General features: G+C 40.3%; 1 protein-coding gene across 2 annotated transcripts; it reads right to left on the minus strand.

Annotated features, from left to right (window-relative positions):
- Nucleotides 1–3162: 3162 nt before the first annotated feature.
- On the minus strand, nt 3163–45039 carry HABP4 (hyaluronan binding protein 4). Of its 2 annotated transcripts, XM_079707143.1 has the most exons (8): nt 44611–45039; nt 39957–40119; nt 34217–34378; nt 33946–34014; nt 30194–30277; nt 8442–8613; nt 5178–5363; nt 3163–3337 (listed from the first exon to the last, which is right to left on the minus strand). In XM_079707143.1, exons 1-8 carry the CDS (start codon nt 44969–44971, stop codon nt 3281–3283), a joined length of 1254 nt encoding a protein of 417 aa, XP_079563269.1. In that variant the 5' UTR covers nt 44972–45039; the 3' UTR covers nt 3163–3280. The 2 variants fall into 2 exon arrangements, with proteins under 2 accessions (XP_079563269.1, XP_079563270.1); XM_079707144.1 differs by lacking the exon at nt 33946–34014.
- Nucleotides 45040–72089: the final 27050 nt, after the last annotated feature.

Below are 72089 nucleotides of genomic sequence, written 5' to 3' on the forward strand. Positions count from 1 at the left end.
ATAAAGATTTATTTTCTGCTTTTTTCCTTCCTCATTCTCCTTACTGCACAAATACAGAGAGCCAGGCAGAGCCTTACACTTGGGACACGTTGTGGGCAGTGGTGCCGGCAACCCAAGTACCTGACTTCAAGCCGATATCGGGAGGATGTGGAGGTGAGGAGGGCAGGACCCTGGAAGGTGTTCACAGAGTGTGATCCCCATGGAGGCTGAGGGTGGCAGCAGCAGCCGCAGTGAAAGGAAAGTGGGCAGATTTTTTCTCAAAGTGAAACTCTGCTTGTCCTGCTGGGTCATGCTCTGCTGAGAGGGAGGGCAGTGTGGCTGTCTCCCGAATAGCTTAGAAGATGGCAGTTGTTTTTACTTTGAGGGCTGCCCTTTCCCAGCTTCTGAGACCCGGGTCCTGCTGCTCCGTAGGCCTTGCCAACGCCACACATGGTGTGGTTCCAAAGGAGAAACAGTGCCTTCACCTATGAAACACCTATGCCCTAGGCTGGCATGGAGGAGCGAGGGAACAGAGAAGGAAAGGACCTCAACTAGAAACCAGCACTAGAAAACGGGGTGCTTGCTGCGGCTTCTCTGGTTCTGAGGAGCCTGCCTTGCATGGGATGAAAATGTCAAATGCTTATCAGTAACATTAGGCTAAGGATGTACTTTTCAAAGTAGCCTGGCCAGACATTCAAACCATCCAGTGCAAGGTTCCCAGCCAGAAGCAGCTTCTGCAGTGAGTCCGCCTCTTCCCAGACCCTGTCAGCTGTGTGACTTAGGTTTTCATCCAGTCGAAGCAGGGTACCAAAACCTGTCAGGGGTCATACCTCCTCCTATTGATGAGGCTGCCCCCTCTGCAGGTCCTGGGACCAGCTCATCTTCAGGAGCCCTGGCAGTGAGCACCTGTATCAGAAGGGATCCAAGTCAGGCTTGGGGCTGGCACACCTGCCCTTGGAATTCAAACATGCTTGACCTCCCACTTTCCAAGAGAGTCTGTTAGGCTCACAAGTTTTCTTTAGTGGGGTTAATTTGCTTAGTATTAAGGTTACCAGCCAGAAACGTGTCCTGCCTCACGACAACACGTCTACACCCAAGCACCTCAAAGGAGTCTCGCAAGGCACTGTCATGTGGAAGGCTCTGCCTTGTATATAGGTCCGAATACACAATCCTGCCTCCTGAGTTTCCCTACAGCACATCATGGATTTCCCCTGCCCTTTGCTTCTGCTCTGTCTTCTCTGGGGCCGGACTGTGGACAACCACATGACAAAAGCCTGACAGTCATCTGCCCCACCAAATTGGCAAGAGGTAGTCCTGGTGAGCAAATCAAGACCTCTAGCAGGGTCAGAAACGGTCCCCTATTCCCCCAGACTTTTTCTGACCACAAGACCAGAGACTGCTCCGTGGTACAGGAATCCTCAATGTGTTTGGGAAGGATGCAGTCTTTGCAAATGCATTAAATCCAGCGCAATGGGCTTTTCAATTGTTATTCACAACACTAAAGGGAATTTTCTTGAGAAGGATCTCTGTTTCGCCAATCTTCAAAGCCAGGGCAAGGCAAAATGACTTAATGTGACAGCTCAAGCCTGATGAGTCGTGACACATCTTCACGCTGCACCAGCTGATTATCATGGCTGAACACGACATTCACTCTCACAAGACTTCTCAGGTCAGGTACTCACGTTCACTGTGTCTTTTCCGGGGAGAGGGAATAAAAGGACTACCTTAGTACTCAGATTAATAACAAGAATCCAAAAGTAGACTGTCAACCACAGGGAAGGTCCTTAACTGGCTTAACGTGGCCAAGGGTTCAGTGCTGATTATTCAACAAAGTATGAAATGACTCTTTCCACTGTGGCCTTTTCCCACATTCTTCTCTCTTGACCTGGGTGTCAGCAAAAGGATTCAGCTCTCTATACACAAAGGAGGGAATACCAACCTTTATTTACACGTGGGTTCAAGTTCAGAACTGCCATCTTAGCATAGCAAGGCAAAAAAAAAGCACAGATCCTGAGACCAAGGTTCAGATCCCCACATAAGCATATTAACTGTGTGACAACCAGCAAATGTTACCCAGTTTCTTCAGTAAAGTGGGAAGAGTGTCACCCCAGCTTCCAGTGGCTGTTACAGCTGCGTCTGCGCCAGCTGCCACCGCGCCAGCTGCCACCCTGGGCGCCACCCTGCAGGCAGCTGGGCTGAGAGAACACGGGCCTCCAGGTCTCAGCCCTGCTGGTTAGGGTGGGACTCAGGGAGTTACTGAACCTCTGAGGAAGCCCCTAACCCCAAAATTCTCCCAAGGCAAGAAATAGGTACTCGAACTGGTGCAAGGGCTGAGTGAGAAAAACTAAACATAGGTGTTCAATAAATATTAGTTATTTATAAGTCTTGTCCAGGACAGGGACGGAGGGCCTTTGTCACAGGTGTTGAATTCTGACACTAGCTCTGAGGGAGAAAAGCATGTGGTGTTAAGTTGCAATACTCTTTGCCTGGACCCCTTTTCATTTGATTGGTGGGTTAAACAACATTATTTAAAAAATCATTTACTTAATACTCATCCTAAAACCCACCCAAACACTAAATATGCACATTTATACTAAGCGTGTGTGTGTATGTGTGTGTACATACACGCAGAAACCACGAGGTAGTTTAGATCACCATGAAAAAATCAATACTTTCCCTAATTCTCTGCCACAGAGTGGTAACCAGTGACTGCACGATAGCTACTTAAAATTATTCGTTAAATGAAAACCAAAAAATTCCAGGAGAATATAACATTTACAAGTAAATAGTAAATACAACTGTATTTTAATTTCTTGGTCTCGGAAAACTAGGCTGTGACCGCTTTAAATTAATGGTCCAAGTTATATGTATTTCCTTTAATACCGAAGGACGTAGCCTTCCGGTATCTATACAACTTACTAAGTAGTCTCAATAGATTCTATTTTACAACTTGCTTTACTCTCCATGCTTCTGTGGAAGATTCAATACAATCTCTATGTACATATTTTAAACATTATTTCTGAACTACATTTGGAATTCCTTAAGTAAAAAAATAATCACCATTCTCTACCTTCTTGGGAAAGTGCCAGACTAACCCCTGACCAGAACTACTGCTCTCTAGCATCTGGAGAAATCCTTATTCCCACACCACCCCCAGGCCAAAAAAGTGCAATGAAGTCAAACTACATGGGAAAAAGCAATATCTATTGTTCTTAGAGTCTGACTCTCTTCCCCACAGCAAGAAAAGTCTCTTTATAGGTATGCCAGTGCTGTTTTAAGTTGCCAGGGAAATAGGGCTCTCTCAAGCCAGAGCAGGAAAATCTTCAGGGTCATCTGGGTTTGGAGCAACATCTTGTGTCTGAAAAAGAAAAGTTTTGAAACCAACTGTCACTTCACCCATTCCCACTTGGGTGCAGAGCTGTGTGAAACACGGTGCCCACTCTCCCTCGGGGAGGGGCTAATGGGGTAGGGGTAGCAGCCCAAACATTGAGGGAGAGAGGGTCCCAGTGGGAAGAGAACAGTGGCAGGGTCACTCTAAGTGAGGCCCTGCTCTGAGCTGCGGCCAAGTGCTGCACAGACCCCGAAGAGGGGACATGGACGGGTGCCTCTCCCTCCTCTGACCCGCTCCCGTCCCTGTTGCAGAATGGCTGGCAGTGCCTACTGGCCACCCCTGGCCCTCCCTCCCACAGATCCTTACTGAGTGACCTTTCTGTATCTGGCACTTCCTTCATCCAATAAATATGGAGGATATTTATTGGATAAATTTGCTCCACGTAGCAAAAATGTTTGCTACATGGAGATATAAGGATGATTAAAGACAGTCCTGCCCTCGGGGAGCTCACAAAGTTGGGGGAGAAACATACTGATAAGTTCAGTAACAGATGGCCTGGGAATGGGGGCCCACAGTCAGGGAATCCAATGCAATTTGCTGGCCAAGTACACATCACAGTCAAGTAATGTTTTCTAGAAGAGAAGGTTCTCCCAGAGATAAGCCTCAATGAATGAGCAAAAAGAACAGAATCCTGAAACAATGCGAGTGTGAAGGCTGTTAGAAGCTGGAAGAGCCCAGGTGGGCGGCAGGTTCGAGGACCGGATCACCACACTGCACACGAAGTGCCGCGGCGGCAGAGCTCTGCTATGGGAAAGGAGTGGATGCATATTTTCTATCCCCAGAATAGTTCCTTTTTCCAACATGGCCTCAAATGTACCCAGAAAAAACACTGTTGTGTTTTTGCTCTTGTTTAAGTATAACAGACTAGTTTCTCCTCCCAGGGGCTGCTCCCTGGAGTAAGGGATCAAGCAGCAAAAGGAACATTTCCAGGACCAGCCACAGAGAAGGGGCTGCTCCTGTTCCATCGTCACAAGGGCAGCATGGCGGCCCGTGCTGGCCACCAGGCCTTGTGCCCAACTCCCACTAAACAGGTGTTTGTTCAAAAAACATTTACGAAGCACCTACTACAGCTTACATTGCGCTAGGCACTGGGGAAACCATCATGTCCCCTGGAGACAGCAGACACTGATCAACAACTGCACCAGCGAGAATACAATTACAAATGCAGACGGTGCTTCAAAGAAAATAAGGACTCTGACCTAGTCTGGAAGACTCCTCTGAGGAAAGGAGGTTGGAGGATCTATTCTAGGTAAACAGGCAAAGGGGTGGGAGAAGGGCCAGCAGGTGCAAAGGCCCCGTGGGGTAAGGAACATGCTTGTCTGTTCTAGAAGTAGAGCAGTGTTGGCTGAAGAGTGGGAAAGAATGGTTTGAAGCGAAAAGGTGGCCTTGAAGCTGTAGGAAGGATTTTGTCTACCCTGAAAGCATCAGGGCACAGGGCAGACGATCAGACCATGGTAAGCAACTGTCAGTTGATCTAATTCAATCCCAAGCCTGGGGATCTTATCTGATGCAGATGTGTGAATTTTTCTCCAGCTCTGAACGTGCATTCATGGCAGACATCGGACTTCCCTGGAGACCCTGGAGGCCAGGGCTACATAATGGTCTGTATCCAACTGATGTCCATCATGCTGACATGACCGTTCCAGACACTCCAACATCAGACCCACACTAGACAAAGGAGGAAGAACCTCCTCTGTCTAGATGAGGCACAACCTGATGATCTTCCAAAATTAGACTATGTAGGCCCAGGGCATCTTCATCCTCTCACTTCAGAAAACCATCCAGGGTTTAGAATATAAACACTTACCACCACTTCTGCTCTGGGTCCATAGTTTTCTGCCCTTCTGATCCTTCCCCGGCCTCCCCGTGTGCCACCTCTGGCTCCGCGCCCGGGACGAGGGAGGTTACCAAAATTAATCTCCAACTGGGATGTGATGTCATTGGCTGCTTTCCGGAAAACGTGGGCATCATCCTCATAGTCATCCTTTACCAACTGAAACACAGTTACAGCATCAAACACAGAACATACACACGGCCATCTCCATGGACACTCACTGGGCTGGGCTTCTCTGGGCAGGGGAAGATGCTGCTGCTCTGCTTCCAGCCAGGTGGGTTCTGCACATTTTTGTAGGCACACGTTCTCATACTCACAGTCCTTTTTTTTGAATTGGAGTATAGTTGATTTACAATGCTGTGTTAGTTTCTGCTGTAACAGCAAAGTCAGTCAGCTATACATATACATATATCCACTATTTTTTAGACTCTATTGCCATATGGGTCATCACAGAGTATCAAACAGAGTTCCCTGTGCTACAAGGTAGGTTCTTATTAGTTGTCCATTTTATATATAGTAGTGTCTCACAGTCTTAATTCAAACATTTTTGAACTTACCGTTGCTTCAAGTGAGACCAAATTTCTATCAGTTTAGTAGGTTAAGATGTAAGATTTGAAATGACTAACAGTAATCATTTAAATGTTTTATATCTAAGTGTATTTTGCTGAGATTGAAAAGTTTTAGTTTCTGCCTTTTATTTCTTCACAAGTGCTACTTTGATAAATAAGGAAAATCACCATCCTAGAATAGAGCTTGATGGAGAAACTTCTTTCAACATGGGTGCTGACTGTACAAATACCATATGTTAAAAACTGGATGATATACAATAAACAACTCTGACTCAAAATATATGGAAAGGATAGAACCACAGTATGATTTACTGAGGGTTGCTACCAAGGCTGCATAAAGAACTCAAGCTGCTTTTGAAGAACTGCTCTAGTTCAAATTCTTTGAGAAAGTACATTTTATTGTAAGAGGTCAAATAAGTTCTATCTCTTGTTAAAAGAACACTGTATTAAATAAATCTCCTTCAAGTTTGATTTGGCTTCAATTCCTAACCATGAATGAAACAAAGAAGAACTCTCACTTTTAAGTAAAATATAAACCTACAGAAAATATGCCAGTGATCGTAGATGAGAATCTCCCAAGTGCTGTAAGGTTAAACGTCCCTACAGCTTGTCCAGCAAATGGAATCAAATTTCCCTGAGCACATCAATCCCTTTTGGCCATATGTTCATTTCAGGTTTCACATTTAACACTTGTGTCCCCTTCAAAGCTTCAGATTAAAATAAAGCAAAGGCCTTAGACAGATGGGCTCTCAAAGCTAAAAAGATGAAGGAAAGAACAATTCAGGAACAATGGCACTCTGGCAACAAGATAAACACAAAAAATATAAGAGGCAAAATGATAACTATGGCCTGGTTTAGAAAACAATTGGCTGTCAGTGTGCCTCAGCAGAGACACGGCGGCCTTCCCAGTAAGAAGGGACAACTTGCAATGGAAGCAAAGTGAGCGAATAGTCAGGCCAAGGTGCTTTAAGGCCCCAACTCTCTTCATAGGCTACTGTTTGGTCTGAACTTTGCAAAGAACAGAGCTCCATGCAAACAAGAGGTGTTAATCTACTGCTTTTGTCTCTTAGGGTACTCAGAACAAAGTAAGTGACACCAATCACTTCCGGGACTAGTGATTTGGCTTCTGTTGCTTTAAGAAAAATTCCTGGCTAAAATTGTCAATGCCATAAGATTAATAAGTACCAAAGATGTGTGCTTTACTGAGACCAAGCTCGATGACTCAGCAGCTAACACAGTTGCTTCAAAGATTCCAGGAGACCTCTCTCTGGAGCCAGGGAGGATGAATCTGGTGTGGATTAAGGAAGAGCAGCTTCTATTTTTACCTAACATGTCAGCTGCACATTTCAAATCCTGACAACACAATTGTTTTAGGCAAAGCTTTATTTACACTGCACCAGAACAAAAAAGAAGAAAATGGATAGGAAAAAAAAAACAACCCAACTAGCTGATGGACTTGTAAAAAGGCCTCACTCGTATGTGTACAAAAAGCCATTTCTAGTGGAACAGCTAAAAACTTATTAGACTCCAAGAGCTTGGACTGACTGAAACAGGAGTTAGGAGGGGATCCTGTATCATAAATGACCCCCTAGGGAAACTATTCATTCAAAGAATATAACTAACCAAAGTGTAAATGGGAACACAGACAAATCTACATAGTACAAAACTCCTGAGTTTCAAATGGAAAATCAATGAATATCCAGCAGAGAGGAAGGGTTGCTCACTACTGTCATCGACACAAGAGAATGGTATCAAGATAAATAGCTGTGACTGAATGATACAAACTCTAAATTTTAAAATTAGAATGCTTCAGTGTACCCTTCCTTAAGTTCAGCAGCTTAAATAGAATATGATTAAATAACTCTCTGACGAGCCTTATCAATATCTGCTGGAAGATATTTTCAAAGCTAAAGCCGCCAATGAAGAGCTGAACATAAACCTTGTAAAATCAGGACCACAAAAGACAGAGGAACACACAAGCAGTTCCAACAGGATAGCTGGCCACAGCAGCAGTGCCTGACGGTGCTGCCAGGTGCTTCAGGGCTCCTCTGGTGAGTTTCTGCAGAGGGAGCAAAGCTGCTATAATAACACAAAAAAGGCTTCACCCAACCCTGACCAGTTAAAAATGATCAACTAGTTCCAACTAAATGCTCTTCTTATTAAGAATTAGAACTGTGAAAAAAAAAAACCACTGAATCACTTTGCTATACACCTGAAACTAACAAAATATTGTAAATCAACTATACTTAAACTTAAAAAAAAAGGAATTAGAACTGAAGGTAATCTAATCACGAAAATGCAGAGTAGTTATCCTCTGAAATGGATTCAGGAAACATTCTGTACCTCTCTTCTGACACAAAATTGACATGCAACTAAAACATACAGCATGTGCACAGTTTTTGCACAGTTCTGGAGGGAGCAGAAAGTGCACTGCCACTATAACTGCTTTGGATTAAGTATTAGTGGGTCAATTCTTTTTCAATTTTTTTTCTTAATAAACAATAAAAATACAGTAAAATTAGGCACGCATAATCTCTGATTACTCTTAGGTTGAAACTAGAATGTCAACTACTAATGTTCCATTTTTAAAAGAGAAGTGGAAAAGCCCATTTCGTTTCCAACAAGGTAACAGTGAAGATTACCTCTAGATACAAAACATCATGCTTACATCATCTCTATATTTAGACTTGTGTATCACCACTGCTTTGGAAGGGACAGTGGACTCAGGTTTCCGGATGTTAAATTCAGGCTTTGGTCTGGTCTGTTCTTGAAGATTTTTCCACTCATCTAGGGTCATCTCTTGAACTTGAGTTTCTTCTTCTACCTCCAACTCAGGAACTCTGTAAAGAAGTATAATCATAAAGAATAATTTCTGATAGGTCTGAAATGTCTACTGTCTCAAAGAGAAAGTCATAACCATTAGTTTAACGTACTTTCATGGTTCTGTATCTTAAACTTAAATAACGTAAGGAAAACTTTGAACCATAAGTTTCCTTATTTTATTTTCATCATTTTATGGCACCATTGCCAACTGAAGGTACTTCCTGTCTGTGTTCAAAGCAGTCTTTGAAAAATGGGAGCATAGGAGAGGGGGAAGATGGCGGAAGACTAAGACGCGGAGATCACCTTCCTCCCCACAGATACATCAGAAGTACACCTACACGTGGAACAACTCCTACAGAACACCTACTGAACGCTGGCAGAAGACCTCAGACCTCCCAAAAGGCAAGAAACTCCCCACGTACCTGGGTAGCGCAAAAGAAAAAAGAATACACAGAGACAAAAGAATAGGGACGGGACTTGTACCAGTGGGAGGGAGCCGTGAAGGAGGAAAGTTTTCCACACACTAGGAAGCCCCTTCGCGGGCGGAGACTGCGGGTGGCGGAGAGGAGGAGTTTCGGAGCCACAGAGGAGAGCGCAGCCACAGGGGTGCGGAGGGCAAAGCGGAGAGATTCCTGCACAGAGGGTCGGTGCCAACGGGCACTCACCAGCCCGAGAGGCTTGTCGGCTCACCCGCCGGGGCGGGCGGGGGCTGAGAGCTGAGGCTCGGGCTTCGGTCGGATCGCAGGGAGAGGACTGGGGTTGGCGGCGTGAACACAGCCTGAAGGGGTTAGTGCACCACGGGTAGCCGGGAGGGAGTCCGGGAAAATTCTGCAGCTGCCGAAGACACAAGAGACTTTTTCTTCCCTCTTTGTTGCCTGGTGGTCGAGGAGAGGGGATTAAGAGCGCTACTTAAAGGAGCTCCAGAGACGGGCGCGAGCCGCGGCTAACAGCGCAGACTGCAGAGACGGGAATGAGACGCTAAGGCTGCTGCTGCAGCCACCAAGAAGCCTGTGTGCAAGCACAGGTCACTATACACACCTCCCCTCCCGGGAGCCTGTGCAGCCCGCCACTGCCAGGGTTCCGGGATCCAGGGACAACATCCCTGGGAGAAGCACGGTGCGCCTCAGGCTGATGCACCGTCACAGCGGCCTCTACCGGTGCAGGATCTCCCCGCACTCCGTACCCCTCCCTCCCCCAGGCCTGAGTGAGCCAGAGTCTCCGAGTCAGTGGCAGCTTTAACCCTGTCCTGTCTGAGCGAACAACAGACGCCCTCTGCCGACCTACACGCAGAGGCGGGGCCAAATCCAAAGCTGAACCCCAGGAGCTGTGCGAACAAAGAAGAGAAAGGGAAATCTCTCCCAGCAGCCTCAGGAGCAGTGGATTAAATCTCCAAAATCAACTTGATGTACCCTGCATCTGTGGAATACCTGAATAGACAACGAATCATCCCAAATTGAGGAGGTGGACTTTGAGAGCAAGATTTATTATTTTTTCCCATTTTCCTCTTTTCGTGAGTGTGTATGTGTATGCTTCTGTGTGAGATTTTGTCTGCATAGCTTTGCTTTCACCATTTGTCCTAGGGTTCTATCCGTCCCTTTTGTTTGTTTTACTTAAAAAATTTTTTTCTTAATAATTTTTTTATTTTAATAACTTGATTTTATTTTACCTTACTTTATTTTATTTTCTTTTATCTTCTTTCCCTTTCTTTCTTACTTTTCTTTCTTTCTTTATCTTCTTTCTTTCTTTCTCCTTTATCTCCCTTTTATTCTGAGCCGTGTGGATGAAAGGCTCTTGGTGCTGCAGCCAGGAGTCAGTGCTGTGCCTCTGAGGTGGGAGAGCCAACTTCAGGACACTGGTCCACAAGGGAACTTCCAGCTTCACATAATATCAAACGTCAAAAATCTCCCAGAGATCTCCATCTCAACACCAGCACCCAGCTTCACTCAACGACCAGCAAGCTACATTGCTGGACACCCTATGCCAAACAACTAGCAAGACTCATTAGCAGAGAGGCTGCCTAAAATCATAATAAGTCCACAGACACCCCAAAACACACCACCAGATGTGGACCTGCCCACCAGAATGACAAGATCCAGCCTCATCCACCAGAACACAAGCACTAGTCCCCTCCACCAGGAAGCCTACACAGCCCACTGAACCAACCTTAGCCACTGGGGACAGACACCAAAAACAACAGGAACTACGAACCTGTAGCCTGCAAAAAGGAGACTCCAAACACAGTAAGATAAGCAAAATGAGAAGACAGAAAAACACACAGCAGACGAAGGAGTAAGGTAAAAACCCACCAGACCTAACAAATGAAGACAAAACAGGCAGTCTACCTGAAAAAGAATTCAGAATAATGATAGTAAAGTTGATCCAAAATCTTGGAAATAGAATACAGAAAATGCAAGAAATATTTAACAAGGACCTAGAAGAACTAAAGATGAAACAAGCAACGATGAACAACACAATAAATGAAATTAAAAATATTCTAGAAGGGATCAATAGCAGAATAACTGGGGCAGAAGAACGGATAAGTGACCTGGAAGATAAAATAGTGGAAAAAACTACTGCAGAGCAAAATAAAGAAAAAAGAATGAAAAGAACTGAGGACAGACTCAGAGACCTCTGGGAAAACATTAAATGCACCAACATTCGAATTATAGGGGTTCCGGAAGAAGAAGAGAAAAAGAAAGGGACTGAGAAAATATTTTAAGAGATTATAGTTGAAAACTTCCCTAATATGGGAAAGGAAATAGTTAATCAAGTCCAGGAAGCACAGAGAGTCCCATACAGGATAAATCCAAGGAGAAACATGCCAAGACAAGTATTAATCAAACTATCAAAAAATAAATATAAAGAAAACATATTAAAAGCAGCAAGGGAAAAACAACAAATAACACACAAGGGAATCCCCAGAAGGTTAACTGCTGATCTTTCAGCAGAAACTCTGCAAGCGAGAAGGGAGTGGCAGGACATATTTAAAGTGATGAAGGAGAAAAACCTACAACCAAGATTACTCTACCCAGCAAGGATATTATTCAGATTTGATGGAGAAATTAAAACGTTTACAGACAAGCAAAAGCTGAGAGAGTTCAGCACCACCAAACCAGCTTTACAACAAATGCTAAAGGAACTTCTCTAGGCAAGAAACACAAGAGAAGGAAAAGACCTATAATAACAAACCCAAAACAATTAAGAAAATGGGAATAGGAACATACATATCGATAATTACCTTAAATGTAAATGGATTAAATGCTCCCACCAAAAGACACAGATTGGCTGAATGGATACAAAAACAAGACCCATATATATGCTGTCTACAAGAGACCCACTTCAGACCTAGAGACACATACAGACTGAAAGTGAGGGGATGGAAAAAGATATTCTATGCAAATGCAAATCAAAAGAAAGCTGGCGTAGCAATTTTCAAATCAGACAAAATAGACTTTAAAATAAAGACTATTAGAAGAGACAAAGAAGGACACTACATAATGATCAAGGGATCGATCCAAGAAGAAGATATAACAATTGTAAATATTTATGCACCCAACATCGGAGCACCTCAATACACAAGGCAAATACTAACAGCCATAAAAGGGGAAATCGACAGTAACACGTTCATAGTAGGGGACTTTAACACCCCACTTTCACCAATGGACAGATCATCCAAAGTGAAAATAAATAAGGAAACACAAGCTTTAAATGATACATTAAACAAGATGGACTTAATTGATATTTATAGGACATTCCATCCAAAAACAACAGAATACACATTCTTCTCAAATGCTCATGGAACATTCTCCAGGATAGATCATACCTTGGGTCACAAATCAAGCCTTGGTAAATTTAAGAAAATTGAAATTGTATCAATTATCTTTTCTGACCACAACGCTATGAGACAAGATATCGATTACAGGAAAAGATCTGTAAAAAATACAAACACACGGAAGCTAAAAAATATACTACTTAATAACGAAGTAATCACTGAAGAAATCAAAGAGGAAATCAAAATATACCTAGAAACAAATGACAATGGAGACACGACGACCCAAAACCTATGGGATGCAGCAAAAGCAGTTCTAAGAGGGAAGTTTATAGCAATAAAATCCTACCTTAAGAAACAGGAAACATATCGAATAAACAACCTAAACTTGCACCTAAAGCAATTACAGAAAGAAGAACAAAAAAACCCCAAAGTTAGCAGAAGGAAAGAAATCATAAAGATCAGAGCAGAAATAAATAAAAAATAAATGAAGGAAACGATAGCAAAGATCAATAAAACTAAAAGTTGGTTCTTTGAGAAGATAAACAAAATCGATAAACCATTAGCCAGACTCATCAAGAAAAAAAGGGAGAAGACTCAAATCAATAGAATTAGAAATGAAAAAGGAGAAGTAAAAACTGACACTGCAGAAATACAAAAGATCATGAGAAATTACTACAAGCAACTCTATGCCAATAAAATGGACAACCTGGAAGAAATAGACAAATTTTTAGAAATGCACAACCTGCCAAGTCTGAATCAGGAAGAAATAGAAAATATGAATAGACCAATCACAAGCACTGAAATTGAAACTGTGATTAAAAATCTTCCAACAAACAAAAGCCCAGGACCAGATGGCTTCACAGGCGAATTCTATCAAACATTTAGACAAGAGCTAACACCTATCTTTCTCAAACTCTTCCAAAATATACCAGAGGAAGGAACACTCCCAAACTCATTCTACGAGGCCACCATCACACTGATACCAAAACCAGACAAGGATGTCACAAAGAAAGAAAACTACAGGCCAATATCACTGATGAACATAGATGCAAAAATCCTCAACAAAATACTAGCAAACAGAATCCAACAGCACATTAAAAGGATCATACACCATGATCAAGTGGGGTTTATTCCAGGAATGCAAGGATTCTTCAATATACACATATCAATCAATGTGATACACCATATTAACAAATTGAAGGAGAAAAACCATAGGATCATCTCAATAGATGCAGAGAAAGCTTTCAACAAAATTCAACACCCATTTATGATAAAAACCCTGCAGAAAGTAGGCATAGAGGGAACTTTCCTCAACATAATAAAGGCCATATATGACAAACCCACAGCCAGCATCATCCTCAATGGTGAAAAACTGAAACCATTTCCACTAAGATCAGGAACAAGACAAGGTTGCCCACTCTCACCACTCTTATTCAACATAGTTTTGGAAGTTCTAGCCACAGCAATCAGAGAAGAAAAGGAAATAAAAGGAATCCAAATCGGAAAAGAAGAAGTAAAGCTGTCACTGTTTGCAGATGACATGATACTATACATAGAGAATCCTAAAGATGCTACCAGAAAACTACTAGAGCTAATCAATGAATTTTGTAAAGTAGCAGGATACAAAATTAATGCACAGAAATCTCTGGCATTCCTATACACTAATGATGAAAAATCTGAAAGTGAAATCAAGAAAACACTCCCATTTACCATTGCAACAAAAAGAATAAAGTATCTAGGAATAAACCTACTTAAGGAGACAAAAGACCTGTATGCAGAAAATTATAAGACACTGATGAAAGAAATTAAAATGATACAAATAGATGGAGAGATATACCATGTTCTTGGATTGGAAGAATCAACGTTGTGAAAATGACTCTACTAACCAAAGCAATCTACAGGTTCAATGCAATCCCTATCAAACTACCACTGGCATTTTTCACAGAACTAGAACAAAAATTTTCACAATTTGTATGGAAACACAAAAGACCCCGAATAGCCAAAGCAATCCTGAGAACGAAAAATGGAGCTGGAGGAATCAGACTCCCTGACTTCAGACTATACTACAAAGCTACAGTAATCAAGACAGTATGGTACTGGCACAAAAACAGAAAGATCAATGGAACAGGATAGAAAGCCCAGAGATGAACCCATGCACATATGGTCACCTTATCTTTGATAAACGAGGCAGGAATGTACAGTGGAGAAAGGACAGCCTCTTCAGTCAGTGGTGCTGGGAAAACTGGACAGGTACATGTAAAAGTATGAGATTAGATCACTCCCTAACACCATACAGAAAAATAAGCTCAAAATGGATTACAGACCTAAATGTAAGGCCAGAAACTATCAAACTCTTAGAGGAAAACATAGGCAGAACACTCTATGACATAAATCACAGCAAGATCTTTTTTGATCCACCTCCTAGAGTAATGGAAATAAAAAAATAAATAAACAAATGGGACCTAATGAAACTTCAAAGCTTTTGCACAGCAAAGGAAACCATAAACAAGACCAAAAGACAACCCTCAGGATGGGAGAAAATATTTGCCAATGAAGCAACTGACAAAGGATTAATCTCTGAAATTTACAAGCAGCTCATGCAGCTCAATAACAAAAAAACAAACAACCCAATCCAAAAATGGGCAGAAGACCTAAATAGACATTTCTCCAAAGAAGATATACAGACTGCCAACAAACACATGAAAGAATGCTCAACATCATTAATAATTAGAGAAATGCAAATCAAAACTACAATGAGATATCATCTCACACCAGTCAGAATGGCCATCATCAAAAAATCTAGAAACAATAAATGCTGGAGAGGGTGTGGAGAAAGGGGAACACTCTTGCACTGCTGGTGGGAATGTGAATTGGTACAGCCACTATGGAGAACAGTATGGAGGTTCCTTAAAAAACTACAAATAGGGCTTCCCTGGTGGTGCAGTGGTTGAGAGTCCGCCTGCCGATGCAGGGGATACGGGTTCGTGCCCCGGTCCGGGAAGATCCCACATGCCATGGAGCGGCTGGGCCCGTGAGCCATGGCCGCTGAGTCTGCGTGTCTGGAGACTGTGCTCCGAAACGGGAGAGGTCACAACAGTGAGAGGCCCACGTACCGTGCAAAAAAAAAAAAAACAAAAACAAAAAACTACAAATAGAACTACCATATGACCCCGCAATCCCACTACTGGGCATATACCCTGAGAAAACCATAATTCAAAAGGAGTCATGCACCAAAATGTTCATTGCAGCTCTATTTACAGTAGCCAGGAGATGGAAACAACCTAAGTGTCCATCATTGGATGAATGGATATAGAAAATGTGGCACATATATACAATGAAATATTACTCAGCCATAAAAAGAAATGAAATTGAGCTATTTGTAATGAGGTGGATGGACCTAGAGTCTGTCATACAGAGTGAAGTAAGTCAGAAAGAGAAAGACAAATACCGTATGCTGACACATATATATGGAATTTAAGAAAAAAAAATGTCATGAAGAACCTAGGGGTAAGACAGAAATAAAGACACAGACCTACTAGAGAATGGACTTTAGGATATGGGGAGGGGGAAGGGTAAGCTGGGACAAAGTGAGACAGTGGCATGGACATATATACACTACCAAACGTAAAATAGCTAGTGGGAAGCAGCCGCATAGCACAGGGAGATCAGCTCGGTGCTTTGTGACCACCTAGAGGGGTGAGATAGGGAGGGTGGGAGGGAGGGAGATGCAAGAGGGAAGAGATATGGGAACATATGTATATGTATAACTGATTCACTTTGTTATAAAGCAGAAATTAACACACCATTGTAAAGGAATTATACTCCAGTAAAGATGTAAAAGAAAAAAAATAGAAAAGAAAAAGAAAAAGAAAAATGGGAGCATCACCATCCCAATGACATTAATATTACACTTCACCACCAGGCACTCCCTTCCCCTATGACATTACACACAAAATGAGATAGGCAATTGTAGAAACAAATGGGAGAAGTAACTGAGACAAAACACATATAAGGAAACCATGAACAGAGGTTATAAAGAATGGGTCACAAATACATACTTTTGTAAATATCCTCCTTAAATTCATGAATTCTTAAAACAGAAGACAGACATATAGAACAATGGAATAGAATTCAAAGTCCAGAAATAAGCCATCACATTTATGAGCAATTAATTATTTTTTGATCAGGGTGCCAAAGACCATTCTTATGCACTTGGATATTTAGTTTTCCCAGCCCCGTTTGTTGAAAAGACTGCTCTTTCTCCTTTGAATTAAGTTGGACTTCTCACACCATAAATATAAGAGCTAAAAGTATAAAACTCTTAGACGAAAACAGAGGCATAAACCTTGGATTAAGCAATGGTATCTTACATATGACATCAAAAGCACAAGCAACAAAAGAAAAAGTAAATAAACTGGACATCACCTAAATTGAAAATTTTTGTGCTGCACAAGGACATCATCAAGAAAGTGAAAAGCCAACTCATAGAATGGGAGAAAATATTTGCAAATCATATATATATATCTAATAAGAGACTTAGATCTAGAATACATAAAGGACTCATAACTCAAAAAAGTAAATGATGCAACTAAAAAATGTGCCTTTGTCAAAACAATGAATGTACACTTTTTTTTGTACATTTCACAATAAATAAATTTTATATCAGTTTAGGTGGTAGGTATAGGTGTTCATTGTAAAATTCTTTAAACTTTGCTGTGTTTGAAATTTTTCATAATAAAATGTTGGAAAAATACTAATATTAAAACATATCCCAAACATACATTGGCAAAAATATAAAAAGACAGCAAATTTTGTAATGCCAAATACTGGAAACAACCCAAAATCATCTGGAGAAGAATTTGGTGGAAAAATTATGGATATCAAACATGAATATTAAGCAGCTAAAAAGGAATGAGAAATACATAAATTGCTATGGAGCACCTCCTGGATATACTGATGAAAAAGCAAGGTGGAATGTCTGTTACCATTCACCTAAGAAATAAGGAGACATACAAATATATATACATATAGGTTTTTAAAAAAAAAAAATCATAATATAAACCAGGGAAAGAACAGGAATAGCAGCTATTTGGAAAATATCATGTTTTAACAGATTGTACTTTGGAAACATTTAAATATTTTACATAAATAAATAAATCTATAAAACAGATTTAAATTAAAATTCAACCTCTAAAATTTAGAAGCAAAATTAATCAAATTAGCCTAATTGTTTATCAAGTTGGTGATAAAAGCATCAGAAAAAAGCTATTTAAAGTGCCTTTAAATATAAATTTATAATTATTCATCTCTGTATATAACTTTTTAATAATCATATTATTGGAGGTAGTGTTGGTAATGTTATTTGTTACTGTCGTGTGTGCAGCAAATGAGTAATAGTATGACATTATTGACAACTGGGATTTTCAGCATGGAAGAAAAAGAGAAACAAACTTAAGAAAGTTTAGCTAAAAATTTTGTACTCCTAAATTTCAAATGGAAATAATGAATGAACTCATAATATATTTTAGCTTAAAAATGTGTGTGTGTGTGTGTGTGTGTGTATTCCTCAGCTCTGTCCACTTAAATGTCCTAGAAACAGTTAAGAACTTAGTAGCAGTAAGTAACCCTAGTGCCTAGACTATGGTCTCTAAATACCATATTCTATTTTTTTTAATTTATTTTACTGAAGTGCAGTTGATTTATACTGTACAGCAAAGTGACTCAGTTATACATAGATATACATTCTTTTTCATATTCTTTTCCATTATGGTTTATTACAGGATATTGAGTAGAGTTCCCTGTGCTATACAACAGTAGGACCTTGTTGTTTATCCGTTCTATATGTAATAGTTTGCACCTGGTAATCCCAAACTCCCAATCCATCCTTCCCTGACATCCACTCCACCTTGGCAAACACAAGTCTGTTCTCTATGTCTGTGAGTCTGTTTCTGTTTCGTAGATAAGTTTATTTATGTCATATTTTAGATTCCACATATAAGTGATATCATATGGTTCTAAATACCATATTCTATTAAAGGACTCTGGCTCCCTGGAAAAATGACTCAGTATGAGGTGTGAAGTATAGATGATGAGTCTGAAACATGTCTTACCAGAAAGCAAGGAAGCTATCAAAGACCAATGAATGTGTGTCAAAAGGATCAAGAATCAACTTGAAGAGGCTCCCTTCAGTCAAAAAATGGACCAGTTTAAGCACCAATAAGCATAAAAACTCAGTGGATTGAAACACATCAGATATGTTTAAATCTCTAAGTTCACAATGACACTTAAAAAAAGTCACTGGCACCTTTGAAGGATATGAGGGAACCAACTCATTATTCTGAAAATTAGTAAATTAAAAGTAAAACATGCCTTTTATGCATCCTTCATTTCCTAAACAAACTTACACTCAGTGTAATCAACTAGTTCTAAGTAAGCTTTTCTTTACAGATCATCCCAGCTACTTAACTGAAGAAAGAATGATAGAATTAGACTATCACTAATTTGCAGCCCTAATGAATTAATGGATAAAGGCAATGATAATCAGCAGCCTTCCATAACCTATGAAACAATCTTGCCAAAAAGTTGAACCTGAATTTAATCAAACCTCTGCCTCTCATTATTAATATTCAGGAATTTTTTTTTTTAAAATATGAAGAACAGAGAAACATGTTGGACTACTCTACAATGCCATGCTGGGACTGGCTTTCACCAAGTCATAACAGCCAACTGTTAAATTTTCAGGAATTTTGCGAGTTGGCTGTGAAATACAGTCGTTAAAAATTAAATTATAGAAACGCATAATTAACAATGTTAAAACAAAGGTAATAAATCCTCACAACTCATTGTTCCCTAATTATTTCACTACAGTTTGCCTTTTCCTATGCACTGGAAGATATTTGTCTCCATTTTATGTGTAGAGTGGATATACTACACAACGATGTATTACCGCACATCTTTTCCCCACTCTGTGTTCAGTGATGTTGCCTTGGTAGTTTTAAATCAGCCATGGTAGGAATATTTACACCACAGAAACTAGCAAGTGCAATAGATCAAGGGTTTTTCATCCCAGAGAACCAGATGTTAAATATTTACCAGCACACCACTGATTACAGGGATGCAATCAATACAATTCTGACTCTGAGAAACTATTTGGACAAATGACCCAGCTTTTTCAACAAATAAATTGCAAGGGAAAAAAAAAGAGAAGACACATAGATTAAAAGCGACTTAAGGGTAATCAAGATAGTTTGATACTGGCAGACTAATGGAACAGACTATAAAGAAATAGGCCCACACATACATGGGCGATTGATTTTCAAATAATGGTTTTCAGTATGCTGGAATAACTAGATATGCATATGCAAAAAAAAAGGAGGGAACGTCTATCCATACCTCACATTGTATATAAAAGTCAACTCAAAATGGACCAAATGTTAATTTTTAAAAATGGATCATAGACCTAAATATAAAACCCAAAATTATAAAACTTATAGGAGAAAACATTTGTGGTATTAAGTTAGGAAAAGATTTCATAACAAAATCATGATCAATGAAAGAATTGATAAATTGAACTTCCTCAAAATTAAAAACTTCTGCTCTTCAAAAGACACTGTCAAGAGGGGACTTCCTGGGTGGTCCAGAGGGTAAGACTCCATACTCCCATTGGAGGGGGCACAGGTTTGATCCCTGGTCGGGGAACTAGATCCAGCATGCAAGCTACAATTAAGAAGCCTGCAGGCCGCAACTAAAGATCCCACATGCTGCAACGAAGATCTCATGTGCCGCAACTAAGACCTGGCACAGCCAAAATAAATAAATAAATATTAAAAAATAAATAAAAAGAAAATGTGTGGTCATCATTTTTTAAAAAATGACACTGTCAAGAGAATAAAAAATCAGGCCACAGATTTGGAGAAAATATTTGCAAATCATGTATCTGATAGAGGACTTGAATCCAGAATATATGAAGAACTCTCAAAACTCAGTAATAAGAAAACAAACCAATTATAAAATGAGCAAATGATTTCAACAGACTATTAAAGAAGACATACAGATGGCAAATAACCCGTGAAGACAGGCTCAACATCATTAGTCATTAGGGAAATGCAAATTAAAACCACAATGAGGTATACACCTATTATAAGGCCTAAAAATTATAAAAACTGGAACAACCACTTTGAAAATGAGTTTGGCAGTTTCTAAAAAAGTTACATAAACACCTGCCATTTCACTCAGGAGAAATGAAAATGTATATCCACAGAAAGGCACACACAGATATGTTCATAGTAGCTTTATGTATAATAGCAAAAACTAGAAACAACCCAAATGATCATCATCAGGCAGATGGATAAAAAAAAACAGTGGTCTATCTAAAATGGAATATTGCTCAACAATAAATAGGAAGGAACTACTGATACATTCAACAACCTGAATGAATCTTAAAATATGCATGCTCAGTGAAAGAATATAGACAAAAAAAGAATACAAAACGAATACATGCTGTATGCTTCCATTTATATAAAATTATAGCAATTGCAAACTAATCTTTAATGACAAAAATGTAGATCACTGGTTGCCTAGGGGAAAGGGGCGGGATGGAGGGATTACAAAGGGACACAAGGAAACTTTTTGGGTCGATAGATGTGCTCATTATTTTGATTGTTTATGGATTTCCAATTTGTAAAACTGTACATTCTAAATATGTGCTGTTTATTGGATTTGTATTGTATCTCAATAAAGCTGTTTTTAAAAGAGATGTAAGAAACATAAAAATTAAAATGTATATTTCAATATTAATTCAAACAAATAAGTTGTTTTAAAAAAAGATTTTGAGATAATCAGGGAAACTGACAAACTGCCTAGATATTTAATGATATTAAGGAATTGTTAAAAAATTTTAGATGGGATAATGATATTCCAGTTATGGTTTTTTGTTTTTTTTTTCGGTACGCGGGCCTCTCACTGTTGTGGCCTCTCCCGTTGCAGAGCACAGGCTCTGGACGCGCAGGCTCAGTGGCCATGGCTCACATGCCCAGCCGCTCCGCAGCATGTGGGATCTTCCTGGACCAGGGCACGAACCCGTGTCCCCTGCATTGGCAGGTGGACTCTCAACAACTGCGCCACCAGGGAAGCCCCCAGTTATGTTTTTTATTTTTTATTTTTTTTATTTTTTATTTTTTTGTTTGCGGTATGCGGGCCTCTCACTGTTGTGGCCTCTCCCGTTGCGGAGCACAGGCTCCAGACGCGCAGGCTCAGTTGCCATGGCTCACGGGCCTAGCCTCTCCACGGCATGTGGGATCTTCCCGGACTGGGGCACGAACCCGTGTCCCCTGCATCGGCAGGCAGACTCTCAAACACTGCGCCACCAGGGAAGCCCCAGTTATGGTTTTTTTAAAGGAAGTCTTTTAGATATAACATTCTGAAACATTTTTGGATAATATATATCCTGGAGGTAGAGGAAATGGGTAGAGAAATATATGAAACAAGAATGACCATGATTTGCTAACAGTTTAGCTGAATAACTTACTTGGAGTTTCAATATACTATTCTTATTTTATATACATCTTTTCTATCTTTTAACAAAAAGAGCTAAAAATAAAGAAATATTAAGGAATCATGAGGGTTTCTGTAGCCTACTTGTGATAGAATTAAGAAATCTGTGGAACTGGATGCTATGAATTTGAGGACTCTTTCATAACTAAGATAACCTAATAGAAGTTAATAAATTCCAAAAAGTTCAATAAGAACAGATTTTGTGTTAAGAGCACAAAAGAAGTACTTTTTGTTTGCTTGTCTAAAAAATACATCTAAACATAAACAACTAGAAAAAGTAGAAGGCGTGTAAGAAATGCAGCCCTGAAGTGACACAGACACCCAAAATAAAGCAAATAGTGCAGTTCAGAATAGAGCATCTGCCACAAGTGATTCCATCCATGAAAGTGATCAGCCTGACACCCTTCACTCAGATGCGCTTCATTCGAAGGTGTTCTTACAGATGCCCCCATGCATTCTCCTTTATCACCTGCCATTTCAACAAGCCATTTTGGGAGCAGTATAAAATCACCAAGGACAGGCTCCTTAACTTTATTGCCTATTGACCAAAAATAATTATAAAAAACACACTCTAAACAAACAAAACACATTCTATGACAGTTCTGTAAGGCAGATTCCATTTCCCATTTGAATCAGCTCTGAATGTAGTTTTTACTGCCGTTTTAGCAAAGACTGGATATTCAACAGGAAGAGATATAGCTAATTCTCAGTTCCAGGAAGGACTAATGCAAGTATATTTCTAACAGTTATAAAAACAACATAACTGCTATCACTCTAAATTTAACAATTCCCTTTTGAGTAATTCAAAGACCTTTACAGTTCTTAGTTTATCAGGTGGGCCAAAGAGTGCCTTCGGTATTTTAAGTAAAAATAAGACACATTTTTCATTTTCCCCAAGAACTTTATTGAACAACGTATTCATGCTTTTGTTCCACTACTTTCTGCCATTTTCCAGGCAACTTCATAATTCCAAAACTTTTTATCTTTTTGCACAAAGAACTGTTCAGGTGCCTTTTATAGTCTTCCAGGGAATTGAATTTTTTTCCATTAAGAGAATTTTGTAAAGACCAAAATAAATGGAAATGCGAAGGTGCAATGGTGAATACAGCAGATGAATCAGAACTTCCCAGACAAGCTGTAACAGTTTTTGCCTGGTCATCAAAGAAACATGTGGTCTTGCGTTATCCTGATGGGAAGATTATGCATTTTCTGTTGACTAATTCTGGATGCTTTTCACTGAGTGCAGCTTTCAGTTGGTCTAAGTGGGAGCAGTATTTGTTGGAATTAATTGTTTGGTTTTCTGGAAGGAGTTCATAATAGAGGACTCCCGACCCCACCATATACACAACATCACCTTCTTTCGATGAAGACCGGCCATTGGTGGTTGGTGGTAGTTCATTTTGCATGCCCCACGATCTCTTCCATTCCACATTGCTGTACAGTATTCATTTTTCATCGCCTGTCACAATTTTTTTTTAATTAATTAATTTATTTTTGGCTGCGTTGGGTCTTCGTTGCTGCTGGGTGCAGGCTTTCTCTAGTTGCAGCGAGCGGGGGCTACTCTTCATTGCAGTGCACGGGCTTCTCATTACGGTGGCTTCTCTTGCTGCGGAGCACAGCCTCTAGGCGTGCGGGCTGCAGTAGTTGTGGCTCGCGGGCTCTAGAGCACAGGCTCAGTAGTTGTGGCGCACTGGCTTGGTTGCTCCACGGCATGTGGGATCTTCCCAGACCAGGGCTTGAACCCACGTCCCCTACATTGGCAGGTGGGTTCTTAACCACTGTGCCACCAGGGAAGTCCCCAACAATTTGTTTTAAAAACGGAGTGTTTTCATTACATTTCAGTAGAGAATCGCATGCAGAAATAGGGTCAAGAAGGTTTTTCTCACTTATGTGGAATCCAAACATCAAAGTGATTCACATAACCAAGCCGGTGCAAATGATTTTCAACGTTTGATCTGGATACTTTAAGTATGTCGGCTATCTCCCACGTGGCATAACATTCATTGCTCTCAATCATTGTTTTAATTTGATCGTTATCAACTTCAACTGGTCTACCGAACTGTGGAGCTTCGTCCAGTGAGAAATCTCCAGCACGAAACTTTGCAAACCACTTTTGACACATTTGATCAGTCACAGCACCTTCTCCATACACTGCACAAACCTTTTTGTGCATTTCAGTTCCGTTTTTACCTTTCTTGAAATAATAAAGCATAATATGCCGAAAATGTTGCTTTTTTTCTTCCATCTTCAATATTAAAATGGCTACACAAAAACTTACCAATTTTTATGTCTTTTTTAAATGCACGCTGATATGACAGCTGTCACATACAATGTAACCAAATTGTTTCCAATGAAGTTAAAGACAACTAAGTACTACTAGAGCCATCTTACAGAAGAACCCAAATGGAACTTTTGGCCCACCCAATATGATAAAAAACTTTTGGAGAGAATTTTCCATCAAAACTGCTTATAGGTATAAGTCATCAAATCTATGACTTGTAATGTGAACAATGCTGTATGCAGATTTGATAATTATACATTTTGTTTCTAAATGGGTAAAATTACAGAAGAAATAGAACTGTTTTAACAACAGTTATCCTTATGTAGAAATAAACGGGATAATAATGCTAATATTTACTGTATGTCTACTAGGTGCCAGATGCTATTCAAAGTGCTTTACATTAATTTGCTCATGATAATTAATGCCACAAGTTAGTTAAAATTAACAGCTCCATTTTACAGGTAAGAAAATCAAGGAGACAGGTTATACAACTAACAAATAAATGAAAGAGCCAAATTTCATATCCATTCATTCTACCTCCAAAGCCCGCATTTAACCTCTGTGCTATTTAGGGAATAAGATGGCAGAAAAAATGCTTAGATGGAAGATAGTCAAGATATGGACAGAGGAAGCATACAAATCATCAATTCAAATGTCCAAACTTCCATTCAGGCAATACTTTTTCACCTGACTGAAAATGTGCAGTGAATCAAGGAAAGTGGGTTCTAGAAATAAAACTTTACTCACTGAATACTTAACTGTGGCAAGTGGATCTAACCTAACATGTAAATAATACCTCCTACTTCCTTCCAAAGTACTGAAAGGGTGACTTCCCTGGTGGTCCAGTGGTAAAGAATCTGCCTTCCAATGCAGGGGATGTGGGTTTGATCCCTGGTCAGGGAACTAAGATCCCACATGCCACAGGGCAACTAAGCCCGTGCACCACAACTACTAAGCTCGTGCACCTCAAGGAGAGAGCCTGTGTGCCACAAACTACAGAGCCCACACACTCTGGAACCCGTGCACCATAACTACAGAGCCCATGCGCCCTGAAGCCCGTGCGCCACAACTAGAGAGAAAACCCGAGTGCCTCAACTAGAGAGAAGTCTGAGCGCTGCAACAAAGAGACCACGCGCCGCAATGAAAGATCCCGCGTGCCGCAACTAAGACCCTACGCAGCCAAAAAAGTAATAAAAGAAAAAAATAAAGTACTGAAAGGGAAGTGAATTTCATGATAAACTTTGAGCTCCTCATAAATTTGCAATAAGAATTTTAAAGAGCTGTGTTCCTGCTTTAAGAAGACTCAGTACATAACAATCTTCATTGTCTAAGCAAATACCCTTGGAAACAAAGTACAAAATAATTCATTGCAGATATTTTTTAATAATGTTTCCTCACCATTCTCTTTTCATAGAGTTTTAAATTTTTAAGGATGCAAGGGAGTTGTTGATCCATGTTACTTAATAGGGAAATCCTCAGTGATCCTGGCAGCTCTTCCCCTGCTTACAGAACCACTTTCTCCCATTTGCAGTTCTTAATAGCAAGTTAGTCTAAATGACACTTTTAACTATTCCTACCACTCAGTACAGTTAAGAACATGAATGTTTGTGCCACAATACCTGGTTCAAATTCTGGCTCTGACACTTACTACAAGTTGTTTAACCTGTATGTCTCAGCATTAGAATAGGAACAGTACCTTCTCCTTCACAGGCAGCAAAGTGTTAAATGAGTTAAGCCATAGACTCATTTAGAACAGTTCCTGGCACACAAGAAATGCTCAGTAAATGTTAGACTTACTCTTAAAGCAAAACAGGTATTCTTGGACATTAGAACACCACATGACAAGAAACATGTAATACTTCTGTAATGAAACGAAGAAGGAAGGAAGGGCATAGCACATATAACTGTCGACAAAATGTGTCCAATTTGAGGAAAATGTACGTACTTTGGGTTGCAGGTTTGAAAATAAGCAAGGGTACATTAAATTCACCTACCAAGAAATTCTAAACCAAGAGTTGCACTAAATATACATTCTGGCTGAATGCTGAAAGCTTGGGTGTTAGATCAATATCCCGACAAAGCCAAGATCAGAGAGCATCTCCATCCTAGAATGCATATACAAGCCTAATTTTGAAATTATAAAAAACTATAATTGTATTACTAGAAATGTTAGTAATAATTTTAAAATTTGACAAGGCAGTGCAGAAACAAGAATTTCTCAGTGTGGTCGGTCACTAGACTGCGGTGCACTGCAGCTCCTGCAATTTTAACTGGATGCTCACTGTCCAGCATGTTCAGCAGAGGGAGAGAGATTTGCTGACTAGCTCCACTAGGATACTGCAGACAATGAGACTGCCAACAAAATCATTAAGTATTATTTTGTCTTTCAAAATAACTGATTAATTGAAAGAATTATTTTGTCTAATATTATGAATGCTAGAGTACCTCAATCAATTCTAAAGGTTACAATTATGCTATAATTTGCCCCCTATTATTCTGCTTTATATTACCTGAATTTGTATAAATGGTTTACTGGCTCAAAAAGGGTCCAATTTTTCCTGAAGGTATCTAGTTAACTCACTTCATAACATTCATATACACTGTTGATCTATTTTCTTAGTTAACTTACTGCCTAAATATTCATATTAACTATTAATCTATTTCTTTAATTAAATACATTACTTAGTTGTTTTGAATAGTAAAGTAACAGCTTTCACAATCATCAGTCATAGCACTTTACTCTTGTAATAAGTAACAATAATAATAGTAGGTATTTATACAGCACTGACTACATGCCAGGCCCCACTCTACATGAAACACATGCACACCCAACCAATCCTTATAACAGCCTTCTGACATAGGTGTTATTATTATTCCCATTTTACAGATGAAGAGAACTGAGGCACAGAAAGATTAAATAACTTAGCCAAACTAGTAAATGGCAGAGCTGGGATTTGAACCCAGAACACTGGCTCAGAGTCTCTGCTCTTAAGCATTGCCTCTTCACAGCTGAAGGATGAGTAAGAGTTAAATAAATAGGTGAAGGGTGAAGGGAGTGTGGAGGAGAGGTACAGAAAAACAAGAAAACAGCACTTGCAAAAGCTCTTTGGCAGGTGTGGCATAGGAGCTGGAGAAAGGAGCTTGGGAACATGAAATAAGGGCCACATGGTGAACCTGGAGAAGGCACAGGAGTGGTTGAACTTGAGGGCTCTTCATGGGCCAGACCATGCAGGACTGTGCAGGTCAGGGCAAGGGACAGAAAAAGGACAGGAAGCCACCAGGGGGAGGGTCTTACTCGAGGGGTGGGGGCATGATGATCAGAATGGCAGTGTGAAAGCCACTTTGGTGTGAAACGGGTGCGTTGGTAGAATGTGAGAATGCAAGGAGCCCCATTAGGAGCTCTGGTGAGAGAGCAGATAGCAGTAGCAGAGACTATGATGGTGAGTGGAGATGGTATATATAAAAGGGTATAAATCCTCAGGGCATGGTGACAGATTGGATTTTGGGGAGACAGTGGGTCAAGAAGAAAGGAATCTCAAGAATGACTCCTAGGTTTCTGGTTTGTGCAACTGGATGAATGGCAATGCCGTTCCACAAAACAGAAACACTTAATGAGGTTGGGGGCTTGTGGACCTCAGTCCTGGCCACACTGAGCATGAGGTGCATTTGGGAGGCCCACGGGGAGGTGTCTAGGAAGCAGATGGACACATGGGCATGGAGTCCATGTTGAAGGTTGGAGCCAGAGGTATATATTCTGGAGTCAGGGGATAAATGACAATTCAAGCTGCAGGAGTGCGTGAGACCCTATAAAGAGACACTAGACACAGAGAAGAGGGCCTAAGGCAGAGCCCTGAAGAGCTCAACATTTTAAAAGAGCGGAAAGACAAGGATGAGTCTGCAAAGGAGGAACTAAGCAGCAGAAAGCAAGCCAGAAGAATGCAGAAACCAATGGGAGGTTGTGGTTAAGAGGAAATCAACACAGGCATACCTTGTTGCATTGCACTTCACAGATTCTGCCTTTTTAACATATTGAATATCTGTGGCAGCCCTGTGTTGGGCAAGTCTAGCAGCACCATTTTCCCAACAGCATTTGCTCACTTGACGTCTCTGTGTCACATTTTGGTAATTCTCGAAATATTTCAAACTTTTTCATTATTATTATATTTGTCATGGTGATCTGTGACCAATGATACAAAGATGTTACTATTGTAATTGTTTTGGGGTGCCACAAACTGCACCCACATAAGACAGTGAACATAATCAATAAGTGTTGTATGTGTTCTGACTGCTCCACTAACTGGCCTTCCCATCTCTGTCCCTCTTCTGGGGCCTCCCTATTCCCTGAGACACAACAGTATTGACATTAGGCCAATTAATAACCCTATAATGGCCTCTAAGTGTTCAAATGAAAGGAAGAGTCAGTCAATATGGCAAACTTCATTGCTGTCTTATTTTAAGAAACTGCACAGTCACCCCAACCTTTAGCAACCACCACCCTCATCAGTCAGCAGCCATCATCAAGGCAAGATCCACCACCAGCAAAAAGATTATGACTCATTGAAGGCTGAGATGATAAATATGTTAAAAAGGTTAGTATCTTTTAGCCATAAAATATTTTTAAATTAAGGTATGTATACTGTTTTTTTTAGACATAATGCTATTGCACACTTAATAGACTACAGTATAGTCTAAACATAACTTTTATATGCACTGGGAAACCAAAAAAATCGTGTGACTCACTTTATTGTGATATTCACTTTATTGAGGTGGTCTGGAATCAAACCCACAATATCTCTGAGGTATGCCTGTAAAGTCAAATGTCCTGAGAGGTCAAGAAAGATGCAGACCGAAACATCTGTTAGGTCTGGAGACATGTGGTGACTGTTTCAGAAGGGCAATGAGGTCAAAGCCAGACCTGGAGTGAAGTGAGGATGAAGTGAAGGGGGGGAAATGAAGAAAGAATGCACATAACCCCAAAAAAGGCAGCTGAATGTGAATGTAGGGGCAACTAGAGGCTTAAAACAGGAGGGACTGAGTGCAGATAAAATGTTGATAAGAAGACCAGAGTTGGGAGGAAGGAAGTGAGTATGCCTAAAAATGAAGGAGCTAACTGATAGTGAGATTTCTCTGAAGTCAGTAGGAAATGGGATCCAAACGCTGGAGAGGCTGGTGGAGGGATGGTGCCTCTATTTTACCACAAGGGGGCAGGTGCAGGCAGGTTTGCACCTTTGAGAGTGGTGTAATTTCTCTGTGACAAAGGAGGCCAAGTTGTACCCAGAAAATGAAAGAGGAGGTGTGGGTGTCAGAAGGATGGAAGAAGGGGAAAGTGGGGGGCAATGTCAGGGCTCTTGAGGGGACAAGAAGGACTGAACCAGTCATTGTAGTGGGTGGGGGAAAGAGCAAATCCAAGAAATGGGCATTGCTGGGCAGTGTTGAGGGCTCATTTCAGAATGTGGTGATCGGGAATTTACAGGGGTTCCCATCAGCCCTGTTGAGTATCTTGCAGTGCTCAGCCTGTGGATGCAGGCAGAAAGAAGGCAGATGGCTACTGGTTGTCCAGGAGGTGGGTGCATTTGCTAGCAAGGTACTCATAGACCCAAGGGGCAAGGGAGTTTAAAGCCTTGGCAAGGGTGCTACAGATGGACCAGGGAACTAAGCTCCATGAAGAAAAGAGGAAGGAGGGACCGGGAGAGAATGAAGGGACAAAATATAGGGGTCCTGAGGAGAGAGAGACTAGTCACAGTACAGGCTGCTGATAGAAAATAAGTTGTAGGCACAGGACAGAATACTTGAATTCAACCCATTAATTATCATTAATAATCATGCATTAGATGATCTGAACTATTAATTAGTTTGATTATTCATTAACACATTAAGAAGATAACCCTCTGTGATATGACGAAAGGCTGAGCTTCCTATTCTATGAAGACCTCTTATAAATCTTTAAGAAAAAGACCAACAACCCAATGGGGAAAATGAATGAAATACCCACTTGGCTGGAGATTCCTCCTCCAGGGGGCCCAGGGACTCCTCCACCACTGTGGTCTCTTCCATGGGGGCAGTCGGGTCCATGTCACTGCAAAGCAGCAAGAACCACTCTAGTCACACAAATCTGTTTACATCAATGCCCTTACATATTCAAGACAGAAAAAAACACATTTCAATGTCCTTTTTCTTAAGTAAACATCCCTCAAGGAATTAATATGTACATACAGGTAATCCACATCAAAATAAAAAAGAGGAAGAAAAATGCTCTTAATTGCTAATCCATATAAATTATTTCCAAAAGTGTGAAAAGTACTTTGAGAAATACAAGTTTCCATGAATGGCCTAAAATTAAAAACAGATTGTAAAGGACAAGAACAATTATTCAAAACTCTTATTATCCTAGGAAATTCCAAATATTAACAGGGGCCATAAACATTTTCAACCTGTAAGTGTTAAGTGACTTAAAATAGATAAGAATATGCCATTTCAAACTTTAGAAAATGGCAAGAAAGTGGAAACATTCCACAAAAAGGAATGTGTAGGATTACAAACAAGCTGGTGATAACCATATCAGAAAAACAAGGCTTTGAAACATCAATTTACATACCATCACATCTAAATACATAATCTACAGATTAGAAATTACAGCACAGTGAAAAACACTTTGAATTTTAAATACATAATCTTAATTTTTTTATGTTGATATTAATCCTATCTGAACATTACTTTTAAAAAAGTACCAGCAAAAGAAATTTCATTCTCAGGAAAATGCTAAGATTGGTCAATATAATAGAAATATTTTACATTGTACATTCAGAACCCAGCACTTTTTCATTCCCAGTTCAGGAAAAATCTTCATAAAATCAGGTTTTTTTTTAATAAACATAAATTGAACTATAATAAAAGGACAGAGTTTTTACATTAAAAGTATTTTAATTCTCAACTCAAAGCCATTGTTATCAACTTTAAAAAAAACTCAGTTTTCCAACACAAAATTTGAATAAATAATTTTTACTTTTAAAAAGGTCCTAAATCAAATGTTCTCCCTGTTTGGAAGGACATCCCTGCTGCTCTGCCTGGCAGAAGTCCTTTAACAAAAGCAGCCTCTACACATCAGTGTGACCCTCGTGGGTCATGGGAGTTTTTAGCATCCAGGAGTCTAGCAGCAGTGGCAGTGCTGTATTACTCCAACTTTCTCTTTATTTCCTTGGCCATGTCATAAACCAAGGGGATAAAAACATGGATTCACTGACAGTTCATAGCTTTCAACAATTAAAAATCATAAAAGGGCTATAACGATATAGGGGAAGAAAAAAGAAGCAGAATACAAAACAAAGAGACCAGCAATTCTTAAACCTGTCAATCAACTTAGAAGAAAAATCACAGACCTCCCTCCTGTATTGACCTAAATTATTTTATGAATAAACATAAAACTAATTTTGTGCTTATAGCTCAATAGAACCATAGCTTATAGAACCATATGATGAAAACTACAAAACAAGTAAGTCTCAAGATTAGCAACAATTTATTTTGGCAAATTTTATTATTTTGTTGAAAGTAAATCACAAATGTTGGATTTATTAGAAGAAAGATAAAGCTCCAGGGCCCATGTCTATATTTTGACTTCAGTTATACTAATGTAGAAAATGCCTGTTTGCACAAGTATGGTTACAAAAAATTTTAAACACCTCAAGGTGTTTAAACTAGTTCAAACTCAATCAGACTTCATCTTAACCAAATTTATGACAGTAAACAGATTTAACCCAGTGTTGCTTGATTACTACATAAAACTGTCTTGGCTCTTCACAATAAAAGTTGGAAGGCAGTATTATTAAAAACTGCATTTGTGGGTGTCTATTCCAGTTAGTAACAAGAAAATAATACCTGATATTACACTTTTAAAATTATTACAAATGGAGAAAATTCTATTTTCAGCACAGGTACTAACAGTCAAACTCTTGAAGAAAACCAGTAACAATGGAAATGGCTCAGTCACACCATTTTGAAAGTATCTTGTCCTTAGATCTAATTATACTGTCAATGTCTTCAAACAGGAATACTAAACTACAGCAAAACCCTCACACCTCCAATGCACGGTGCAGCACTTGCCCTTGTCAGCCACGAACACATCACTTATTGTTAGGCTCACCTCTGCTGTTTTCTCATTAATCATAACTCAGCTGCACTACACCATGGTGGCAAATCAAAATCTCAATGTATTAAATAAGAAATTAAAGTCTTATTCTACAAAAAAACTTTCAATTACACATTATTACCACCTAAGGGCTTTGACTTTATAACTCACAAACCAATCCAAAATGAGTGCCATAGGGCACGTTTCATTTTAACATTGGGACATACCATCTGCCAGGAGCACATGTGGTCACTTCTTCATGTTCCAAGGTCAATAATTACCTCTTAGAGTAAGTAATCACTTGGAGCCAAAATGATTTTAAACTCAAATGCAAACTGAAATGGGGTGGTAGTATTAAATAAGCTAGTAAATCAGATGATGCAGAAAGTGCCTATATTACTTTTTAAAAATATACTATTACAGTAAAATAAAACAAAATGAAAAGGTCTGTATTTGAGATTCTATAGAACCCTAGATTGACAAACATTCAACAAGTTTCTTTTCAAGGACAACACAGATGTGCAATGGTAGTAAATTTAATCTTACATTTGACCTTATTTTGTACATTTGTTTTAAAGGATAAAAAGAAAAATAAGTTTATGTAAAGAGCTTATATTCTTCAAAAGAAAAAAAGTGGAAGTCTGGATCCCCTCAAGCCTTCGAACTTGTGTAAAGCCTTCCCTGCAACACATCCTGGAGCAACCCATTCCTCGTACTTCCCTGCAGCCCTGAAATGACAGAAATAGCAGAACCAAGTACCTCCCCTAAGTAGCAAAACTGGCACAGATCTGAGATATCATAAAGCCTGAGAAATGTCAAATTTGAACCTCAGGTGAAACTTGTCATTGAGTTTTGATCTGCAAATGATTTTATAAAATCAAGATGCAGGGACTTCCTTGGTGGCGCAGTGGTTAAGAATCCGCCTGCCAATGCAGGGGACACGGGTTCGATCCCTGGTCCAGGAAGATCCCACATGCTGCGAAGCAACAAAGCCCGTGTGCCACAACTACTGAGCCTGTGCTCTAGAGCCCACGAGCCATAACTACTGAGCCTGTGTGCCACAACTACTGAAGCCCGTGCGCCTAGAGCCCATGCTTCGCAACAAGAGAAGCCACAATGAAAAGCCCGTGCACTGCAACAAAGAGTAGCCCCCACTCACCACAACTAGGAAAAAGCCTGCGCGCAGCAACAAAGACCCAAAGCAGCCAAAAATAAATAAATAAACTTATTTTAAAAAAAAGATGCAATGTATACAAAAACTTTGGAAGGTCACAGAAAAATAAAGTACAGAATATCTAGGAATTTAAAAAGCATTCTGAGGCATATGCAAATATACAGTGCCATGTGCTTGGGGTGTCAGCAAATATACAATTTGCTTGGCTAAAATAAGATAAAATAAAAGAATTTTGAAAGCAGTTTCAAATCTAACCGCAACATAGCAAAACTGTTTTAAAAAGTTATCTCATGAAACAAAATGAACAAAACAATCGCTACGTAAAGCACACAAGTATAAAGACATGGCAAGCATAACATAGAGGACATAATTTTCAAGACAGGCAAATAAAGATCCAGATATTTCCACTTAATTGTAGGTTCACAGAAGGTACACATTTGCACCATACCTGGAATCTTTACCTGATCCCCAGGTGCGAACTCCATATCCACCCATGTTGTCTTCAGTTCTGATTGCTCTAGAAGAAGAAAGAATATTCCCTTAAACTGGAAGCTGGTGTCCAGTCAATCTCCAAATCAGAAAAGCTGATTATAAAAACTGTCCCAGGATCAGCTCCCTTAGGAATAACTGCATACTAATATAAAGTCAACTAAATATTAACACACAACAGATTCATACCAAGATCTTAAAGGGAAAATAGCATTTACGATGAAACTTACATTTTATCATTCCCACTGTATCTCTCAAATTCTCGTTTCCCTCTCTGGTCGAAACCGTCAAAAGCTCTGTTCCCAGGACCACCTCTGCCTCTGCTTCGCATGCCCCCTCTTGGGCATCCACGTCCTCTCAGTGGTCTTTCTCGATCAAACCTGTCAACCGGTCTTGGAAGAGATGAGTATAATAAAAAGCGGTTAATTGGATTAAAGAGCTAAGGCTTTTTTTGATTAAAAAAAAATTCTAGAAGGACATTATGGCTACAGTATATTGGAAAGAATCGTGTATCTTGAATAAAAAAAATAATAGTTAAATTTACTGAGCACATACTATCTCTAACACTGTTCTGAGCCCTTCACGTACAGTCATTTAATTACAACTAGTGCCCACAGATGAGGAAGATAGCTGAAGATGACGTCTTTGTTGTTAAATCCAATAGCAACTTTTGTCTCTAGGTCATCTGACCCTTATGCATCATTTGACACTACCAACCACTAATTTTCCTCTGCCCTTTCTGGCTTCTCTTTCCCTGCTCATCCTTATAAAATGATTTTTGAAATAGGTAATACCCAAACATTCACAAGGTACTCCTCTTGCTTCTTGGCCACACAATTCCACTTCTCAGAGGCAGACACTGCAGAGTCACATGTAGGGAAAGGTTCTACACCTTGCCTTTTTCATGGAACATGTCTTGGATATCCCATCTTCTGGATACCTACCCATTTGTCCTTAAGAGCACCAACATTTCTGACTCCCTACCTCCTGTACACATCGTCCTCGTCCCTATGCTAATGTTACATGGCCCCTTCACATGACCCTGTGTCTCTCATTTGGGGGTCTCTCTGATTTCAGGCCACAAAGCCAGTTACTTCCTGGACATCCCCCTATGTCACCCCATGGCCCTGAAGATACATGACCAACACTGACCCCTTGCTCCTACTACAGTCCCTAACTCACAACATGGAAGTGTCCAAGCCAAGAATCTACCTTTTCTCACTCTTTCCCTGCCACACCCACTGGATCCAGGGCCTGACCACCCGCTTCTCCTCACATCCATTCTCTGCTAACATCTGGTCACTGTCACTTTTTATGAGGACTTGTCTCTCCTCCACCAGACTCAAAGCTTCTGCAGGAAGGGCCTCATCTTTTTCATTGTAAAATCCTAGTTTAATAAGAAATTATATTTTTTAATTTGTCAAGGCTTTTAAAAACATTTAAAGCAACAAATTACTTATTGAAATCTAGTGACATTAGTGGCTCAAACACCAGAACTAGAGGTGTGTTCCAGTCTACTGAAACAGGCTTAAAATGTTACATTAAAAAGCTACTATACAGGGCTTCCCTGGTGGCGCAGTGGTTGGGAGTCCACCTGCCGATGCAGGGGACGCAGGTTCGTGCCCCCATCCGGGAAGATCTCACATGCCGCGGAGTGGCTGGGCCCGTGAGCCATGGCCGCTGAGCCTGCGTGTCCGGAGCCTGCTCTCCACAATGGGAGAGGCCACAAGAGTGAGAGGCCCGCGAACAGCAAAAAAAAAAAAAAAAAAAAAAAAAAAAAAAGCTACTATACAATCACCGATAAAAAGATACAAAAATCACAATTCTCCTTACTCAAAAAGATAAAGAAATACAGAAGCGCCAGTCATTAACTTTATGCCAGTGTCTTTCAAGAAACATCATCCTAAATCAGTTCTCCACGGTGGCTTTTCTGTCTCCCACTTCAAGGGACCAAAACCAAAATTTTAAATAGAGACTGTTATAGAATCTGATTCCACATTACAGTAAATATCTAAAGCAGAGTTCTAAAACAATGACAAATGAAAAGTAACAGTAAGTTCTTAACCAGGAAGTTGGACAGGGCCATAAAAGAAGTCTACCTAAAAACTGAGAAGAAATGAAGCATAAAACTCTATATGGAAAATAATGCCAATAGTCAAAATCGGGTCTAAATGTACATGAAATCTAGATCAGATACTGATAAAATAACAAATTCATTAATAATATAATAGTAACTGAAAATGATCCTAAAAATAACCCTGTGTGTTCTAGTCTATTTTAATCCCTTAAATCATTTTTCTTTATCCCACAGGTTTACCCCACCCCCAATTAAATATATGCTCAATTGCTTCTTTATAATCCCCTTCTTATAAAATAATTATTTTTTAATAGATCTTTATTGGAGTATAATTGCTTCACAGTACTGTGTTCGTTTCTGTTGTACAACAAAGTGAATCAGCCATATGTATACATATGGCCCCATATCCCCTCCCGCTTGGGCCTCCCTCCCACCCTCCCTATCCCACCCCTCTAGGTCATCACAAAGCACCAAGCTGATCTCCCTGTGCTATGCTGCTGCTTCCCACTAGTTAACTATTTCACATTTGGTAGTGTACATATGTCGATGCTACTCTCACTTCGCCCAGCTTCCCCCTCCCACCCCATGTCCTCAAGTCTGTTCTCTATGTCTATATCTTTATTCCTGCCCTGCAACTAGGTTTGTCAGTACCATTTTTTTTTTTTTAGATTCCATATATATGCGTTAGAATATGGTATTTGTTTTTCTCTTTCTGACTTACTTCACTCTGTATGACAGACTCTAGGTCCATCCACCTCACTACAAATAACTCAATTTCGTTTCTTTGTATGGCTGAGTAATATTCCATTTATATGTGTGCCATATCTTTATCCATTCATCTGTCGAAGGTTGCCTCTATGTCCTGGCTATTGTAAATAGTGCTGCAATGAACATTGTGGTACATGTCTCCTTTTTTTTTGCGGTACGTGGGCCTCTCACTGTTGTGGTCTCTCCTGTTGCGGAGCACAGGCTCCGGACGCGCAGGCTCAGTGGCCATGGCTCACGGGCCCAGCCGCTCCGCGGCATGTGGGATCTTCCCAGACTGGGGCATGAACCCATGTCCCCTGCATTGGCAGGCGGACTCTCAACCACTGCGCCACCAGGGAAGCCCCATGTCTCTTTTTGAATTATGGTTTTCTCAGGGTATATGCTGAGTAGTGGGATTGCTGGGTCATACGGTAGTTCTATTTTTAGTTTTTTAAGGATCCTCCATACTGTTTTCCATAGTGGCAGTATCAATTTACATTCCCGCCAACAGTGTAGGAGGGTTCCCTTTTCACCACACCTTTTGCAGTATTTATTGTTTCTAGATTTTTTGATAATAGCCATTCTGACCACATGAGGTGATACTTCATTGTAGTTTTGATCTGCATTTCTCTAGTAATTAGTGATGTTGAGCATCTTTTCATGTGCCTCTTGGCCATCTGTATGTCTTCCTTGATGAAATGTCTATTTAGGTCTTCTGGCCATTTTTTAATTGGATTGTTTGTTTTTTTGATATTGAGCTCCATGAGTTGTTTGTATATTTTGGAGATTAATCCTTTGTTGTTTCATTTGCAAATATTTTCTCCCATTCTGAGGGTTGTCTTTTCATCTTGTTTATGGTTTCCTTGGCTGTGCAAAAGCTTTTAAGTTTAACTAAGTCCCATTTGTTTATTTTTGTTTTTATTTCCATTACTCTAGGAGGTGGGTCAAAAAAGATCTTGCTGTGGTTTATGTCAAAGAGTGTTTTTCCTCTGTTTTCCTTGCTGTGGTTTATGTCAAAGAGTGTTTTTCCTCTGTTCTCCTCTAAGAGTTTTATAGCGTCTGGTCTTACATTTAGGTCTTTAATCCATTTGGAGTTTATTTTTGTGTATGGTGTTAGGTAGTGTTCTAATTTCATTCTTTTATATGTAGCTTATCCTCTTTTTTAACAGGTTGGTGAGCATTAAGAATTTGAGCAGGCAAACTCAAATTCTGGGCTGTTCTACAAAATAACTGGTCCATACTCTCTTAAAAAAGGTCAAATCCATAAATAAATGGAAGACTAAAGAGTTGTTTTATTTTATTATTTTTTTTTATTGTATTTTACTTTTGTGGTATGCGGACTTCTCACTGCTGTGGCCTCTCCCGTTGCGGAGCACAGGCTCCGGACGCGCAGGCTCAGCGGCCATGGCTCACAGGCCCAGCCGCCCCGCGGCATGTGGGATCTTCCCGGACCGGGGCACGAACCCGTGTCCCCTGCATCGGCAGGTGGACTCTCAACCGCTGCGCCACCAGGGAAGCCCTAAAGAGCTGTTTTAAATTAAAGAAGACTAAATGCAATGCACATTCCTGGACTGGATCCTGAACCAAAATTGTTTTTCTTCTGCTAGAAGGATACTATTAGGACAATTGGTGCAATTTGAGTAGTCTGTAGATTACATAATTTAGAGAATTAGATAATAGTATTTTATCAATGTTAATGAGTTTGATAATTGTACCATGTTTTTAGGAAATATCTTTAAAGTATTTAGGGATAAAGAGATATTCCTGCACCTTACTCTCAAATGCCAAGGAAAAAAGAGGTGTGTGTGTGTGTGTGTGTGTGTGTGTGTGTGTGTGAGAGAGAGAGAGAGAGAGAGAGAGAGTGAGTGAGAGAGAGAGAGAGGAGAAAGAGAAGGAGAGAGTGAGGGAGGGGTATGATAAAGCAAATATGGTAAAATGTTATTGGAGAATCTGGATGAGGGTATATGAGAATTCCTTATATAATTCTTAAAACTTCCTGTATCCAAAATAGGCATCCCTTAATAGGCAGTTTTTTTCATGGTAACATATAAAGACTTATCCTTTTTAAAAAAACTCATAATTTTGCTACTAAAAAAGCTGGAAACATGAGTTATAATTTCCGTATTTCCACAGAATAAATCCCTGCAGTGAAGGAAAAAAATACACAAATGCTTCCCAAAATAAGCAGCTCTGATCCAGAAGGCTTTCTGTAAGCAAGCAGACTGCGACTGTTACATAGCAAATTTGAACTAATCACCCAAAAAAGCAGAATCAAGCCTTTCTCTAGCCCTCATCCTCTAACATGGTGGCAGATATACCATCTCTGTTTTGAATGTGTAGTGGAATAGGTAGTCAAGAAGTTGAAAGACTTTGGGAATAATGGCTCTCTTGACATTAAACTGTACACTATTCTAGTCTCTTTTAGCCTTTTTAACTTTCTTTTCCTTTAAATGTGATTCACAAGTTATTTTGTTTTAATCTAAACCCAGTGCTATGCAGGTTTAATAATTAAAAACTTGAGGCAGCAAGCATCCATCTTGTTAGTGCCAAGCATAAGACACTAAGAACTGCTTCCTGTGTATAGGTGGGCATGATAGCCCACATGCTGCCACATTACTCAGAAGGGTGTCAGGCTGTGCCAGCCTGAGATCATCTTCCAGGTCAGAGCACTTTCTAGAGAAGGCATGGGAGCCTTAAACTGGTGTCACATATTTCATCAGTTTTTTTGTCCAATTTCATCATGATAACCTATTGACCTGACATGGGGCTAGGAATTTGTTTAAATTCATTAGTAGCCCAAATTAGTACTGCTAAATCAAGAACATAATTATATCTCTGGCCTAAATTTCAAAAGAAAATTTAATCAGTTTAGCATACTCCTATATAGTTTGTTATAAGAATGCTTTTCATAGTTACCAATAAGTAATCCATTTTTCATTGTGTAATGATTTCCTGAACCAAGACTTAAGGCCATCTATGAGATAAATGGAAGGTGCTTCACGTGTTACCTAAGGTAGTATGATTTGGTACTGAAGCTGGCAAAATATTCCCAGGACTGGCACCACAAAAAGGTTGCAAAGGCTAGTAGTCCTCTGAAAATCCTTCTGGTTCCCCCAACCCTTCAGGCCGAGGTCTGCAGTACTTACTTTTCATCTGTAAACTTCTCAGGTGTAAAGTCTGCCTGCCTCTCCGTCTCATAGGGTCGATATTCCCTGTAGGATCTCCGCTCTGCTCTATCAAGAGTCACCTCTGTCCCCCGGCTCTCACTCCATCCTTGCTGCTCCCCTCTTCTGGAAGTTCGTTTCTGGCCTGACAGGGAGAAATCAAAGGGGAGAGCTAGAACAGAAGGTCTGCAGCAGCACGTTATTACAGGTACTTTTAAATTTTACTTTTCTAGAAATCAATGTCATAGGAAAATTTGGGAAGTTTGTAAAAGTTCAGAGAAGAAAAAAGGTTGCTGATACTACTACTGCCCAGAGTCTTTTAATAAAACTTTGACATTACCATTGAATCCCTTATGTCCTAGAAAGTATGATAAGATAAACTATACCAACTAACTTACAATTACAGATATTTTACAATGACTCTGTGATAGCAACTGAGATATATTATCAACTACATTTCACAAGAGCAGCTTCATCAAAACATGGTAGCTAAGTTCCTTCCAGAAAATTAAAAGATAAATACCCTGTATTTCAGAACATATTTTTAGAATCCCATCTATAGTTTATCATTCATTGGTTAATAAAGTTTTCATTTTTAAATAGCTTGTACCATTGTATCTTTCTCATTTGAAAACAGATTTTCCTGCTCTTTGATGGGATTTATACATTTATGATCACACTTCTCAAATATGAGGCCAAGCTGGTATTTGCCAACTCATGCAAGGGCTGGCCAGCACTTGAAGGGGCATCTCCCGTCCATGGAGAGGCCAGCACTGAGGAGCCTTCTCTGTTCTCTTTTTACTCCTCTCGGTTTTGACGCTTTAAAAATTTTCAGCAGGGTCTATGTCTTAAGGCAACTAATATTTGGTGAATATATTGTGAAGAACTTTGTTACTTCTTAAATTATCTTCCAAAATGTGTTTATCTTTTCTTTGTATACATTTAATAGGTCTCCATCTCAAACATTATGTACAATTTTCATTTTAGTAGAAAATTTTAGATTTTTCTTGGTATGTCACCCTCCACATTTATTGTATGGCTATAAAAATATTAAATGTACTTGAATTAATGGGTATTTTTTTAAACTACTGGGTTCCTCTTCTACTTAGGCAGATACTTGTGACTCTTAAGAAATATGTTTACATGTATTCTCCTATTTTCCCACTTAATATTTTCTATCTAATATTTATAAACTAGGCACATGTAAATATTAACATAGTTCCAATACATTACTAATATCATTTTAAAGCAAAAATCATGTCGTGACACCACTAACACAAAACTGTGCAATTTATTACTTGTTAGCTAACAAAGTATTTTTTTGAAATGTGAAATATTGCACAACAGATCTAAGTTCAATCTTAAGTTAATGTCCCATAACCTAGGAAATGCTTAAGTCTGATTTGCTTCCTGAAGCCACAGTCTGAGCTTGTGACATGTTTAGGATATAGGAAAGATGTTACCATAAACAGAGCATTATGCTTTTATTGCAGAAACAGAGACTGACACTGGTGTCCAATTGCCCTGGAGTATGCAATGCCAGATCCGAGCACACACACGTTATTAAGAGAGATCAAATTTGGAAGAGGCATTTAATATGTAAGGTAGAAAATGTTATTGTGAAAGTTAACTATCTAACAAGTTGAAAACTATAATAGACCATGACATAACAGCAAGAACATCAACAGTAACAATACTTTTCAATACTTTTCCCTCAATGTAAAAAGTTATTTTAATAGTTTCAAATTTCCTATTCATAACCTGTAATTAAAAAAAAAAACTAAATATCTCCACTCAACTACAGAATTACTTAGCTTATTCCCACCTTCTTTCTGCTTTCAAGGTTATTTTTAAAATTGTATCAATTAAATTTGGAATTCATCATTCAAAATTTTAAATGACATTTGCTGCATACTTTATACTAAAGCTTCTTCCAAAGCTTCTGTGTATAAGTTGAAAACCATTAAATATAACTGGCAACTTATTAGAATAATTATCAATACCCTGCAAACATTTCCTTTTCCTCCCAAAATCCAAAAAACAAAGATAATACGGGTCCAGTTTTTCCCACAATTTACTACTAAGGGATCAAGAATGCAACTGAACCTAGTTTTTCTGTGCTAGATCAGCGGCTCCAAGTGGATATGCAAACATTGAATTTTACTAGCCCTTTCCAATAAAAGGCTGGCATATGCAGTCTCATCACTGATGTAACCCCAAGCCCACATGAAAGGACAGAATACAATAAAATTTACAGTGAGATTTCCCCCAAATAAATTTGAGCTTTGACTCAGAGATTAGTTCTGAAAGGCCAGGAAAAGCAAAGCTGAAACAGCCTCTGAAGACTTCAAGAACGAATTTTTTTGAGCAAGGCTCATCGAAGGGTCTATGTATATTGTTAAATAGTGAAGGCCATTAAAACCCTATTTCTATGGGAAAATCTTATGATTTCCACATCCTTTTGAGATTAATGTTTCCGTTATATGTCAAACTTGTTTTGACATTGATTCTTGTCTACACTAAGCATTCATTTATAATATTCTAACTAAATTAAAATTTTTGAGTGTTAGAAAAGTACAGTCCATATCAATTAGGGCTACAAAACCTTGAGAGAGTAGCTCTCTAACACCCTTACAGATAAATTTAGCACAGTAACTACATAAACGGAAATTAATGAGCTGTTTGCTCCTGAAATAACATACTTGAAAAAGAACTAGAATTATAAAATTTCCATTTTAACTATAAAACTAACTAAATTCTTTAATATAGATCTCAAAAGCCAGATCACTTGGATCATAAACAATTGACAGAAAAAAAGTTATAAATGTACTAGACTACAGTGCTAAGTTTATTAGTTTAGCAAGTTATAACTGTACTAGATCATAACGCTAAATGCAGGTTGCAACCCAGTTTATATCATGTAAATTTAGAAAAAAAGAAGTAGCTGTGTATTTATGTATGTAAATGCAAGGTGTTAAAAGTAAGAAAAATACAGGATTTTCACTATACTTCATACACTTTTGAATTGTTTAAAATTTTTATAACAAAAATGCACATTTTTAATAGTAAAAAGGTTAAAAAGCAATACATTGACATAGAAAACTAAATTCAGTTTCACACTAAAGTACATATTTTCACTTATTAAAAAACAAAGCTTAGCCTTTACCAATTCTATTATTACTATATTTATCTAAATTTAAAAGAAAAGATAGAACATAATGCAAAATGTACAAAATATCTCAAGTCTCACTCACTGTTTAAATAGGCTAACTGTACTGGCCTACCAAGGAGTCTTGGGATATCCAATAGCATTTAAAATAATTTTCAATATTTTTATTATAGTGACTTAATTTTCTGATTTTCAAGAGATAATGCTGGATTGAACTTTCCACAGATAAAGGTAAACATTACCTAGTTGCAGGAGTCAAAGCCCCAACACTCAAATCAGGTGTTATTCTCTCAGGGCTGGGCTGCACAATTTTTATCAAGCAAGGACCAAGCCAGTAAAGCCAAGTTGAATACACTGCCAAACATTGGCTGGAGTGGTCAAATTATACATCTTAACGTTCTTTTTACGGAAACCTTAGGACCACTGTCTTATCTTTGAAAAACAGAGGAAACACAGGTGGAAACTTGGAGGCTTTGCCACTGATGCAGTTCAGGTGAGAAACGACTCTTACGCACCCTCCGTCCCTAGATGCAGACAGTAGTACAACAAGCTTTGCACTTGCCGTTCTGGCTAAGCAGGGAGTGGGGAACTTTGAATATTCTTGTTGAAAAGGTTAATTTAAAACGCTTTTCTTAAAGCAGATTGAGTTAATGACAAGTTACACAACCCATCAATGCTGCCTGCTATATTGAAAACCCGTGCCGGATGACTGCTGGAAGCTCCGTAAGACGGATGGATGGGTGAAGGCACCAGAGCTTGGAAGGCGCCGGGGACCCCGAGTCCACCCCCGCCGCATTCTGCTCGCGGCCCTGACGTCACAGCCCGCCCCCGAGGTCACCCAGGACTTCCCTCCATCACAGATGCCCCAGCCCCTCACCCCGGCGATCCTTCACACACCCCGGGCTCCCGCCGCCATCCCCAGGGTCCGGGTGCACCCTCCTCCATTCTCCCTAAAAGGCGCTCCCCTCCCTCCTTCCCACCACAATACTTTTTGCCCCCCGACGCGAATCTTGCAGAGGTTGGGCTGGAGGATGGAGAAGGTCGCTGCTAGTTCTAGATCTGAGAGCCCCGGGTCAGCGACCTCAGTGTTCGCCCCCACACACCAACCCAGAAATCTCTCTCAACTTTGCCCAACTTGTAAAGGCTCAGTTTCAGCGTTCTGAAACCCCCTACTCCAAGCCTGCACTCTCCTTCGCCCCCAGAAGGAACTGGGAAAGGCCAGAAGGGGCGTGACACCCCACGTCCCGTCCTCTTTTCCCACCCTCCTCGGCCACAGGGACCCTCAACTCCAGCCAACTCTTCCCAGGGCCCCCTCCCCTTTCTGGAACAGATTCCAGTGATCCCAGTCCCGTAGTAGGAGGTCGTGGGGCTGCTGAGGAGAGGTGACCTCCATGACCCCATTCTCCTTCCCCTCCCGCCCACCGCGCCCACCCCGGGGCATCTAGGTGCCGGGCGGAGCGCGCGTACCAGGCGGCTGAGGGCCGCCCCCTGGGCTGTCTGGCTGCTGCGCGCCGGGGGCCGGGAGGCTCTTGCGCTCCTTCTGAGACTCCCTCCGGCCGCCGCCCGCGCCGGGTCTGTGGCCCGAGGCCCCAGCCGGGCTCCTGCCGACGCGGTTGCCGGCCCCAGCCGCCGCCCCCGCCGCTTCGTCGCGCCGCTTGCGCTGCAGCTGCTGCTGGCGTCGGCGCTCGGCCTCGCGCAGGATGTCGAACGGGTCTGACTCGTCGTCTAGCAGCTGGTGGAAGCGGTTGGCCACGACGCAGCCGAAACTCTCCTGCATCGCGGCGCCTGCAGCGGCCGCGGCCACAGGACTCCCCAGAGCGCCCTTCATGCCGCCGCGGCCACTGCGGGCCCGCCGCAGGCACTCCACGCGAGCGAGTCTCAGCGAAGCCGGCAGCGAGGACCCATCCTAACCGCAGCTACCGCCCTCCCGCCCCAGCCCAGTCCCATCCCTACCAGCGCCCGCCCCCGCGCCGCCGCCGCCGCCCGTCCAGCCGCTTCCCGCCAGCCAATCAGCGCACGCGGACTCGGCCTCTTTCCTAGCCAGCACGCCTGGAAACCCAATCAGCGACCGGCTGCTGTCACGTCATGCGACCTCTATGCCCCTCCCCACGATTCAGCAGGGAGGGGCTGGACCCAAGGGGCGGAGCTACTGGGAGGAGCAAGGAGCCTTGCGGTCCAGGCTGCTGGACCACGCAGGTGGGTCACGGCCATAATTTATGTTCTCTCTGGGACTGGGCCCACATTCATCATTGGCCATACTTCTTTGAAGTTTATACATTGATTGAGCCATTCAACAACTGTATAGTGTACACTTATTATGTGCCTGGCGTTATGTTGTAGGAGACACTAGCTCTCTGTTTTAGTAGATCTTACAGCCTATAGGCAGAAAAGTGCCCTGAAGAAAAGGCACAGACTTCTCTATGATCCTATAGCAGAGGGACTTGACCTAATTAGGAAGTTTGGAGAGGCTTTCCCAGGGAATGACGGTTAAGCTGAGATCTGAAGGATGACAAGGGCCATGAGTAACGGCAAGTGCACAAGTCTTGAGTTGGGGTGGAGCACAGCCCATTCAAGCTCAAGGAAATGGATTGCTAAGAGTTGGAGGAAGGCCTTATTTTGGTCTTTATTCTGGGAGCAGTGGCAAACAAATTTTAAGCATGAGCATGTGTTTGAAAAGGCCATCTAGCTGTAATGTGAAGGACTAGGTTGGAGGGAGGTCAAAATGGATTCAGGGAGACCAAGCTGAAGATTGCTGCAGAGCTCCAGGGAAAAGGTGGTGATCACTGTCCTTGGATAGTGGATACTGTCGGTGGAGGTGAAGAGAGTAGTAGATCCAAGAGCTATTTTGGAGGTTATATCAACAGGACTCAGTGATGCACTAGATATGGGTGGTGAGGAAAAAGGAGGAGAGTATGATGACTCCTATTTTTCTGGCTCTTGCAACTGGAATGGTGATGCTATTCACAAAGAAACAGAGCATTTATAGACCACTTTGATGAGAATCGTTAAGTTCAGTCTTGGACATGTTGAAGTTTAGGGTTTGGGTGTTTGTTTTGTTTGTTTGTTTGGTTCGTTGGTTGTTTTATTCAACTGAGAGCTTGAAGTTCAGAGAAGAACTGGGAATTGGACTTTCTCCAGGAATTCTTGCCTAGGCACCGGTAGAGACACTCTTGGCTGCCTATACTACAGCCCTTTCTTTCCCTCTTACACTTTCCCAAAATCTGTATTTTGTTAGGGCATCAGGGAGCTGTTTGCCCCAGGGGGGAACTGGGCCCTTTTCCAGCCTCAAACTTGATTAATCTTAAATCACACATTGTAATTTCATTCCCCTACCAATGATTGGTGTAGGAATAGGCTTCTGGTGCAAATCTGGCAGAATAGACCTGAGGGAGAGTATTCTGCAGGATTTCTTGGAGGGATCATTCTTCTTGTACCTAAAAAGGGATTGCAACAGGATCTGCTAACTTTCCACTTCTGTACTTTGGTCCTTGTTATGTGAGGAGGACATGATGCCTAGAGTGCTGTCCCTTATTGTGACTATGAGGGCGGCAGAGAAGAAGGATGGAGAAAACCTAGTTCCTTGATGATGTGGAGCTGCTGACTTGCCACAATCGGGAAACTTCCTGCCTCAGACTTATTATTATGTAAGACAATAAATGTCATTATTGTTTAAACTAGTCTTAGTTGTACTTGTTTCTTGCATCAAAAGCATTCTGTTACAGCATCTTGCTCAGATACATCAGTACCAGCTTTTACTTTCCTTTAATAGCAAATGGAAGAGGAACCCTTAATCTTAACTGCTGCCAGGTCTGTGTTTTACTCACTTATTCAACTTTCTGTCATTCCCGAGGAAGAGAACAGGGATGATGTCTGTCTTATTCATTATTACAACATATTACCAGTGCTTAGCATTCTAGGTAGCTGTACCATAGGTTCTCAGTAAGTATTTGTTGAATGAAGATTTTAAGATATCTGGTCTTCTCCTTCTTGGAGTCAACAGAGGCTTATGATCAAAAACCTATACTTTTTATCCAAAAGAATTGAGAGCAGGTGTTCAGACAAAAACTTGTACCTGAGTGTTCATAGCAGCACTACTCGCAATAGCCAAAAGGTAGAAACCACCAAATGCACATCAGCTGATGAATGGATAAACAAAATGTGGTGCAATGGATTAATATTTGGTCAGAAAAGGAAATGAAGTACTAATACCTGCTACAACATGGATGAACCTTGAAAACATTATGCAAAGTGGAAGAAACCAGACACAAAAGGTCATAAATTGTATGATTTCATTTATATGAAATGTCCAGAATTGGCAAATCCATAGAGATAGAAAGCAGATTAGTGGTTGCCAGGGGCTCAGGGGAAAAAGAATGGGGATTGACTGCTTAAAGGGCATGAGGTTGCCTTTTAGAGTGATGAAATTTTTCTGGAACTAAATAGTGGTGATGGTTAAATACCACTGAATTGTAAAATGGCTAAAATAGTAAATTTTATGTGTATTTTGCCACAATTTTTTTAAAGCTTATATTTTGGAGTTAGACCATGATTTGAATCCTGGCTATGCCACTAACTGACTTTGTAACCTTGTACATATTCCTTATTCTTGTGCCTCAGTTTTCTCATCTGTAAAACAGAGAAAATAATGGTACCTACTTCAGAGGGTTATGGTGAGAACTGGATCCAATAATGCATATGAAGTGTTCATCACCATACCTGGCACAGAGTAGATCCTCAGTAAAAGTTACTTGATAGTAATTATGATACCAAAGAGAAAAAAACCAATACATGCACACAACCATACAACCCAGAAAATAAAGCATACCAAAAAAGCAGTGAAGTGTGGATGTTGAACGACACCACCAGCCCTTCCATAGCAGTTACTTATTGGCACCAGTGGAAATGCAGTGAAGTTTAACTACATACAAAATGTAAATTGCCTTGAGTTAATTAATAGGCAAATTCCACTAGGAATAATAAAATAAAATATACTAAAATCTTCCAGATTGACTTAAAATTCACAGAAAGTTAGAGAATTTACAAGCATGTAGCTTTGTTACCTTTGATTACATGCAAAGAGCAACACCTGGGTGAGGGCCAAGGCAGAGGGACCAGTCAGGCTATAAAGGGTGTGAGTTTTTGTGAATCATCATTCCATATACTCTGTTTTGCCACTGGATTATTACTCCCTCTTTGCTTACCTTTCTCCTCTATAAAGCTAGGATGATTAAAATTGGTCCTGTGTTCCACATATTGTTGATGGGAAGATAAAACAAAAGAAGTAAATTTTAAAAGGTTAAAAAATTTTACATTATTTTACAGTTGTTTCTACTTGAATAATATACGCAAGAACAAAAATATTTTTCCTAACTCTAAGAGGATCTCGTCTGTCTTTTGTGCCAGTTGAGTCAATTGTGATAAGATCAGTGAAATTATAGGTCCTGGTTTAGTTGTTACCAGGTGGAAGTGAATTTAAATTCAGTTTCCCACAGCAAATGAATAAAGCAAGTACACAGTCTCAAAGTTAGGGGTTATAGAACCATAAATCATTAACAATCAGGATGCTGCAGGAGAACTTCCAGCAAGCCAAATTCCATTTATGACGACCAGAAACAGAATATTTAAACCAGGAAAGGACCTGCACCCAGCCTACTAATATTTGTATTCTTGTTGTCACTGAGGTTCTTTCCAGCTTTTTTTTTTTTTTAATTTATTTATTTTTGGCTGCGTTGAGTCTTTGTTTCTGCGCGCGGGCTTTCTCTAGTTGTAGCCAGCGGGGACTACTCTTTGTTGCAGTGCACAGGCTTCTCCTTGTGGTGGCTTCTCCTTGCAGTGGCTTCTCCCGTTCTGGAGCATGGGCTCTAGGGCACACGGGCTTCAGCAGTTGTGGCGCGCAGGCTTAGTTGCTTCGCAGCATGTGGGATCTTCCCAGACCAGGGATCGAACCCGTGTCCCCTGCATTGGCAGGAGGATTCTTATCCACTGCGCCACCAGGGAAGTCCTCTTTCCAGCTTTCTTATGTCAAGATGTTACTGGCTACCACAGTGCTTTATATCCTCAAGGCACTCATGCCAATAGAAGAGTTTTTTATTCTCTCAAAATTCCTACTATTAAAATGTTGGTCTTGGTTGTAACTTTAATCACGCCTGAATAAAATAATTTATTTTAGAACTTTTAAATTCTACATTTATTCTGGATCCTTCCAGTGGTGAGCAACAGAAAACCTATAATTAAAACAAAGGATTTGTTGGCTCAAGAAAAAAGTCCATGATTGAATCAGGCATAGCTGGGTCAGGGATAAACCATACCAGGACCTCATCTCTCTCTCTGCCCCTTGCCATCTCTTTGCTATATTTTCTTCTGTATTGGCTTCCCTTTTATGAGTTTCACTTTGTAGTTGGTCCCAGTAGTACCATATTTAAGCCCTTATAGTTGTAAGCCCAGCAGGAAAAGAAAGGGCCTTTCTGGCAACGTTAGCATAGGAATCACAGAATTGAATCACTGGCCTTTCTTGGGTCATGAGTACACCTTTGAACCAGTTGCTATAGCGAAGGGCATTTGATTCTCTGATCAGCCGGCCTAGTTCACCAGGTCAAGCTGGAGTCAGCCCCTTCAACCGGGGCTGAGTGGAGGGAGTAAGTCCCCAAGGAAAATAAGGTTTCCAATACCAGCAGATAGGAATGGATGGCCGGGTAGGTAACAAACAGAATTCCCCACAGGTGATGATTAGCATGAACATGTTATTGGCACCCCTCTTGTAGTATTGGATTGTTGTGCCCTGCATTATAATTCTTTCTCCTTACTTCTCCTCCCTAAGACCAGAAATCATATCTAATTCGTTTTTCTGTCCCCTCCTTCCCTTCTTTTTGGCTTCATCTTCACTGCCTGCAAAAGTGCTTTTCATCCAGGAGGTATCTGTTGTGTGAATAAATGAGTTTCTTCTTTGTATGCATGTGCTCCTGACAATTTTGCATGCGTTACAAACAAAGTAAAAAATGCAACAAACGGGGATTCCCTGGTGGCGCAGTGGTTGGGAGTCCGCCTGCCGATGCAGGGGGCGCGGGTTCGTGCCCCGGTCCGGGAGGATCCCACGTGCTGCGGAGCGGCTGGGTCCGTGAGCCATGGCCGCTGAGCCTGCGCGTTGGGAGCCTGTGCTCCGCGGCGGGAGGGGCCGAAGCAGTGAGGGGCCCGCGTACTGCAGGAAAAAAAAAAAAAAATGCAACAAACGAATTAATGTGTGTAAGTTAATTAATACATTTACATGATTAAATGGATGTGATACTGTTTCTTTTTTCTGAAAGATTCATTATTCTACACATTTGCTAATAATCATAGCTGAATTTTATATAGGGCTTACTAGCTGCTAGCCATCATTCTAAGCATTTTCTGTTTGTTTAGTCCTTACAACAACCTGAAGAGGTAGATGCTTCTACTGTCCCCGTGTTACAGTACCATGAGATGAGTGCCTCAGTAAGTGGTAGAGCTGGGATCATGAACTTGAGTCTACACTCCTAACCATAATGCTTTCCTGCTAAGTATTGAGCTAACAGCTTTGGTGTGAGCAGGACATGACTTCTCTCCTTAAAGAGCTATGCAAGGTGGGGGCAGACATTGTGCACATAAGGCACAGTTCTCAGAAGAGACCTAAGGGTCTGTAATTATATCACCAATAGAATTATGTTAGGGAGTGCTCACTGAGACCCTAGTGGGGGAAGTGGTATACTTAGATCCCTAAAAATATAATTTTGTGGAATGAAAGCTATAGTGTGTTCATGCTGTTGAAATAGGGCTGCTCTTCTGCTTAGATTATATTTCAGAAATGTATTAAAAATAAGCTCACATCTAACTCTCTAAGGATGATCTGTGGGCCAGAAACTGCAAATCACCCCGGAGCTTTTCAGAAATGCACAATCTCAGGCCCACCACAGAGCTACTGAATCTGAATCTGCATTTTACAATATCCCTAAGAAATGTCTGTGCACAGTAGAATTTGGGAAGCACTAAGCTAAAGTAAAAATACAAAGTCAGCAATGGGATCTGTTAGTACCACCTGATGGAAGCCTTGTCATCATTTGTTGTTGACTAGTTTAGTCTTATCTGGCAGCTGGTGAGTTTGAGGTGCTCAGCCTGGGACCCAGGCACACAATGAAAAAGAGTCTGACCACCAAGGAAGGACAGAGATCCTGCACCAGCAGAGGCTTGGACCACCTCTTCCACTGCAAAGTCCTCTAGCTACATGTCCTTTGATAAACTTAATGCCTTAACACAAGGTTAAGGGGAATGAATTGGGAAAGTCTCTAGAAAGGAGGGCTTTGATGAATGATTAAGCCATTCCAGGGAGAATTACATGTGCAAAGACCCATAGGTATAAAATTGGGAGCTTTGGATTAACTAGAATTTCTGTGTAGAATGGTAAAATATGGGGCTATACCAACAAGAAGGGGCCATAACTTGAATTACTTTATGTGCCGTGGTAAGGAGTTTGGACTTCATCTTTTAAATTTAGGGTGTATCACCAGAGTTTTCTGAGGGTTGGGAGAAATAAACTTTATTGCCTGCGTGAAATTATACATGCTCACTGAAAGAAATTAAAACTCTGAAAAGCACAAAGAAAGTAAAACTCATCTGAAATACCACCACCCACAAATTATCACTGCTCACATTTTCTAAGCATCCTTCTAGTCTTCTTCATGTAAACATACATATAATTTTACATATCTGCTTTTTTCACTCAACAATGTCATAGACATAGTTCTGTGTCAATAAATACATCAATGTCATCATTTTAATGGCCATAAGATATTACACTGTATGTGATCTGGGTCCAATCAAAAGACAGAAACACGCAGTAATTTAAACAGGGAAGCTTAACATAAAGGATTATTAACTTATGATAAGAGAGTAACTATAAGGTTAGAAAAAGAATTCTAAAAGGTACCCTAGGACTGAGGAAGGGTATCCAAGGAAGGACAAAGTTGGAAGGGAGTTCAGACGTCACTGAGGAAGGTGTTGGTTATAGCCCATTGGATGGTTGAGAAGTTTTCTGGGTCATAGATGGTCCACAATCACTGGGAAAGCAGGAGCAGCACCCCAGGGCCTAGGTGACTAAAGGCTTATGGGGTAGGGGGGTGCATAAAGGGAGTCAAGTGCCACTGTTGACACTGCTGGAACCAGAAGCTGGGGCAATCACACTCTGTAGGAACCCAGCACACTCCTGTGTATCGCTTGGGCTGAGGAGACTCTGGACACTGCATGGAACAAAGTTTGGTTGACTGGCCCATTAGATGGCTAGCCTTATGGGGCTCTAGTGTGTACACACAGGAGGCAGAGAAGAGGGTGCCAGGAGCAGTCACCTGGGCTGAGACACAGGCCCATGCATTCTGATGCTCCTGGCTAACTGTCCATGTTGACAGCTGGAAAGAGCAGAAGCCCTGCAAACAGTACAGAAAAAAAACACTTGGAGTTAGTGGAGAAAAAAAGCATGCTCTGTAGGAGCCTGGTGACAATGTACCCCAGAACAAGGAAAAGAAAAGCTCTTTCTCTTCCAGTGTCCTTTCAGCACCTGCTACTACCAGAGTCTGACACCTTCCACTGGCAAAGGAAAATGATTTAAAGGACCTAGATCCATTTTTGTGGAGCAGGCAATGAAGGATGAATTTGCAGATGTGAGATAATAAATCAATAACTAGCATACTACAGTGTACTGAACCAGTTTTCTATTAATGGGTATTTTGGTGTTTCCCATGCTTCACCATTTTCAATAATGCTGGCATGTAAGACTCTAGATACACATAGTCTCACACTCAAGTAATTATTAGAAGAGAGTTTTAAACTGAGGACATGAGCTTTACATCCCGTTCTTGGATTAGTCAATCAAAGCTACCGTTGGCTTATAGAAATGCTGTGGAAATCAGCTGCTGCCTGGATCACTCAGAGGTGATGAGGGGCTTCCTCTAGAGTTGGCACAGCTACTTTTCTAAGAATCACTATAGCTACCAGAGAGAACTATTTAAGAAGGCTTCATACACCGAAGCCTCAATCTCCCATCTGTAAATTGTCATCCAAGCCCAAGCTCTGAGCCATTCAGGCCTCTCCCAGTGTAACAGACCTCTGTCCTGCCACCCCTAGGACCACCAGAGCTCTTTCAGCTCCTTCTTTTTCTTTAATTTTTTTTTGAAGAAGTGACTTTTTGTTTGTTTATTTATTTATTTATTTATTTTTGGCTGTGTTGGATCTTCGTTGCTGCATGCAGGCTTTCTTTAGTTGCGGCGAGCGGGTGTTACTGTTTGTTGCAGTGAGCAGGCTTCTCACTGCGGTGGCTTCTCTTGCTGTGGAGCACGGACTCTAGTCGTGTGTGCTTCAGCAGTTGTGGCACATGGGCTCAGTAGTTGTGACTCCCGGGCTCTAGAGCGCAGGCTCAGTAGTTGTGGCACTCGGGCTTAGTTGCTCCGCAGCACATAGGATCTTCCTGGTCCAGGGCTCGAACCCGTGTCCCCTGCTTTGGCAAGCGGATTCTTAACCACTGTACCACCAGGGAAGCCCTCAGCTCCTTTTTTACTTGGCACCTGAGGAGTCCATTTTTCCCTCTTAGGAGATTAGCTTATTCTCCTTGGGAATATTTTTAAATTTGTTGTATTAGACTCCACATTTATAGATGTTTATAAATAGAACTAAAAGCCCTCTAGGACCCAGTCTACTACATGGAAGGCTTGTCCTAATTTCCCCCACCCCCTGTACCCCCCAGTTCCTACTTAGAAATCCCTAAAATTCACCCTATTGGTGTTCACTTCTTGTAGACATACTTCAATACATTAATCAGCTGAGCAATCATATTATGACTGGGAATCCTTAGAAGGATCTTGAAAGATAGGTGTTATTATCACTATTTTAACCATGAGGAAATTATAGTGAAAAAACTAAAAGTTCTGTCTGATGTCACAGAGGTAACAAGTCGTAAAGCTGGGATTTGAAACCAGCCCTCAAGTGCAAGTCCAAGCTGCTTTCATATTTTAGAAAAAATATAATTACCCCAAAGGGAAAAAGCCCAGTAGGTTTGCTGTCTTCTATATTGGCTCAAAAAGGCTCACCCTACCCCATGGTTTCCCAAGACTCTAACAGAAGTCCCTGCCCTGCCTGTTCTGGCCCTGGTGGCTGGCTCTCCTCCAGGGACTCTTCCTGTGGATATCTGAACACCTTTCTATACACCCACAGAGGTCTTTGCTTCTCAAAGTCACCGTCCTCTCTTTTGGAGTTCTCAGTCCTAGCCAGGGGTACTGGCAAAGGGGCAGTGGTTCCTTCTGAGAGGATGGGCACTTCCCTTGTAGAGTATTTCCCAGAGACTTTATGCTGCCTGAGACTATTAACAAGCAGTGAAGATTTGACCAGCTTTTACTGAGCATCAGCTGTGTGTCAGGCCTGCCATGAGACAGAAGTGCAGGGTGTGGATTCTGCCACCTTTGTCTTTGATTATTCATCCCAAAGGTTTTGGCCATCCTTTATTTTTGTTTTTCATACATACTTTTTTCTGATTATAAATTGATGGACACAGAAAATTTATAAAACTCAAACATCACCAAAATATGTGACAAAAATTCTCATAATTTGTTCATCAACCTCCCACCCTTTTCCAAAAAAAAATTAGTTATTAGATGTATGTAAGTCAAATTATTGTGCTAAACACCTTAAACTTATACAGTGCTGTGTGTCAATTATATCTCAATAAAACTGGAAAAAAATTTAAAAACAAAAACAAAAACATGAAAAGGGAGTTCCCTGGTGGCCTAATGGTTAGGATTCTGGGGTTTCACTGTCATGGCCCAGGTTTAGTGCCTGGCTGGGGAACTGAGATCCCATGTGCCATGCAGCACAGCCAAAAAAATAAATTTTTTTTTAATGGTAATAAATAAAGAGTGCAGGAAGAAACTTTTGGAGGTGATGGGTATGTTAATGGCATAAATGTGGTGATGGAGTCATGGGTGTATACTTCTCTCTGAACTCATCACATTTTTATATTAAATCTGTACAACTTTTTCTATGTCAATCGTACCTCAAAAAATGGTTTAACAAGTGAAATAAAATGAGTGGAAAAAATCACTATTAACAGTTCAGCATTTTTTTGTATTTTAAAAAATTTTAGTAGACAGTTTTTTTTAATATGGTTTTTATTCTTCAATTTGTTAATATGGTGTATCACATCAATTGATTTGCATATATTAAAGAATCCTTGGAGAATGTTCTGTGTGTACTTGAGTAGAAAGTGTAATCTTCTGTTTGGATGGAATGTCCTATAAATATCAATTAAATCTATCTGGTCTATTGTGTCATTTAAATCTTGTGTCTCCTTATTAATTTTCTTTTTGGATGATCTGTCCATTGGTGTAAGTGAGGTGTTAAAGTCCCCCACTATTATTGTGTTACTGTCGATTTCCTCTTTTAGAGCTGTTAGCAGTTGCCTTATGTATTGAGGTGCTCCTACATTGGGTGCATATATATTTATAATTCTTATATCTTCTTCTTGGATCGATCCCTTGATCATTATGTAGTGTCCTTCCTTGTCTCTTGTAACATTCTTTTTTTTAAAGTCTATTTTATCTGATATGAGTATTGCTACTCCCGCTTCCTTTTGATTTCCATTTGCATGGAATATCTTTTTCCATCCCCTCACTTTCATTCTGTATGTGTCCCTAGGTCTGAAGTGGGTCTCTTGTAGACAGCATATATATGGGTCTTGTTTTTGTATCCATTCAGCGAGCCTGTGTCTTTTGGTTGGAGCATTTAATTCATTCACGTTTAAGGTAATTATCGATATGTATGTTCCTGTTAACATTTTCTGAATTGTTATAGGTTTGTTTTTGTAGGTCCTTTTCTTCTCTTGTGTTTCCCACTTAGAGAAGTTCCTTTAGCATTTGTTGTAGAGCTGGTTTGTCTGTAAAGCTTTTGATTTCTCCGTCGAATCTGAATGAGATCCTTGCTGGGTAAAGTAATCTTGGCTGTAGGTTCTTCCCTTTCATCACTTTAAATATATTCTGCCACTCCCTTCTGGCTCGTAGAGTTTCTGCTGAGAAATCAGCTGTTAGCCTATGGGAGTTCCCTTATATGTTATTTGGCGTTTTTCCCTTGTTGCTTTCAATAATTTTTCTTTGTCTTTAATTTTTGTCAATTTGATTACTATGTGTCTCAGCATGTTTCTCCTTGGGTTTATCCTGCCTGGGACTCTCTGTGATTCCTGGACTTGGGTGGCTATTTCCTTTCCCATGTTAGGGAAGTTTTTGACTATAATCTCTTCAAATATTTTCTCAGGTCCTTTCTCTCTCTCTTCTCCTTCTGGGACCCCTATAATGCGAATTTTGTTGCATTTAATGTTGTCCCAGAAGTCTCTTAGGCTGTCTTCATTTCTTTTCATTCCTTTTTCTTTATTCTTTTCCATGGCATTGAATTCCACCATTCTGTCTTCCAGGTCACTTATCCTTTCTTCTGCCTCAGTTATTCTGCTATTGATTCCTTCTAGTGTATTTTTCATTTCAGTTATTGTATTGTTCATCTCTGTTTGTTTGTTCTTTAATTCTTCTGGGTGTTTGTTCTTTAATTCTTCTAGGTTTTTGTTAAACATTTCTTGCATCTTCTCGATCTTTGCCTCCATTCTTTTTCCAAGGTCCTGGATCATCTTCACTATCATTATTCTGAATTCTTTTTCTGGAAGGTTGCCTATCTCAACTTCATTTAATTGTTTTTCTGGGGTTTTATCTTGTTACTTCATCTGGTACATAGCCCTCTGCCTTTTCATCTTGTCTATATTTCTGTGAATGTGGTTTTTTTCTTTTTTAATTAATTAATTAATTAATTTTCATCTTTATTTTTTATTTATTTTTTTGCTTTATAACAAATTTAATCAGTTATACATATACATATGTTCCCATATCCCCTCCCTTTTGCGTCTCCCTCCCACCCTCCCTATCCCACCCCTCCAGGTGGTCACAAAGCACCGAGCTGATCTCCCTGTGCTATGCGGCTGCTTCCCACTAGCTATCTGCCTTACGTTTGGTAGTGTATATATGTCCATGCTGCTCTTTCACTTTGTCACAGCTTATCCTTCCCCCTCCCCATATCCTCAAGTCCATTCTCTAGTAGGTCTTTAATCCTGTCTTACCCCTATGTTCTTCATGACATTTTTTTTTTCTTAAATCCCATATATATGTGTCAGCATACAGTATTTGTCTTTCTCTTTCTGACTTACTTCACTCTGTATGACAGGCTCTAGGTCTATCCACCTCATTACAAATAGCTCAATTTCGTTTCTTTTTATGGCTAGCAATATTCCATTGTATATATGTGCCACATCTTCTTTACCCATTCATCCGATGATGGACACTTAGGTTGTTTCCATCTCCGGGCTATTGTAAATAGGGCTGCTATGAACATTTTGGTACATGTCTCTTTTTGAATTATGGTTTTCTCAGGGTATATGCCTAGTAGTGGGATTGCTGGGTCATATGGTAGTTCTATTTGTAGTTTTTTAAGGAACCTCCATACCGTTCTCCATAGTGGCTGTACCAATTCACATTCCCACCAGCAGTGCAAGAGTGTTCCCTTTTTTCCACACCCTCTCCAGCATTTATTGTTTCTAGATTTTTTGATGATGGCCATTCTGACTGGTGTGAGATGATATCTCATTGTAGTTTTGATTTGCATTTCTCTAATGAGTAAAGATGTTGAGCATCCTTTCATGTGTTTGTTGGCAGTCTGTATATCTTCTGTGGAGAAATGTCTATTTAGGTCTTCTGCCCATTTTTGGATTGGGTTGTTTGTTTTTTTGTTATTGAGCTGCATTAGCTGCTTATAAATTTTGGAGATTAATCCTTTGTCAGTTGCTTCATTTGCAAATATTTTCTCCCATTCTGAGGGTTGTCTTTTGGTCTTGTTTATGGTTTCCTTTGCTCTGCAAAAGCTTTTAAGTTTCATTAGGTCCCATGTGTTTATTTTTGTCTTTATTTCCATTTCTCTAGGAGGTGGGTCAAAAAGGATCTTGCTGTGATTTATGTCATAGAGTGTTCTGCCTATGTTTTCCTCTAAGAGTTTGATAGTGTCTGGCCTTACATTTAGGTCTTTAATCCATTTTGAGCTTATTTTTGTGTATGGTGTTAGGGAGTGATCTAATCTCATACTTTTACATGTGCCTATCCAGTTTTCCCAGCACCACTTATTGAAGAGACTGTCCTTTCTCCACTGTACATTCCTGCCTCCTTTATCAAAGATAAGGTGACCATATGTCTGTGGGTTTATCTCTGGGCTTTCTATCCTGGTCCATTGATCTATCTTTCTGTTTTTGTGCCAGTACCATACTGTCTTGATTACTGTAGCTTTGTAGTATAGTCTGAAGTCAAGGAGCCTGATTCCTCCAGCTCCATTTTTCGTCCTCAAGATTGCTTTGGCTATTCGGGGTCTTTTGTGTTTCCATACAAATTTTGAAATTTTTTGTTCTAGTTCTGTGAAAAATGCCAGTAGTAGTTTGATAGGGATTGTATTGAATCTGTAGATTGCTTTGGGTAGTAGAGTCATTTTCACAATGTTGATTCTTCCAATCCAAGAACATGGTACATCTCTCCATCTATTTGTATCATCTTTAATTTCTTTCATCAGTGTCTTATAATTTTCTGCATACAGGTCTTTTGTCTCCTTAGGTAGGTTTATTCCTAGATATTTTATTCTTTTTGTTGCAATGGTAAATGGGAGTGTTTCCTTGATTTCACTTTCAGATTTTTCATCATTAGTATATAGGAATGCCAGAGATTTCTGTGCATTAATTTTGTATCCTGCAACTTTACTAAATTCATTGATTAGCTCTGGTAGTTTTCTGGTAGCATCTTTAGGATTCTCTATGTTTAGTATCATGTCATCTGCAAACAGTGACAGCTTTACTTCTTCTTTTCCAATTTGGATTCCTTTTATTTCCTTTTCTTCTCTGATTGCTGTGGCTAGAACTTCCAAAACTATGTTGAATAAGAGTGGTGAGAGTGGGCAACCTTGTCTTGTTCCTGATCTTAGTGGAAATGGTTTCAGTTTTTCACCATTGAGGACGATGCTGGCTGTGGGTTTGTCATATATGGCCTTTATTATGTTGAGGAAAGTTCCCTCTATGCCTACTTTCTGCAGGGTTTTTATCATAAATGGGTGTTGAATTTTGTTGAAAGCTTTCTCTGCATCTATTGAGATGATCCTATGGTTTTTCTCCTTCAGTTTGTTAATACGGTGTATCACGTTGATTGATTTGCGTATATTGAAGAATCCTTGTATTCCTGGAATAAATTCCACTTGATCATGGTGTATGATCCTTTTAATGTGCTGTTGGATTCTGTTTGCTAGTATTTTGTTGAGGATTTTTGCATCTATGTTCATCAGTGATATTGGCCTACAGTTTTCTTTCTTTGTGACATCCTTGTCTGGTTTTGGTATCAAGGTGATGGTGGCCTCATAGAATGAGTTTGGGAGTGTTCCTCCCTCTGCTATATTTTGGAAGAGTTTGAGAAGGATAGGTGTTAGCTCTTCTCTAAATGCTTGATAGAATTCGCCTGTGAAGCCATCTGGTCCTGGGCTTTTGTTTGTTGGAAGATTTTTTATCACAGTTTCAATTTCAGTGCTTGTGATTGGTCTGTTCATATTTTCTATTTCTTCCTGATTCAGTCTTGGCAGGTTGTGCATTTCTAAGAATTTGTCCATTTCTTCCAGGTTGTCCATTTTATTGGCATAGAGTTGCTTGTAGTAATCTCTCATGATCTTTTGTATTTCTGCAGTGTCAGTTGTTACTTCTCCTTGTTCATTTCTAATTCTATTGATTTGAGTCTTCTCCCTTTTTTTCTTGATGAGTCTGGCTAATGGTTTATCAATTTTGTTTATCTTCTCAAAGAACCAGCTTTTAGTTTTATTGATCTTTGCTATCGTTTCCTTCATTTCTTTTTCATTTATTTCTGATCTGATATTTATGATTTCTTTCCTTCTGCTAACTTTGGGATGTTTTTGTTCTTCTTTCTCTAATTGCTTTAGGTGCAAGGTTAGGTTGTTTATTCGAGATGTTTCCTGTTTCTTAAGGTGGGATTGTATTGCTATAAACTTCCCTCTTAAAACTGCTTTTGCTGCGTCCCATAGGTTTTGGGTCATCGTGTCTCCATTGTCATTTGTTTCTAGGTATTTTTTAATTTCCTCTTTGATTTCTTCAGTGATCACTTCGTTATTAAGTAGTGTATTGTTTAGCCTCCATGTGTTTGTATTTTTTACAGCTCTTTTCCTGTAATTGATATCTAGTCTCATAGCATTGTGGTTGGAAAAGATACTTGATACAATTTCAATTTTCTTAAATTTACCAAGGCTTGATTTGTGACCCAAGATATGATCTATCCTGGAGAATGTTCCATGAGCACTTGAGAAAAATGTGTATTCTGTTGTTTTTGGATGGAATGTCCTATAAATATCAATTAAGTCCATCTTGTTTAATGTATCATTTAAAGCTTGTGTTTCCTTATTTATTTTCATTTTGGATGATCTGTCCATTGGTGAAAGTGGGGTGTTAAAGTCCCCTACAATGATTGTGTTACTGTCGATTTCTCCTTTTATGGCTGTTAGTATTTGCCTTATGTATTGAGGTGCTCCTATGTTTGGTGCATAAATATTTACAATTGTTATATCTTCTTCTTCGATCGATCCCTTGATCATTATGTAGTGTCCTTCTTTGTCTCTTCTAGTAGTCTTTATTTTAAAGTCTATTTTGTCTGATATGAGAATTGCTACTCCAGCTTTCTTTTGGTTTCCATTTGCATGCAATATCTTTTTCCATCCCCTTACTTTCAGTCTGTATGTGTCTCTAGGTCTGAAGTGGGTCTCTTGTAGACAGCATATATATGGGTCTTGTTTTTGTATCCATTCAGCCAATCTGTGTCTTTTGGTGGGAGCATTTAGTCCATTTACATTTAAGGTAATTATCAATATGTATGTTCCTATTCCCATTTTCTTAATTGTTTTGGGTTCGTTATTGTAGGTCTTTTCCTTCTGTTGTGTTTCTTGCCTAGAGAAGTTCCTTTAGCATTTGTTGTAAAGCTGGTTTGGTGGTGCTGAACTCTCTCAGCTTTTGCTGTAAACGTTTTAATGTCTCCATCAAATCTGAATGAGATCCTTGCTGGGTAGAGTAATCTTGGTTGCAGGTTTTTCTCCTTCATCACTTTAATTATGTCCTGCCACTCCCTTCTGGCTTGTAGAGTTTCTGCTGAGAGATCAGCTGTTATCCTGATGGGGATTCCCTTGTGTGTTATTTGTTGTTTTTGCCTTGCTGCTTTTAATATGATTTCTTTGTGTTTAATTTTTGACAGTTTGATTAATATGTGTCTTGGCGTATTTCTCCTTGGATTTATTCTGTATGGGACTCTCTGTGCCTCCTGGACTTGATTAACTATTTCCTTTCCCATATTAGGGAAGTTTTCAACTATAATCTCTTCAAATATTTTCTCAGTCCCTTTTTCTCTTCTTCTTCTGGAACCCCTATAATTCGAATGTTGGTGCCTTTAATGTTGTCCCAGAGGTCTCTGAGACTGTCCTCTGTTCTTTTCATTCTTTTTTCTTTATTTTGCTCTGCAGCAGTTATTTCCACTATTTTATCTTCCACCTCACTTATCCGTTCTTCTGCCTCAGTTATTCTGCTATTGATCCCATCTAGAGTATTTTTCATTTCATTTATTGTGTTTTTCATCGATGCTTGATTCATCTTTAGTTCTTCTAGGTCCTTGTTAACTGTTTCTTGCATTTTGTCTATTCTATTTCCAAGATTTTGGATCTGGGAAATAGAATCTTGGATCATCTTTACCATCATTATTCTGAATTCTTTTTCAGGTAGACTGCCTATTACCTCTTCATTTGTTAGGTCTGGTGGGTTTTTATCTTGCTCCTTCTCCTGCTGTGTGTTTTTCTGTCTTCTCATTTTGCTTATGTTACTGTGTTTGGGGTCTCCTTTTTGCAGGCTGCAGGTTCGTAGTTCCCGTTGTTTTTGGTGTCTGTCCCCAGTGGCTAAGGTTGGTTTAGTGGGTTGTGTAGGCTTCCTGGTGGTGGGGACTAGTGCCTGTGTTCTGGTGGATGAGGCTGGATCTTGTCTTTCTGGTGGGCAGGTCCACGTCTGGTGGTGTGTTTTGGGGTGTCTGCGGACTTTTTATGATTTTAGGCCACCTCTCTGCTAATGGGTGGCGTTGTGTTCCTGTCTTGCTAGTTGTTTGGCATAGGGTGTCCAGCACTGTAGCTTGTTGGTCGTTGAGTGAAGCTGGGTGCTGGTGTTGAGATGGAGATCTCTGGAAGATTTTCGCCGTTCGATATTGTGTGGAGCTGGGAGGTTTCTTGTGGACCAGTGTCCTGAAGTTGGCTCTCCCACCTCAGAGGCACAGCACTGACTCCTGGCTCCTCAATTTGGGACGATTTGTTGTCTATTCATGTATTCCACAGATGCAGAGTATATCAAGTTGATTGTGGAGCTTTAATCCGCTGCTTCTGAGGCTGCTGGGAGAGGTTTCCCTTTCTCTTCTTTGTTCTCACAGCTCCTGGGTCTCAGCTTTGGATTTGGCCCCGCCTCTGCGTGTAGGTCGCCGGAGGGCGTCTGTTCTTCGCTCAGACAGGACAGGGTTAAAGGAGCAGCCTCTTCGGGGACTCTGGCTCACTCAGGCCGGGCGGGAGGGAGGGGCACGGAGTGCGGGGCGAGCCTGCAGCGGCAGAGGCCGGCGTGACATTGCACCAGCCCGAGGCACGCCTTGCGTTTTCCCAGGGAAGCCGCCCCTGGATCCCGGGACCCCGGCAGTGGCGTGCTGCACAGGCTCCCGGAAGGGCGGTGTGGACAGTGACCTGTGCTCGTACACAGGCTACTTGGCGGCGGCAGCAGCAGCCCCAGCGTCCCACGCCCGTCACTGGGCTCCGCGCTTTCAGCCGCGACTCGCGCCCGTCTGTGGGGCTCCTTTAAGCAGCGCTCTTAATCCCCTCTCCTCGCGCACCAGGAAACCAAGAGGGAAGAAAAAGTCTCTTGCCTCTTCGGCAGCTCCAGAGTTTTCCCGGACTCCCTCCCGGCTAGCTGTGGCACATTAGCCCCCTTCAGGCTGAGTTCTCGCCGCCAGCCCCAGTCCTCTCCCTGCGCTCTGACCGAAGCCCGAGCCTCAGCTTCCAGCGTCGCCCACCCCGGCGGGCGAGCAGACAAGCCTCTCGGGCTGGTGAGTGCCGCTCGGCACCGATCCTCTGTGCGGGAATCTCTCCTCTTTGCCCTACCCAGGTATGTGGGGGAGTTTCTTGCCTTTTGGGAGGTCTGGGGTCTTCTGCCAGCGTTCAATAGGTGTTCTGTAGGAGTTGTTCCACGTGTAGCTGTATTTCTGGTGTTGTGAATGTGGTTTTTGTTTCACAGGCTGCAGGATTGTAGTTCTTCTTGATTCTGCTGTCTTCCATCTCAGTAGACAATTTTTTATAGAAATTTTAGATTCACAGCAAAATTGAGCAGAAGGTACAGAGATTTCCCATATACTCCCACCCCCTACCAAGCACAACCTCCACTACTGTCAAGATCCCCCATTAGAGTGTTTTATTTGTTACACTATAAATGCAGTGCACAAAATGTAGTCTATGAATCAGTGAACCTACATTGACACATCATTATCACCCAAAGTCCATAGTTTACATTAGGTTCACTCTTTTTTTTTTTTTTTTTTTTTTTTTTTGCTGTATGCGGGCCTCTCACTGTTGTGGCCTCTCCCATTGCGGAGCACAGGCTCCAGGCGTGCAGGCTCAGCAGCCATGGCTCACGGACCTAGACGCTCCGCGGCATGTGGGATCTTCCCAGACTGGGGCACGAACCTGTGTCCCCTGCATCAGCAGGCGGACTCTCAACCACTGCGCCACCAGAGAAGCCCCTAGGTTCACTCTTGATGGTGTAAATTTTATGTATTCACACAAGTGTATAATGACATCATCATACTGAATAGTTTCACTGCTCTAAAAGTCCTCTGTTCTCCACCTATTCATCCCTCCTTCCCCCCTAACCCATGGCAACTACTGATCTTTTTACTGTCTTCTTTTCAGAATATCAGATAGTTGGAATCATACAGTATGTAGCCTTTTCAAATTGACATATTTTTTTAGATTGTTCTCCCTAAGTACACAATATTTGCTTGCTTACTTATTAATTAATTAAATAAATAAGGATAATAACATATTGTTTATCATTTAGCAACTTTCTTCAGGTAACACTGTGCCTTCAATATATTTTATTATCAGTGTATATAAAAGATAATGATAGTAGTAACAATAATAGCTGTTTATTGAATATTAACTATGTGCTATGTATTGCTCCACTGTAAATGTTTCCATCTGTATTATGGGCTGAATTGTGTCCCCCCCAAATTCATTTCTTGAAGTCCTAAGACCTCAGAATGTTACTGTATTTGGAGATAGGTTCCTTAAAGGGATAATTAAGTTAAAATGAGGTCATTAGGGTTGGCCCTAATCCAATATGACTGGTGTCCTTGTAAGAAGAAGAGATTAGGACATAGACATGCATAGAGGGAAGACCTTGTGAAGACAGAGGGAGCAGACAGCCATCACAAGCCAAGGAGACAGGCCTTGGAAGGAACTAATCCTGCCCACACCTTGATCTTGGACTTCCAGCCTTCAGAAGTGTGAGAAAAGAAATTTGTGTTGTGTAAGTTTACTCAGACTGTGGTACTTTGTTATGGCAGCTCTAGCAAAGTAATACAATGTGTAACTCACTTATTCTCTTCATAACCCAGAGAGGTAGGTATTATTATCCTCATTTATAGGAAGAAACTAAGGCACAGGGAAGTTAATAAATTGCCCAAGATCACCCATGGTATAATATCAAGAGAGAGCAAGATGTATTGTGGTGACAAATAATCCCCAAATCTCAGCAGTGTAACACAACAAAGATTTACTTCTCACTCACACTTCACGTCCAACAAGGTTTGGCGGCAAAGCACTTGTTCTTCATAGGTACTCAGGGGCCCAGGCAGATGGAGCCTCCATCTCAACACGTGTTTCCACAGTTCCTGAGGTGGGAGAAGGGGTATGTGATGAATCTCACATTGACTTCTAAAGCTTCTGCCTGCTCATCACTTCCACTTGCATTTCTTCAACTAAGGCAAGTCATAAGCCCATACCTATCTTCAAATGGGGTAAGGAAGCACAATCCCACATTGTGCCCAGAAAGAGAAGAGAACCAATATATTTATAAATAGTGCACGACAACAACAACCACATGGGGCAGACAAACCTTGGCAAACTCTGAAGCCTATACTCCTAACATGTATTCCAAAATACAGATAGTGTAGTGTGTGCTGAGGAATTAACTTTACCCGAAGAGAGGTCTGGCCTCTGACTTGCTTGGAGGTGCTCCCTGGAATGTCCTGCCTGATAAGTGTCTTTGTTTGCCTGTGAGCTTTGCCTATCAGACAATCTAATAATGTGATAAATGGTGAGGTGTTTTGGACAGGCCATATCAGTTCTGACCTCCAGAGGAGTTGGAGACTACAGGTCAGCCACACAAGTAGTACGTGATCAAGCCCTTGTAAAACTCTGGACACCAAGGCTCAGGTGAGCTTCCTGGGTTGACAGTATTCCATGTGTATTGCCACACGGTGATGCCAGGAGGGTAACATGTTCCTGAGGATATGGAAGCTTCACGTTTTGATCCCCCTTCTCCGCAGATTCTGTTCTATGAGTCTCTTCCTTTGACTGGTTCTAATTTGTATCCTTTCACTATAATAAAACTCTAATGATAAATAAGGCATTTTCCTGAGCTCAGTGAGTCATTCTAGTGAGTTATCAAGCCTGAGTGTGGTTGTGAGAACCCTCAAATTTGTAGTCAGGTAGTCTGAAAGGAGGATGGCCCTGAAGACCTCCAAACTTGTGGCTGGTGTCTGAAGTGAAGGCAATCTTGTGGGGACTGTTTCCTCTGACTTGGCACTTTGGCAAACTCATTGCAGTTGGTGTCAGAGATGGGCAGACTTGGCAGTCTGCAGATGCCCTTAAACTCCTTAAAACTTGGCTAACTCATTTGCAGGTAGAACCTATACTTTCTTGATCAAACCCCCGCTTGCCTCTCCATTTTTTTCCTGCCACTTCCTGTACCTTCTCATATGCTCCTTAACGTATTTTGTTCCCCAAACATCCCTGGCTTCTTCATGCATCAGTGACCTCACACGTGCTATTTCCTCTGCCTAATCTGCCCTACCTGAGCTGCCCAAGGAGACCATTTATCATTCAACATTTAGCTTTGAAGTCTCCTTTCTTTCAAGGTTGTTTATTCCCTACCAGAAAGTGTTGGTCATTCCTTTTTCTGTGATTGTATAACACTTTGTACTGCCATGTCTTATAGCCTTTCTATTTGGTTATCTAACAAAAGTAAACACACAGAATGATAATGCAGGATGAGAAGGTGTTATAACTGGTCTCCAAAGATGGCTCTCAATGAACATCACTTGCCAGTATTCACGCACTTGCACAGCCACCTCCCTCATTGAATCTGGACTTGCTGTGACTATTAGGTAACAGAATAAAGTAGAAATAATGCTGTGCCAATTCTGGGTCTAGCCATTAAGAAGGATGGCAGCTTCCATTTCCTTCTTGGAACTCTCCTTCTTGGAATCTAGCTGCCACGGTGTGAGGAAGCCCAAGCAACCATGTGGAAAAGCTACATGGAGAGGAGAAGCCCTAAGACCAGATGGAGAAGGAGGAAAACTCAGCCATTCCTGCATCACCAGCAAGCTTCCAGATGACTTTAACCCCACCTACTATGTGACTGCAACTGCCTGAGATACATCAGACAAGACCAGCAGAACTGCCCAACTGAGTTCAGTCAACCCACAGAATCATAAGATAATAACAAGGTTGTTGTTTTAAGTCATTGAGTTTTGAGCTTGGAGATCATTAGACTGTGAGTTCAGTAACACAAAGATACCAAATATCCTAGATATTTCCCTAGCATAGAGAAAAATATAAGAGGAAGGTACATAAGCATCCTGAGCAAGAAGTGTGGTTTTTGTAACACAAAGGGCAGTTCAGCACAACAAATGTCCACGTAAAAAGACACCTCTTCTGGTTGTTTTCCCAGGTCAACTAAAATTTTCAAGAGCCTCATGATGTGTAGCTTACATAAACTCTTTAGGTAAAAATGCAATTTTTTAGGAAACAAAGACTAAAAATGGTGTCTATGTGGTGAAGACATGAAGATAAAAATAAATGAATAAATTAAATGGTCAGTATTTTCTTTTTTAAAATACTTGACATTGTTTAGGCAACAGAGGCTTAGGTTTTACTATTTATTAATTTTTTATTTTAAATACAAAACACTGTTTGTACTAATTCTCCAATCATGGGGAAAAATTTGAGCTCTGAAGGCCCTCTATGGATCATTTAGGGAGGAGAGAATTAGTTCCCTCTTCTACATGTTTAAGAATGACAGAGAACCTTACACCTGTCAGAATGGCTATCATCAAAAAGAAAACAAATAACAAATGTTGGTGAAGATGTGGAGAAAAGGGAACTCTTGTACACTGTTGGTGGGAATGTAAAATAGTGTAGCCACTATTGAAAACAGTATGGAAGTTTCCCAAAAAACTAAAAATAAAAGTACCACATAATCCAGCAAATTCCACTCCTGGCTATATATATATCTGAAAAAAAAGAAAACACTAATTCAAAAAGATACATACATCCCAATGTTCATGCAGCATTGTTTATAACTGACAAGACATAGAAGCAGCCTGTATCCATCAAGAGAAGAATGGATAAAGAAGATGTGGTATATACAAATACATAATGGAATACTACTCAGTCATAAAAAGGGATAAAATTTTGCCATTTGCAACAACATGGATGGACTTGGAGGGTCCATGCTAAGTGAAATGTCAGACAGACAAATACATATACTGTATGGTATCATTTACATGTGGAATCTAAAAAATAAAACAAATTAGTGAATATAGAAAAAAGAAATAGACTCACAGATATAGAGAACAAACTAGTGGTTACCAGCGGGGACAGGAAAGGAGGGAGGGGCAAGATATGGGTAGGGGATTAATTTATGTATAAAATAAATAAGCTGCAAGGAGGTATTGTACAGCACAAGGAATATAGCCAGTATTTTGTAACAACTATAAATGGAATATAGCCTCTAAAAATAGTGAATCACTATGTTACACACCTGTAACTTATGAAATATTGTACATTAACTATATTTCAATTAAAAATTGAAATAGAAAAGAATGACAGAGTTTCCTCTCCTGCTCTAGGGCCTTTCTGTTTGGATCTGTTTCTCCAGTAAGACTCACTCCGTAAATTCTTTTACATCCCTGCTCAGATGTCTTCTTATCAGAGACACTTTCCCTGACCAGCCCATTTTAAGCCTCATTTCCCACTGTATATTCCTCCATAGCATCTTCCACAGTACATTCATTTGCTTGTTGTCCTTCTCCCTCCAACAGAGTGTGAGCTCTGAGAACAGAGACTTTGTTTTCTCCATTTCATATCCTCATTGCTGAGAAATGGGATTGGCACATAATTGGCCCTCAATAAATATTTGTTGAATGAATTGGGGTGGAATGTCTAAAAACGTACTTTCAGCTAAATAGAAATGCTAAGCAATACAGTGTACTTGATTCCTTTGCTTAACATCAAAGATTATTGCTGCCATTGTAGAAAGTCTTTTAAAATGGCTGGGTTTCCTAAGTCATTATATAATTACCCTCTTAAGTCTGAGTGAGCATTTAAAAATGCACACACAATTGCTAAATTGTTTTGCCTATATAACATTGCTGTTTTTGACATCATTTAGCAAGCACTGTGATGGGGCATACCATTAAAACACAGCGTAGGAGAAGTCAGGTTGTGATGAGTGCTGCAGCATAAAGAGAAGAGGAGTGAAATTGGTGCCAGTCCTACCCCCTACCCTTGTCAGCCAAATGGCCTTAGCAAAGCCATTTAATCTCTTTAGGACTTTTTCTTTGACTGTAAAATGAAGACACCCTGCCAAGTCTACCTAAGAGAGGTATTTGAGGGTCAAATAAGAAAATATGTAGAAGTGCTTTGAATGCCAGAAAAGCATCATGAAAATGTAAGGTATTATCATTATGTCAAAGTAATAATCAGTCATCAACTTTTGGCACAGGACATAACCAGGAGACTCTGCCTATATTATGGGAGAAATCTGCATCTAAGTTCACAGACAGGCTTTCCATTGAGTTGGAGGGATGAGGGGCTGTAGGCACATTGAAAATGTGCTCAACTAACTAATAATGCAATCATTTCCAAAATGTGCCTTGGATACAAATATAATTTTAAAAGAATTGGCTGACTCAGATTGTATCTTGACATGTTAATTTGTATCAAGGAGGATGATGGAGCCATAGACTCCACATAGTAGACACTTACCAGTTAGAGATCACCCCTCTGTGTGCATGCATGCATGCATGCATGTGTGTCTATGTCCTTTTTCGGCTTCATTCTTTTGTCCATATTGCTTTTTAAAAAATTATATAAGGAATACATGAGTATTTCCACTGAAAAAGAAAAGGAATATAAAAACATACCAAGAAAGTCTCCTTTCATTTCTTCACCCACCATATTAGGTTTCTCTTAAGACACATTTTAATTGAATACCAACAAGGGACAATAATCAGAGAAATCTTTTTAAAAAATATTTATTTATTTGGCTGTGCTGGGTCTTAGTTGTGGCACATGGGATCCTTAGTTGCGGCAATGTAGGATCTAGTTCCCTGACCAGAGCTTGAACCAGGGCCCCCTGCATTGGGAGCATGGGGTCTTTTTTTTTTACTTTTTTTTTTTTTTAACATCTTTATTGGAGTATAATTGCTTTACAATGGTGTGTTAGTTTCTGCTTTATAACAAAGTGAATCAGTCATACATATACATATGGCCCCATATCTCTTCCCTCTTGCATCTCACTCCCTCGCACCCTCCCTATCCCACGCCTCTAGGTGGTCACAAAGCACCGAGCTGATCTCCCTGTGCTATGCGGCTGCTTCCCACTAGCTATCTATTTTACGTTTGGTAGTGTATATATGTCCATGCCACTGTCTCACTTTGTCCCAGCTTACCCTTCCCCCTCCCCATATCCTCAAGCCCATTCTCTAGTAGGACTGCATCTTTATTTCCATCTTGCCCCTAGGTTCTTCTGATCATTTTCTTTCCTTTTTTTCTTTTTTTAAATTCCACATATATGTGTTAGCATACAGTATTTGTTTTTCTCTTTCTGACTTACTTCACTCTGTATGACAGTCTCTAGGTCCATCCACCTCACTACAAATAACTCAGTTTTGTTCCTTTTTATGGCTGAGTAACATTCCATTGTATATATGTGCCACATCTTCTTTATCCATTCATCTGTTGATGGACACTTAGGTTGCTTCCATGTCCTGGCTATTGTAAAAAGAGCTGCAATGAACATTTTGGTACATGACTCTTTTTGAATTATGGTTTTCTCAGGGTATATGCCCAGTAGTGGGATTGCTGGGTTGTATGGTAGTTCTATTTTTAGTTTTTTAAGGAACCTCCATACTGCTCTCCATACTGGCTGTATCAATTTACATTCCCACCAACAGCACAAAAGGGTTCCCTTTTCTCCACACCCTCTCCAGCATTTACTGTTTGAAGATTTTTTGATAATGGCCATTCTGACTGGTGTGAGATTATATCTGATTGTAGTTTTGATTTGCATTTCTCTAATGATTAATGATGTTGAACATTTTTTCATGTGTTTGTTGGCAATCTGTATATCTTCTTTGAAGAAATGTCTATTTAGGTCTTCTGCCCATTTTTGGGTTGGGTTGTTTGTTTTTTTGGTATTGAGCTGCATGAGTTGCTTGTATGTTTTGGAGATTAATCCTTTGTCAGTTGCTTCATTTGCAAATATTTTCTCCCATTCTGAGGGTTGTCTTTTGGTCTTGTTTATGGTTTCCTTTGCTGTGCAAAAGCTTTTAAGTTTCATTAGGTCCCATTTGTTTATTTTTGTTTTCATTTCCATTTCTCTAGGAGGTGGGTCAAAAAGGATCTTGCTGTGATTTATGTCATAGAGTGTCCTGCCTATGTTTTCCTCTACAAATTTGATGGTGTCTGGCCTTACATTTAAGTCTGTAATCCATCTTGAGTTTATTTTTGTGTATGGTGTTAGGGAGTGTTCTAATTTCATTCTTTTACATGTAGCTGTACAGTTTTCCCAGCACCACTTATTGAAGAGGCTGTCTTTTCTTCACTGTATATTCTTGCCTCCTTTATCAAAGATAAGGTGACCATATGTGTGTGGGTTTATCTCTGGGCTTTCTATCCTGTTCCATTGATCTATCTTTCTGTTTTTGTGCCAGTACCGTACTGTTTTGATTACTGTAGCTTTGTAGTATAGTCTGAAGTCAGGGAGCCTGATGCCTCCAGCTCTGTTTTTCTTTCTCAAGATTTGGGAGCATGGAATCTTAACTGCTGGACCACCGGGGAAGTCCCAAGAGAAATCTTAATAAACCATACGGGACTTCTTTGCAGACTTCTATGCAAATACATTTGAAAACCTAGAGCAAATTGATAATTTCCTAGGGAAATTCAGATTAGCAAGATTGAGCTCATTAGAGTTAGAAAGCTTAAAGAGACCAATTTCCATAGAAGAAACAAAGAAAATTATTAAATAACTACCTCAAGGAAAAGCACAAGACATGGATAATTTCCCAGGGGAATTCTACCAAACCATTTATCTAAAGCATTAAAAAGGAAAGAAATCTTACTCCTTTTTTTCTATGAGGAAAGTATAACACTGATATCTAAACTAAATAGGGTACAAAGAAAGAAAACTATTGGCTGATATAATTCAAGAATATTGGTACAAAATTCTAAACAAAATATTGAGTAAATACCACATTAAGTAAATA

The sequence above is a fragment of the Hyperoodon ampullatus genome (genome assembly GCF_949752795.1).
Source record: "Hyperoodon ampullatus genome assembly, chromosome: 6".
Lineage (NCBI taxonomy): Eukaryota > Metazoa > Chordata > Mammalia > Artiodactyla > Ziphiidae > Hyperoodon > Hyperoodon ampullatus.

What these genes read in the sequence shown, in the direction of transcription:
- HABP4 (XM_079707143.1), bottom strand. Translation starts at nt 44,971, where the DNA reads ATGAAGGGCGCTCTGGGGAGTCCTGTGGCCGCGGCCGCTGCAGGCGCC. An exon ending in GAGAAGTTTACAGATGAAAA is followed by an intron (nt 34,379 to 39,956) that starts GTAAGTACTGCA and finishes ATCTCTTCCAAG; the next exon opens with ACCGGTTGACAGGTTTGATC. An exon ending in AGTCTAAATATAGAGATGAT is followed by an intron (nt 5,364 to 8,441) that starts GTAAGCATGATG and finishes ACTGTGTTTCAG; the next exon opens with TTGGTAAAGGATGACTATGA.